Source organism: Hylobates moloch, unplaced genomic scaffold (assembly GCF_009828535.3).
Source record: "Hylobates moloch isolate HMO894 unplaced genomic scaffold, HMol_V3 SCAFFOLD_21, whole genome shotgun sequence".
In the NCBI taxonomy this organism is placed as follows: Eukaryota; Metazoa; Chordata; class Mammalia; order Primates; family Hylobatidae; genus Hylobates; species Hylobates moloch.
Window position 1 is genome coordinate 11,100,888 of NW_026652296.1, and position 72,089 is coordinate 11,172,976.

At 43.3% G+C, this 72,089-nt stretch overlaps 1 protein-coding gene across 1 annotated transcript; it reads left to right on the top strand.

The window, feature by feature from the left end:
- Window positions 1–20,891: 20,891 nt before the first annotated feature.
- On the top strand, window positions 20,892–60,070 carry B4GALT5 (beta-1,4-galactosyltransferase 5). Its single transcript, XM_032754006.2, has 9 exons — window positions 20,892–20,993; window positions 35,587–35,721; window positions 45,596–45,709; window positions 49,011–49,135; window positions 50,086–50,202; window positions 52,014–52,201; window positions 52,905–53,027; window positions 55,606–55,707; window positions 56,573–60,070. Coding segments are annotated over exons 1-9 (1,053 nt in total). The 5' UTR covers window positions 20,892–20,992; the 3' UTR covers window positions 56,721–60,070.
- The last annotated feature ends 12,019 nt before the right edge of the window (window positions 60,071–72,089 follow it).

Below are 72,089 nucleotides of genomic sequence, written 5' to 3' on the forward strand. Positions count from 1 at the left end.
GTGTGGCAATTGCGGCTCACTGCAGCCTTGACCTCCCAGGATCAAGCGATCCTCCCACCTTAACCTCCTGAGTAGCTGGGACTACAGTTATGTAATACCATCACGCCTGGCTAATTTAAAATTTTTTTTGTAGAGACAGGGCCTCACTATGTTGCCCAGGCTGGTCTCAAACTACTGGGCTCAAGCAGTCCTTCCACCTCTGCCTCCCAAAGTGTTGGGATTACAGGCGTGAGCCCCTGCTCCTGGCCTGGCATGTACTTGATATAGGAGCAGTGTCTAAAGCTGGCTGATTGCCCTGCACCGTCGTTTTAATCAGAATGACTCATTTTTCCCATCTATAGCTGGTCTCAAAAATTAATAATAAATTACTTAACCCTCCAGGAAGTTTCAGCAAACACCCGGTTGATCATTTACCACTCTTATCTGCTATCTCTTAAATAATATTCTAGGACCAGAGCACAGGCATAATCTGCTAATTCACCTTAAATTATCTGTCTACCAGTTAGAGCCAGGTAACTACAGTTCACAGTAGAGGCAGCAATCCATTCTTGCCAAGAAAGGATTCCATTTGGTTATATGCAGACGGGAAACCCAGGTATTCAAGGAATATAAGTTATAGATAAATTGCAATTTCAGGGTAAGGATTCTTCTCGAATATTTTATGTCTCTATGAATTCATAAAAATAGAATTTTAGGAAAAAAGAATACCTGTGTTGAACATATCAATCGGTGTGCCTTCTTTGGGACTAAATATTTCATTGAAAATTAGCTGTTAGGTTGATACCATTTAAATGGCTTATATGCATTTAAGGATGTAACAGATAGAACTTTTCTGCAACTTTCTATAAGTATTTAGCTTCAGGAATATGGTTTCATTTACTATTTTATAATTAAAATATAATTGTTCCCCCCACTTTTTTTTTTTTTTTGAGTTAGAGTTTCACTGTTGTTGCCCAGGCTGGGCAACCTCCGCCTCCCAGATTCAAGTGATTCTCCTGCCTCAGCCTCCCGAGTAGCTGGAATTACAAGCATGCACCACCATGCCTGGCTAATTTGTATTTATCCCTTTTAAACATTACTTTTCTAAGACTGTCTATTCACACCAGAGACTTGAAGATTGTTCAAAGTACCGTGGGTTAAAAATAACACTTGTGGCCAGGCATGATGGCTCATGCCTGTAATCCCTGCACTTTGGGAGGCGGAGGTAGGTGGATCACTTGAGGTCAGGAGTTCAAGACCAGCCTGACCAACATGGCGAAACCCTGTCTCTACTAAAAATACAAAAAAAAGTAGCCAGGTGTAGTGGTGTGTGCTTGTAATCCCAGCTACTTGGGAGATTGAGGCAGGAGAATTGCTTGAGGCCAGGAAGCAGAGGTTACAGAAAGCTGAGATCATGCCACTGCACTCCAGCCTGGGTGACAGAGCAAGACTCTGTCTCAAAAGCAAACAGACAAGTAACAACAAAAACACTTGTGCTATGTATGCCTAGAGACCTAGCTCCTTAGACCTGAGGCCAGGAGTTCCAGGACAGCCTGGGAAACATAGCGAGACCCCGTCTCTAAACAAAAAAAATTTATTCTGAGAGAGGGAAATAAGGGTAGGGATTGACTGCAAAGGGGCTTGGGAAACCTTTCAGGAGTGATTGTAATGTTTCATATCTTGATAGGGATTTAGATTACACAGGTATGTGCATTTGTCAAACTCCGCAAATGCACACCTATTCATTGCATGAACTTTTACACCAAGAAGGGGAAAAAACATCTAATTAATTAACATGCATGTTGAAGTGTTTAGCAGGAAGTATACTGATCTCCACAGTTTACTTGGAAATACATCACAAAGTAAGATGGATTAATGGATATATTTGTGATAAGCAAGTTAATAGTGGAATCAAGATGGTGAGTATATGGGAGTTCACTGTAAAGTCCTTTCAACTTTGCTGTACATTTGAAATTTTTCTTAATAAAGCAGTTTAAAAATGTTAAAAATTTTCACATTGGTGATTAGATATCAAAAAAGATGTTATAAATTTGTATCTGTGAAATTGTAGTTCCCACAGGGCAGAAATGGATCCATTGAATCAGACCACTCCCTTGATCATTTTAACTTTGAGATTGATAAGAGAGTGAGCTAAGAATTATCAGGTTCTTCATCCTTAGTGTGTTAAGGATCTCTCTTGTCATTCTCATTGAGTCTAAATATTTTTTTCTGATTATTTTGCTGTCTTTGTTACTTGGAAATCAAGTAACATAAATCCTGTATAATTGTCAAAGAGGTGTTTGACACCTCTTTGTGTTTTTTTCTGCATGTATCATCCAATGGATACCTAAACACTGTTTGCCGAGACATTTTCTCAGGCTAGCACTCGATACAAATCTGTATTTTTCTGTTCTCCTTCCTTCTCCTCCAGCCTTCAGTCTAGATGTTTTCTGATGGCATAGCTTTTAGATCAATCAATCATTCTTTTTTTTTGCTCTGTCTTACTCAGTATTAAAATACTACACCCTTTTTTTTTGAGATGGAGTTTCATTCTTGTTACCCAGGCTGAAGTGGAATGGCACAATCTCGGCTCACTGCCACCTCCGCCTCCCGGACTTAAGCAATTCTCCTGCCTCAGCCTCCTGAGTAGCTGGGATTACAGGCATGCGCCACCAAGCCCAGCGATTTTGTATTTTTAGTAGAGATGGGGTTTCTCCATGTTGGTCAGGCTGGTCTCGAACTCCTGACCTTAGGTGATCTGCCTGGCTTGGCCTCCCAAAGTGTTGGGATTACAGGCGTGAGCCACTGCACCCGGCCTTGACACTCATTTTGTCCTATCTTTTGGCATGCCTGTTAATTTTTATTGAAAAGTGGGCATTGTATATAAAAAAAATTGTAGCGACCCTAGATGATTTTATAATATCTAGACGGCTCACACCATTTGCTAGGCAGATAGAATGGGGGCTGATTCCATTTATCTTGTCTGAGCTGACCACAGCAAGGGCGTAGTTTTGGTCAGGCTCCATCTCTATTTGGTTTGCCTGTACTCTTTGGAAGTACCCTGCAGGAGTTCTGGCTAAGAACTGGGGTCCTTCCCCCATGGTGTGTCCTGAACTTTAATCTTTGTCCCCCACGGTGTGTCCTGAACTTTAATCTTTGTCTTCTTAGTACATGGGATTGGTGAAGAAACCTGCTGTGCTAGTCAGAGGCTTTCTGCGTGGTTTCAGCCTTCTGACTTGTGCATCTTTGGGATTTTGTAAAATGTCTTCAGGGGAAAACACTCAGTTCTTTTCACAGGAATCCTGGGCCCTTGTCTCTATTTTTCTTTCTTTAGGCCTGAGACATTACCATGAGCTCTGCTGGTTTCTCTCCCTGTGAATAGTGGCTCTGGTCATGTTCCCAGGCTGCTTTTCTGTTTCTTCAGCCTCCTTCCTGGCACCTAGCATTGGCAAATGCCTTGAGGGGCGAAGCAGTTGTGGTATATTGGCTTGCTCCTAGAGAGTTTACCCTTCCGGATTATGTCTCTTCAAGTCATAGTAGCTTCAGCAGCTCTCCAAAGTCTTCAGACTTGAAAAAAAATTATTATTTTTTTTTAATTTTTTCTGGCTGTTGGAGTTGTTTCTCTGAGGGATCTCTGGTCTGCCACAGGCTCTCAGTCATAGCCAGAAGCAGAGGCTATTTTATGCACATCTTTCACATGTGCATTGTTCCTTATGTTGCAGAAAAGGTGATGCTGGTCTGTGCTCCATTTACTAAGGAAGAAATATTCTGTTTATAGGGAATCGAAAATAAATGATCTGTTTATTTTATTTTATTTTTTATATTTTCCTGGGACAGAGACTTGCTCTGTTACCCAGGCTGGAGTGCGGTGGTGCGATCTTGGCTCACTGCAACCCCCACCTCCCGAGTTCAAGCAATTCTCCTGCCTTAGCCTCCCAAGTAGCTGGGATTACAGGCGCCTGCCACCACACCCGGCTAATTTTTGTATTTTTAGTAGAGACAGGGTTTCACCATGTTGGCCAGGCTGGTCTCGAACTACTGACCTTCTGATCCACCCGCCTCAGCCTCTCGAAGTGCTGGGATTACAGGCATGAGCCACCTCGCCCAGCATGATGTTTATTAATCCAATAAATGTGAACCAGCAAATATAAACTTAACGTTTATGCATTACTGCTGTACTTTCTAACAATGTCAATGGTTAATTTAAAAGTCAGTAGAAGTTAAGTGATTTGTCTAAGGCAGAGTTTCTCAACCTTGGTGCTGTTGACGCTACTTTGTTGTTGAGGCTGTCCTGTGCCTTGTAGGATGTTTTGCAGCCTCTCTGGCCTTTACCCAAGAGATGCCAGTAGCACCTTTCTCCCCCAGTGGTGACAACGAAAAATGCCCCCAGATACTGCCAGATGTCCCCTGGGAAGCAAAAGCACCCCTGATTGAGAACTACTGGCCTAAAGGAAGGGATTAGTTTTCCTAATTTGATATAATGCCAGAAAAGCAGAATTGGATTTTGAGTTACTCAAGTCATTGTCTCTGACCATTGGACTATATGCCAGCTTCATTCTTTTTTTTTTTTTTTTTTTTTTTTTTTGTAGAGACGGGGTCTTGCTGTGTCACCCAGGCTGGAGTATAGTGGCATAATTATAGCTCATTGCAGCCTCGAACTTCTGGGCTGAAGGGATCCTTCCACCTCAGCCTTGTGGGTCTCTGGGGCTACAGGCGTGCACCACCACACTTGGCTTTTTTTTGGGGGGGGGGGGAGGGCAGAGACAACATAGCAAGAACCCTTGGCCTCAAGAGGTCCTCTTGCCTCGGTCTCCCAAAGTTCTGGGGTTACAGGCATGAGCCACTTTACCTGGCCCAGCTTCATTCTTTACTGACAATTTGATGGTAAATTCTAGGGTCCTAAAATGGTTATAAGAGTAAATGTATTTTCTTTTTTAACCATTGGCTTGCCATCTGTGAATTGGGAACTTAGGTCACTTGGTTGCTTATTCTAGGATTGATGAGACAGACTCTTGATTTCTAGGCAGTAGTAAGTGTTAACATCCTGTATGTGGTATGTCTTGGGCTTCTGCAGAGCAGTTCTGTTGCAGTCTGTCTTAATTGGATCTAATGCGTGTACAGCAGTTCTTTAAAACTGACAGGAGCAAACCAACACAGAGAAATCCACTCAGAATGTAAGTCGTAACCATTTGGAATGTAAGGTAGGAAGGACATAAAGAGATCAGAATTAGAGCTAAAACTAAGGGAGAAAAAGACAGCTTAGAAGATTAGAGTAGACAATTTTGAATGGCATGACACTACCAAAAATAATTTAAGCCGTTAGCTCCCCTTTCTCTTATTCTGCAGACATTTTCCGGTTTTCCAAATCATTCTGCTTTGATGCCAAATGCCTTGTTAATAATGCATGGCTTTTTTATAGTACTCCCTTCCCATCATGCCTCTTAGGTGCTGAGTCAGAGGAGATGTTACAGCAGCAGCTCAGGAGAAAGGAGAAATCCCTCTGCAATGCTCAAATACTACTTTTTTTTTTCACATTTATTTCGTAGCAAGCTTTTCATTTTAAATACTCTAAAGCTTCAATTCAGAGGATGCATTTTTCTTACTGTTAAAGAACAAGACTTTTAGACCGGGCGCGGTGGCTCACGCTTGTAATCCCAGCACTTTGGGAGGCCGAGGCGGGCGGATCACGAGGTCAGGAGATCGAGACCACGGTGAAACCCCGTCTCTACTAAAAATACAAAAAATTAGCCGGGCTTGGTGGTGGGCACCTGTAGTCCCAGCTACTTGGAGAGGCTGAGGCAGGAGAATGGCGTGAACCCGGGAGGCGGAGCTTGCAGTGAGCCGAGATCGCGCCACTGCACTCCAGCCTGGGTGACAGAGCGAGACTCCATCTCAAAAAAAAAAAAAAAAAAAGAGCAAGACTTTTAAAACTATCCAAAAATGTCTAATAACGTGAGGTTTTTGAAAGCTCTTAAAAGCAGATCTAAATGTTAGTGTGAATTGTATTTGATTTCCAGGACAATAGCTGTTATTTTTCTACTTTTCTACCTATTGTCTGGATATGCCTCTTCTGAGTCCGTAATTTCTATTCTGTAAAATTTAAAATAATATTTTCACATTGCCTTTATGATAGACAGCTATAGGAGACAAACAGATAATTGAGGAAATGGGACAAATGATTGTCCGGTGAGCACTGGGATCCAGGCTTGGATCCAGCGTTTTTCTCCCCTACTGTTTGCCAGCCCATTGCATTCTGGGTGGCTACTCAGAGGCTGACCTTTGAGGCTCAGCAGTTGCTACCCCTGCTGCTTTCAAAGGCTGGGCTGTCTGGGTCACAGAGTTTTCCATTTTCTGTTGGTTAGGAAATACTGTGTTGTGAAGCCCCTGGGTTTGTGGTATGAGTTGAGAGGAGGCACCCACTGCACCTGCTGAAGTTCCTTTTAGAGACGGTAACATGGAGAAAGTGTTCCTAGGTCTGTGATACACATGTTAGCTTCTTAGTCATGTCTGCCTTTAAACTGTGTAACACATCTTAACAAGCTTGGGGAATCAGTTCACCTGATGCGGAGTGGTGTGTTTAAGTGCATAAATCAGGAGTTTCCTAGAGTGACAGTATTCTTTGTTGTCATGGATTTTTAAGGTGTAATTTAGAAATTGTTTACCTCTCTTCACAGTCAGAATAACAATATTGGTGAAAAAATAACAGCATGGAAACTCTGTACTATATTCACAACTTTTCTATAATTCTAAAATTACTCTAAACTGAAAGGCTTATACAAATAATAACTATGACTTCCTGAAGGCCTACTCTGTTTCAGTCACTCTGGAATCTATATTTATTATTTCTAACTCTCCTAAGACTGTAAGAAGTTTGATCACGAGCTCAAGATCACACAGCTAAGTCAAGCAGGGACTCAAACCTCTGTATTAGCTGAGTGAAACTCTAATCCTACCCCATGCCACCTCTGTTCCCTGGGGAATTGGAATGGAATTATTTGAACAAGGACGTGGCTCTTCAGTATGTCGTTTAAGTCTGCAGGTATGCCTTGATTTCTTTCTGTTGTAGATCGGTAGTACTGTATGGCACTTGCTGATTTTGCGTGCTTGTATCCTTGATATGTGGCCTCTTTCAGTTCAGGGACCAACTTTTTTTTTTTTTTTTTGAGAAGGAGTCTTGCTCTGTCGCCCAGGCTGGAGTACAGTGGCGTGATCTCGGCTCACTGCAAGCTCTGCCTCCCGGGTTCACACCATTCTGCTGTCTCAGCCTCCCCAACAGCTGGGACTATAGGCGCACGCCACCACGCCCGGCTAATTTTTTTGTGTCTTTAGTAGAGACCGGGTTTCACCGTGTTAGCCAGGATGGTCTTGATCTCCTGACCTCGTGATCCGCCCGCCTCGGCCTCCCAAAGTGCTGGGATTACAGGCGTGAGCCACCACGCCCAGTCAACTTTTTTTTAAAAATTAAAGTAAATTCTGAATGAACACATGAGTGCTCACCACATACAAGACTCTCTTAGAGCTCTGCATGTGTTGCTTCTCTTACTTTGCTCTTTTTTTTTTTTTTTTTGAGACGGAATCTTGCTCTGTTGCCCAGACCGGAAAGCAGTGGTGTGATCTCAGCTCACTGCAGCCTCCACCTCCTGGGTTCAAGCGATCCTCCCTCCTCAGCCTTCCAAGTAGCTGAGATTACAAGCATGTGCCACCACACCTGGCTAATTTTTGTATTTTTAGTAGAGACAGGGTTTTACTGTGTTGGCCAGGCTGGTCTCAAACTCCTGACCTCAAGTGATCCACCCACCTCGGCCTCCCAGAGTGCTGGGATTACAGGCGTGAGCCACCGTGCCTGGCTACCGTCTATTCTTAAATGTTTTACCAATATTAACCCATTCAATACAAATGAGATAGGGATATTATTATCCCCATTTTATGGATGAGGAAACAGAATGAATAATTTGCCAAAGGTCATTCAGCTGACTAGAATTTAAACCTGTCTACTCCGGGTGCAGTGGCTCATGCCTGTAATCCCAGCATTCGGGAGGCCGAGGTGGGCAAATCATCTGAGGTTGGCAGATCATCTGAGGTCAGGAGTTCAAGACCAGGCTGGCCAACATGGTGAAACCACATCTCTACAAAAATACAAAAATTAGCCGGGCATGATGGTGGGTGCCTGTAATCCCAGCTACTCAGGAGGCTGAGACATGAGAATCGCTTGAACCCGGGAGGTGGAGGTTGCAGTGAGCTGAGATTGCACCATTGCACTCCAGGCTGGGCAACAGAGTAAGACTCCATCTCCGAAAAAAAAAAAAAGAATTTAAACCTGCCTAGCCCTCCTCCAGAGTTAATACTTTCAACCATTAAACCATTTACCTGACAATTTATTCAGCTTAAAGATAAAAGGAAAACCAGAAAATACCTGTTAGACTAAACAAAACACATTTATGTGCAGATAGTTTGCAACTTCTAAGGAGAACATTATTTGTGAAATCAAAACAATTTATTTCTAGGATAACTTTTATTATTTAACTTTTAGTTAAGAATTTGTATTTGTTGTATATAAGCATATGTCGTCCTTCTATGTCACTTTTTTTTTTCCTCCCCAGAAACAGGGTCTCCCACTCTGTCAACCAGGCTGGAGTGCAGTGGTGCAATCACAGTTCACTGCAGCCTTGAACTCCTGGGCTCAAGCCGACTTCCCACCTCAGCCTCCCAGCTGGCTGGGACTACAGGTGCACACCACCATGCCTGGCTAATATTTTTTTAAGTCAGTAGAGAAGGGGCCTTCCTATGTTGCCCAGGCTGATCTTAAACTCCTGGGCTCAAGTGATCCTCCTGCCTTAACCTCCTGAAGTGTTAGGATTGCAGATGTGAGCCACTGCGCCTGGCCTAGAATTGGAATCTTGAATTTTTGCCTTAGGCTCACTGATAATACTCTTCCAACTATATTTAACAAATATTTATTGGGCTGCTGCTATATGGTAGGCACTGGTATACCTGAACAAAACAGATGAAAATCCTGCTGGCATGGAGCTTATATTCAACTTTTCAACTACATTTAACATATATTTATTGGGCTGCTACTAATATGCTAGGCACTAGAATACATGAACATGAACAAAACAGATAACAATTCGTGCTTGCATGGTGCTTATATTCTAGTGTGCAGGCATGGTCAAACTAAAAACAAACTTGTGTGTCCTTTTAGGTAATTAGTGCTTTGGAGAAGCAGAGAAAGGGGAAGGTGGATGCTTTGTGGGGAGTAGAGAGAGGAAATTTTGCAATTTTAAATATATTGTGATTAGGGAAGGTCTCACTGGAGTGAGGTATTCGGGAGGTGTGCGAGCAAGCCATGTGGTTGTCTGGGCAGCCCTGCCAAGAGAATGGCTGGGTCAGTGGCCTGTGGTGAGAGCTTGCATGGGTATCTTCAGAACAGGACAGCGAGAAGGCCCGTGTGGCTGGAACAGAGTGAGTGAGGTGCAGAACTAGAGAGGTGAGGTCAGAGGGATAAGGGAAATCATTTAAGAGCTGGTGTAGACAGACTTGCTCTGCGAAGGGCCAGATGTAGACGTTTTCGACTCTGCAGTCCATAGCAACAACTCAACTCTGCCTGCAGTGCCGAAGCAGTAGTAGGCAGTGCACAGAGGGGCACAGGGTGTCCAGCAGTGCTTTATTCACACTGGCAGGCACTGGGCAGGATTCACCCACCACAGCTTCTGACTGCTGGTTTAGAGCCTTGTAAGCCATTGTCCAGAGTTTGATGTGTACTCTCAATGAGATGAGAATTCATTGGAGGGTTTTTATTTATTTATTTATTTTTGAGACAGGGTCTGGTTCCTTTGTCCAGGCTGGAGTGCAGTGATGCAATCGAAGCTCACTACAACCTCAACCTCAAAGGCTCAAATGCTCCTCCCACTTTAGCCTCCCAAGGACCTGGGACTACAGGCGCAAGCCACTGTGCTGGACTAATTTTTGTATTTTTTGTAGAGACGGGGTCTTGCCAGGTTGCCCAAACTGGTCTTAAACTCTTGAGCTCGAGCCATCTGCCCACCTCAGCCTTCCAAAGTGCTGGGTTTACAGGCGTGAGCCACCGTGCCCAGCCTTTCTTGGAGGTTTTCAAATAGAGGAATTAGAAAATCTGACTGCTGTTGTAAGGAATGCCACTGGTTGCCTACTTGAGAATGAACTGACAAGGAATGAGGGTAAAAGGGTAGAGTTACCATTAACCAGGATGGGAAGACGCGGTAGAACAGGTTTGTGGGTGGGAAGGACAGTGATCTGGTTTTGGACAAATTTGAGGTAACTGTTAGGCTTCTGAGTGGAGATGGCAGGGAGGCTGTTGGTCTACAATCCTGGTTCTCAGTGCAGAAGTCAGGGCTCAATGTAAGAATTTGGGAGTGTCCAGCAAACAGGTAGTATTTGAAATCATGAGACTGGATGAGATCACCAAGGGATTGAGTGTAGATCGAGAAGCCCAGGATCTGAACCTTGGGGATCTGCAGCATTAAAATGAGAGAAACTAGTTTGGGGCTATTTTGTCACTTTGGGAGTGTGGATTCTTTGATTCTGATTGCGGATGCATGTAGCACTCTGACTCTTAACATGAATTTTAAATACAGAACCTCAGTGTCCTTCCGGCTGGGTTTATTATTTACCACCTATGTTCTTCTTACTATTTTTTTTTTTTTTTTTTTTTAGAGATGGGGTCTTGCTCTGTTGCCCAGGCTGGAGTCCAGTGGTGTGATCATAGCTCACTGTAACCTAAAACACATGGGCTCAAACAAACCTCCAGCCTCAGCCTCCTGAGTAGCTGGGACAACAGGTGCATGCCACCATGACTGGCTAATTGTTTTTGGTAGAAACAAGGTTTAACTCTGTTGCCCAGGCTGGTCTCAAACTCCTGGCCTCAGGCAATTCTCCCACGTCAGCCTCCCAAAGTGCTGGAACTTATTAAATTATAATTCTAGTTTTTACATACAGTTTTTTTTTTCTTTGAGACGGAGTCTCGCTCTGTCACCCAGGCTGGAGTGCAGTGGTGCGATCTCGGCTCACTGCAAGCTCCTCCTCCCGGGTTCACGCCATTCTCCAGCCTCTGCCTCCTGAGCTGGGACTACAGGCGCCCGCCACCACGCCTGGCAAATTTTTTTGTATTTTTAGTAGAGACAGGGTTTCACCGTGTTAGCCAGGATGGTCTCGATCTCCTGACCTCGCGATCTGCCCACCTCGGCCTCCCAAAGTGCTGGGATTACAGGCATGAGCCACTGCGCCCGGCCTACATACAGTTGTTTTTTTTTTTTTTTTTGAGACGGAGTCTCGCTCTGTCGCCCAGGCTGGAGTGCAGTGGCGCAGTCTCGGCTCACTGCAAGCTCCGCCTCCCGGGTTCAAGCAATTCTCCTGCCTCAGCCTCTCCGAGTAGCTGGGACTACAGGCGCCCGCCACCACGCCCGGCTAATTTTTTTGTATTTTTAGTAGAGACGGGGTTTCACCGTGGTCTCGATCTCCTGACCTCGTGATCTGCCCGCCTCGGCCTCCCAAAGTGCTGGGATTACAAGCGTGAGCCACCGCGCCCGGCCTATACAGTTTTTTTTAATTGTGGTAAAATATATGGTAAAATATACATAACATAAAATAGGCCATTTTAGGCTGTCCTGCCTATGGAGTAGCCATTCTTTTATTTCTTTACTTTCTTAATAAACTTGCTTTCACTTTACGGAAAAAAAAAAAGTACCATTTAAATCATTTGAAGTATGCAATTTAGTGGCATTAAGTACATCTCAATATTACGCAACCATTACCACTTCGTTTCCAGAACTTGGTTTCTTCATTCCAAACAGAAACTCTACACCTATTAAAAATTAGTCCCCTTCTCCTCAATCTCTATTATTAGTCCACCTATTATTAGTCCCCTTCTCCCCGATTTCTAATAATCACCGTTCTACTTTCCGTGTCTGTGAATTTACCTATTCTGGGTACCTCAGATAAATGGAATCATGTAATATTTGTACTTTTGTGTTCTGGCATATTTCACTTAGCATGTTTTCAAGGTTCATCTGTGTTACAGCATGTTTCAGTGCTTTTAAAATTTAAATTTTTTAAGTTTTAATTTTGCTAAACATCCTAGGATGCACATCAGTGCTTTTATTATTATTATTTTTTAAAACAACCTCTAATATCGAGTCTTATTTCTGACAAGAATTCTTTGCTGCAAAAAGGTCCCCATAGCTCAGCCTTATGTTCCAAAACACTCGTGGTCTCTGTGTCCAGAACACTCCAAGAGCTTGTTGAACTGGCTCTTCAGCCCATGCAGCACTCTTATTTGTGCTACTAGTAAAATAATGATAAAGCTGGATTGCTGACTCTCTGGCTAATATGATTTGATGGATTTTATTATATGGCATTTTAATCAAAGGATAAGCTTGTCTCATTTGAAATAGATAGAAAACCTGAAAAAGGGACAGCGGAAAGGTAGCAATCAAGTCAAATAGTTTTCTTCTTCTGGAAATGCGATAAATGTATTTAGTGAGAGGTATCTTGGAGAGAGTGCGATTTTACCGCTTGCTCATTCGACAAATTGCTGAGATTAGGGGCCAAGTCCTGTAATGTTTCCCTGTTGCTTCAGGGCAGGTATACTGAAAAAAAAAAATCAGTTATTAAATATTTGCCATATTTCCTAAATAACCTATTCATTCTTTGCCTGATAACAGCAGTTTTTATGGCAGCAATATGTGTTAAAGGAAAACCTGGCTCTCTTTTGGGGTTCAGGAGTCAGGTCCACTGAAAGTTCAACTGACATGTGAAACGAGGTTTTTTTTTTTTTTTTTTTTTTAATTGAAGATGTAGTCTCATTTTGTCGCCCAGGCTGGAGTGCAGTGGCAGGATCTCGGCTCACTGCAACCTCCGCCTCCCAGGTTCAAGCGATTCTTCTGCCTCAGCCTCCTGAGTAGCTGGGACTACAGGCGCGTGCCACCACGCCTGGCTAATTTTTTTATTTTTTTAGTCGAGACGGGGTTTCACCCTGTTAGCCAGGCTGGTCTCGAACTCCTGACCTCATGATCCACCTGTCTCGGCCTCCCAAAGTGCTGGGAAACAGGGTGTTTAACCAACTTTTGATATTGTAGGAAAGACTCATTAATGTTCTTGATTGTGGTGCTAGAGAATGACCAAGGATAAAATGAAAATAAATTTTTAGTTTCATTTTAGGACTGGTGATTGCAAAACAACAAAACAGCAAAAAACCCTTTTTAGTAAAAAAATTGGGGGAGAAGAAAATTAGAGGCGAGAGGTTATTTTTAAGATGCGGCCACAGTTCAGTCTGGTTTCCAGTAGACCTTTTAGGCCATTTCCCATAATCTATTGAGTCATCCCAGCAGTTCTGCAAACAGTCAGCTATAATGAAAGTTTAAAAGGAAGATCATAGTATCCATTCTTCTCTCCTTTTGTATTGTGGTTAACTTTGGATCTTGGCTTTATGTTACCCTCCCCACCCCCAGCCCCTTTTAATGTAATCATGTAGTGGGCAAGGGATTAAATTAATGTATTTAGGAGAATGGAGGAAACTTTGCTTTGTGCTCCAGGAACCCTGGGGATTCCCCCCAGCCCCCATTACCAGTAACAGCACTAACAGTGTTTAAATTGAAGTGGATATGGAAGCCAAGGATCTTCAAGGTCTTAGTAGCATGCCTAGTAGTGAGCTGTTAAGCCAGATGAAAGCAGAGATTGAGTCTCAGCTTGTTTTTCTATAAAATGAGAGTAATAATACCTACTTTACCAAAGTTAAATGAAACCTTTTAATATTGATTAAGGCTTGTGTTAGGAGGAAGTTTGAGAGAATGTGTCCTTGCTACATGTCTGTCCAACTCCCAAAGGCCCGAGAGTACCTGGATGGCTTCCAGGGATCAGTGATTATGTATTTTATGCATTAGTAGGCTTCTTTCAAGATATCTTGGCCAGATAATTATGAGGCTTGTCCTTCAGAGGCAGCACCCACACCACCACGTAGGGACTCAGGGCTGGTGCCTGTCTTGCAGCTACAATAGCAAGACATCTTCATTCTTGGAACAGTGAGAGTGAACTCAGAAAAGGGCCTGCATTCTTGTCCAGCCAAATTATTGTTCACCTGTCCTGGACTATAAATAATTCCGTGACATGTGTCCAGTCTTGTGTGAGTTCCAGGGTTGATTTTGCTTTTCTATTTTGATTGCCTTGGACTTTCTCTGCAAAATTAGTAACCAAGTTGACCTTCATCTTTTAGTTTAGCCCACGACTCTAGGCCCTGTGTGCTCACCATATCAGGAGGGGTGAGATCAAGGCCCCACTTCCAGTGTCATTTGATTCTCTACCCTGCCATTCTCTCTGTTCTGAAGAAATAAAGTTTGTTTGCTGTTTGTCCTAAGGTGGAACATGTCTTTTAGAGCACATGCTAACAAGATTTAAAAGATATTTCAGGCTGGGTGCAATGACTCACTCCTATAATTCCAGCACTTTGGGAGGCTGAGGCGGGCAGATCACCTGAGGTCAGGGGTTCAAGACCAGCCTGACCAACATGGTGAAACCCCTGTCTCTACTAAAAAATACAAAAATTAGCCGGGCATGGTGGCGCGCACCTGTAATCCCAGCTACTCAGGAGGCTGAGGCAGGAGAATCGCTTGAACTTGGGGGCGGAGATGGCAGTGAGCCGAGATTGCACCATTGTACTCCAGCCAGGGCGATAGAGTGAGACTCCATCCCAAAAATAAATAAATAAATAAAAGATATTTCGCCTCTCACAGCCAAATACAGATGTAATTTTGGGGAAGTACGATCCTTATTTTATATTGTGTTCTGATTGTATGTAATTTTCGTTTTATCCTTTCAGCTGCATAAGAAAAACTCAATTTCCACTCTTTATGCAGACAATTCTTCAAAAATAGATTGCAGACTTTTCATGTATTCATTTTATCACTTGTTCTTAAGAAGACTTACTTTAACATAATTACCAACAAATGTTTGCACCTAGCATTTCTGCTCAGAGAATGGTGTGAAAGGGGATAAACATAGTAAGCCTTAGCCAGTGCCAAAGTTGTCATTGAATTAAACAATAGTGCTATCATGGAAATGCCGCTTTAGGGGAGCTGGAGGCAGGGGTTCTTGCTGGGGGTGGTGTGCAGAGGGTGGTTGGTGCAGGTAGAAAGAGGTTCCAAGCACCTTGTTAGGCTTAGTTTCTGTGCTATTATCTTAGGGCTAGACTTTTGGGAGGGGTTGTACTTGTACTTCAGTTTGTATGTGGGTCATGTTTGCACCATAGAGGGTGTGGTTATTGACAACTATGGTTCCCTGTGGTTCCCTTTCCAGCCCATGCTCATGAGCTGCCATTAGCAAGTTGTACCTTCCCTAATACCCTGAGGTTTTTCTGAGAATGCTACAGAAATACCCCAGAGAACAAAGAAGTCAGCAAAAACAAAACAAAAAACACCATTTAAGGGTAAGCACACAAACACATACAAATATACATCATAGATATTGTAATGTCCAATCCCATAATTTTGGAATGATTACATAGGTGGAATACAGAAGTATCCCCGCTTTTCAGCATGACTGCCCTTCATGACTCACCAAAAAACAGCAATACTTGTCATCTTAGGCACAGACGATGCGTGCCATTTAGACTTGTTCCTTTAAATAGTGAAAATTATTGCTTTATGGTTTTATTCTGTGCCCCCGCCCTCATGCCACCATGGGCCAGAGAGGCAGTTCACCAACTTCTCTCCAGTTGTGCCTCCCCTTCCTTCCTGTGACTTTAGGGAGTTTGTACACATCTGCTCTAGTCCTAGAACCGTGGGGCCTTCATAGCCCCTGCGCAGTAGCCAAGAGCAATGGGCCTTCTTAAGGAAGGAAGAGCTCAGTTGGCAAGTATATCCTGAGCTGAGTTGTGAAGGCACACATTCATCCCTCTCTCTGTTTTTAATGGGGTTAGCACAGTCTTCAATCAATAGCTTAACTTCATCTCTGCTTTTATCACTGCTCCTAGCATAAATTATTTAGCACAAATGCAGACATAATCTCAGAAAATTACTTAGTATTAGTGTCCTGCTGTGAGCATCATTTTCTTGAGTGTGTTGCGTTCTAACCGCAAATTAGCAAAAGACCCTTCAAGTATTTCTGTGGATTCATTCAGGGGGAATTTGGAGGGTTGTAGTCAGTGCTACCTGATCACTTTTATTTTCAGTGAAATTTTCTTTTATTCATAGTATAGTTAATAGCTTTCCTATAACACGCTCTCTCTCTCTCTATATATATATAGGTATGTATGTACGTTTTTAAAAGTCACTTTTTACCTGATAATATCTTAATCCCTTAAGGATTTGTCAGTTGGCCCATCAGTTGACTGAGTCACTTTATGAGCAGGGATTCCAAAAATGCCAAGCTTTGTCGGCGGGGGTTGGGTTGGGGGAGGATGCAGTAATAAAAACTCGAACCTTGAAGATGCAGGGAGGGCCTACAGACATGTTGGAATTCAACAGTTAGGTATATTTTAGTGTAGCCTCATAGTGCAGCGACCCAGCTGTAAAGATGAAGTCACTCATTCCTGTAATGATTTGCTAGCTTGTTGAACTAGAGTTGAAAATTCTGCTCCTTCTGAACAGTGATCTAATTGTGAAACGGACAGTTGGCTACTGACAGTTTTCAAATATTAGCCAGTTGCTAATTTTAAAAATAACTGTGAGAAAGGAAGACCAAGGTGAGAAGAGACTAAAAATCAAACAGTCACATGAGGTTTTGGATCTTCAGACAGCCGAAGAAACCTGACAACCTACAAAGATACGATATTTGCTTGGGTAGTTGTGGTTCAGGTGTTTCCCTGTGCACCAAGCCCCTAGTGCATTGCTCATAATAGGTTCTGGGGCAGAGGTACCTGCTTATAGCTCCACAGGGTCATAAGCAACTTTGAACATCCCCAGGAGCCTTGTTGTTGGGCGTGGTGGGAAATGTTAATTGGCCTCTGAGTGAACTAGGAGGTACTGTTAGGATTCTTATCCCTTGATAAACTTACTCCCTCTGGCAGTCTTGTTAATATTTGAAAGTAAAGTGTAAATCTATTACAGGATACCATAATTTAATTTTTGTTGCATTTCTGAGCTATGTGGTTGCCAGCATAGGATCAGTATCCCAAGGCCTTTGAGTTTTCTGAGTTTTAACTCTCAGCTTGACTGTGGGGTGTGCGGGCTTGGGAATTGACTTTTGTTTGAGAGTAACAGCAATCTTAGGAATTAGTGATTTTTTTGGTCCCTACAAATGTTACTGAACACACAGAACAACCCAGCCACCAGGCTGCTCATGAAAGGGGAAGGGAGGCACAGCTGGGTTTGGTCCCCATCCCCTCCTCTTATCCCCTCCATCCCCTTTTCTTCCTGAGCTCATGCTTTTGTTGTGATAGGTTGTTTTTCCCGGGATTTTTTGATTTTGAAATCTTAGGTTTTGTGTCTTTGCACCTAGCCAGTAGGAGCAGCATTGTCTGAGATCTTAGCAGGTTCCAGAGAACTGTCCATTGTGGGTAGAGTTGGGAGTGGCAAGAACTGAAATTCCAGAGGCAGGAGCCAGGTTTTATGGACTTTTCTGAGTCATGCTAAGCATGAGGAATTTGGACCTTGAAAGTGGTGGAAAGCCATTGAGAGACAACAGGAGGATATATTTATCATTTCTTTTAGTTCACCTATGACGTTATAGGTAAAGACTAAATGCAATTCTTCTTCTTCTTCTTCTTTTTCTTTTCTTCTTTCTTCCTCCTCCTCCTCCTCCTCCTCCTCCTTCTCCTCCTCCTCCTCCTTCTCCTTCTCCTTCTCCTCCTTCTTCTCCTTCTTCTCCTTCTTCTCCTTCTTCTTTTTTTTTTTTTTAATAGGGATGGGGTCTCATAACTATGTTTCCCAGGCTGGTCTCTCTAACTACTGGGCTCAAGTGATCCTCCCACCTCGGTCTCCTGTGCCTCCCTTCCCCTTCCGTGAGCAGTCCTGCGGCTGGCTTATTCAGTAACATTTGCAGACTCACTAAAAAAAGTTACTAATTCCTGGGATTTTGTAATTCCAAAGTGTTGGGATTACAGGCATGAGCCACCACACCTGACCCTAAATGCAGTGCTTGATTCCAAAGACTAACTAAATGCAGTGCTTGATTCCAAAGACTAAAGAATACTTTACAGGCATAGAAAAACCCTGGAGTGCTTTAACTTCTTAGGTGAACATTGCTAGGGTCTTTATTCCCTCTGTAACAATTCCTGGCCCATTTACAGGATTTTTAATATTAGTATACTTTGATTTAGGTTTAGTTGGCAATCTAGATACATCCCAAACCAAACTTTTCTCACATCTTTTTTTTTTTTTTTTGAGATGGAGTCTTGCTCTGTCGCCCAGGCTGGAGTGCAGTGACACAATCTCGGCTCACTGCAAGCTCTGCCTCAGCCTCCCGAGTAGCTGGGACTACAGGCGCCTGCCACCACACCTGGCTAATTTTTGTTGTTGTTGTTGTTGTATTTTTAGTAGAGGCAGAGTTTCACTGTGTTAGCCAGGATGGTCTCAATCTCCTGACCTCGTGATCCGCCCACCTCGGCCTCCCAAAGTGGTGGGTTTACAGGCATGAGCCACCGTGCCTGGCCCCCACAACTTTTTTACTATGAAAAAATTCGAACTTACAGAAAAGTTGCAAGAATAACACAATAAAAGCATTATCTTCCATCTGGAGTCAACAGTTACCACTATTTTGCTTTTTTTGTTTGAACTGTGGCTCTGCTTTCTCCGCTGAGCCGTGTTAAATTGTTGATAATTATCCAGGCAGTTAACCTTTAAATACTTCAGCACACATCTCTTTAAAAAATGATATTCTCCTGTTTAATCAAAGTACTATTATTGCATCTAAGAAAATTCACAGTACTTTCATAATCTTTTCCATACTTGATCTTAGCCAAAAGGCCGAGAAGTGATCATAATACTTTCTAATATCCAGTCCTCATCCAGTGGTGCTCAGAATGTTATTTGTAGCTGCCCCCATCCCCAAAATAACGTATTACATTTGGTTATGTCTGTTAGTCTTTAGTAGCTTTCTCACCCCATCCACTGCTCATTGTAGTAACTCTTTGAGAAAGAGTTCAGGCCAGTTTTATTGCATGTTCTACATTCTGGCATTCTGGAATTGCCTAGTGTCACTTTGATGTGTTCCCTAGTTTTCTGGGGTTTTTTTTTTTTTTGAGTTGGAGTCTCACTCTGTCGCCCAGGCTGGAGTGCAGTGGCACGATCTCGGCTTGCTGCAATCTCTGCCTCCCGGGTTCAAGCGATTCTCCTGTCTCAGCCTCCTGAGTAGCTGGGATTACAAGCACCCACCACCATGCCCAGCTAATTTTTGTATTTTTAGTGGAGATGGAGTTTCACCATGTTGGCCAGGCTGATCTCGAACTCCTGACCTCGTGATCCGCCCGCCTCGGCTTCCCAAAGTGCTCGGATTACAGGTGTGAGCCACTGCGCCTGGCCAATCCGCTGTATTTTTGGAAACCAGAAGATAAGTCTAAGAGCTTGATTCGATTTAAATTAAAAGTTTTTGGCAATAATACTCAGAAGGTAATCTTAGTTTGTTCTAGTTGGTGATACCTAGTTTCACTTGGTTAAGTGGTACCTGTCTGATCTCTTCATTGTAAATGCACATTTCCCCCTTTGCAGTTATGCGATCTGTGGGAAAAATTTGTTTTTAATTTTCTTTCCAAAATGTAGCCTTACAAGATTTGTGTCTTGTTTGTTTTTTTCTGGTTTGTTTGTTTTCTTTATTAAATCCAAGCCTTTGGGGAGGTCGAGGCCAAGCCCCGCACCTTGGCTTCTCAAAGGGCTTGGATTATAGTTGTGAGCCACCTTGCCCGACTCCTTCCAAGTTTCCATCAATCATGCTCTTCCAACGTGCCTTTGTAGAGTGGGTTGGCCCTTCTGTTTCTGTGGACTTGGGTCTTGAATTGCTTTAAAATGTGAACATTACTTAGCTAAAGAAAGAAAAGTTTATGTCTGATCAAGTGACAGGGTCTGTCATAATAGATGACAGAAAAATAATCCAGCATTCTGCATGGCCCAGAGAACCCGTTTCTAGGACTACGAGTTGATATATGCAAAAGACAAGCCATCTGGAGGAGATGAAGGGTTTCATTATCCACAAGGTGTTAAGGAAAGACTTTGTTTTGCTAAGTGTGTGTGCCTTAGAGGCTAGAAATTTTCAAGTGCTTTCTCTGGCATCTTTTGCCTTTTTATGGAAAGCATGGCTCTGATTTCCTATGTTTGACAGTTTGGGTGTTAATATCAGTTGGAATGCTGCCTTCTTGGAAGCACTTAAATTCCCAACAAGTAGATAACCCCATTAGTCTGTTACAAACTTCCAGGCTAACAATAATGTGATTAAAATATATTATCCCCATAGGACATGAAGAATAATCTTTCCAAAAGAGAATCAGGAGGGAGACCAAAGAACAGTGTGTGGAAGAATATGTTTGGATGGTAGGCTAGATAGAGGAAACTTGCTTGATGAAGTTAAAGCTAGAAGCACCAAGAGCCTTAGGATCATTATGAATCACTTGGGGTAGGATAATTTGGGGGCAGAATAACAGTTTGAGATTAGGGGAATTATTAGGGTCTGGAGCAATGAAGAGGGGAGGAAACTCTTATTAAGGCAGAAGGTTGTGTTTTTGTGCTTCCCCCCATCCCATACAAAAATGTATTGATTATTGTTTCAAAAAAAAATGATAAGAAAAAGGCTCTGCCCAAAGGCAGCATTCCTAAAGTGTGCTCATAAAGTAGATGCTGTGTGAAAAGGGGTTCTCAGTAACTTTGGAAACTTTGAAATTTTGGGTCAGTTGATTTAAACAGATTTGGTTACTGCAGTTTTTCACTAGTGGAACAGAGAACCTCCTTGTCTTACAGGGTTCTGATGTTCATGGAAATGTTGCATTGTAACAAAGAAAAGACAACGCAGATGACCTGTAATTCTGCCACACAGAGATAAAACGCTGAACGTCTTGATAAGTAATTTCTAAAACTGTTCTAGGCTTATACTTTCCTTTGTATCTTTAACACAAATGTGATATATGTAGTATATATACAATGTATATACAGTCTTCAATCAATAGCTTTATCTCTGCTTTTATTACTGCTCCTAGCATAAATTATTTAGCACAAATGCAGACATAATCTCAGAAAATTATTATTTTTTGAGACAGAGTCTCACTCTGTCACCCAGGCTGGAGTGCAGTGGCATGATTTCAACTCACCACAACCTCCACTTCCCAAGTTCAAGTGATCCTCCCACCTCAGCCTCCTGAGTAGCTGGCGTTACAGGCATGCACTACCACACCTGGTTAATTTTTGTATTTTTTGTAGAGATGGGGTTTCGCCGTGTTGACGAGGCTGGTCTTGAACTCCTGACCTCAGGTGATCTAACCACCTTGGCCTCCCAAAGTGCTGAGATTATAGGCATGAGCCACCGTGCCTGGCCTGCACGGTATGATTTTTAAATAGTGAGTACTTCTAAAACAGTAATCATTATTTCAGTGATAGCTGAGTTTGTCATGGTCTGATTTTGCCGTAATTTTTTTTCTAGACCCTTTTGGTGCATCTATAGGTTGGAGTTTTGCTTTTATAAGTAGCACTGAGATAAACAGTATTGAACACATTTGTTATTTATCCAGTTATTTCTTTAGGATGAATACCTGAAAGTAGGAACTATTGGGTTAGAGTATGAACATTTCACTTTGATCTGTATTGCCAACCTCTCTAGAGGTTACATCAATTTGTTTCCATCAACAAGGTATGGGATACCTGTTCCACCAAAGCCTCTGAATGTTGGTGAGGCTTTGGTAGAACAGGTATCAGTCTTTTGACTCATTTAGACAAGCAGTTCGTGGTGTCAACTTAAAATTTTACGTTACATGTTTGCAAAGGGTTAGAAGAAACTTAGTTGTAGGCAGACAGCATTTCAGTGTTGAAGAAATTCAGCGTTTTGCTATAGAATTGCATTCTTTTAAACCCTCACTCAACCAGACACCATGATAACATGCCTGTAGTCCCAGCTGCTTGGGAGCTAAGGCATGAAGATCTCTTGAGCTCAGGAGTTCGAGACCAGCCTGGGCAACATAGTAAGACCCTGTCTCAAAAAAAGAAATCCTTACTATTGTAAAGAACATTGGTAAAACAGAAGGGAAAAAAGTCATCTCACATCACTCTTACTCCCTAACAGCAAAGCAGGTTGGTAAATTTGCCTCAAGTCTTTTTTAGCCTGATACATGTTCTTATTCCTTAGCAATACTTGTCATGATATAGCAGAACTTTTTTCATGTTGTTAAAAATGTGATAGTCTATGCTTAATATTATACATAAGGTGTATGGTGATAAGGTTGCATAGTTTTCACTTTTAAAGATGTGTAAGATTCCGTCAAGTTTTGTGTCACAGTTTATGTGCTGTTATTTTAGTAAGTGAAAGCAAGTTTATTAGAGAAGAAAAGAAACAGTGGCTACTCCATAGGCAGAGCAGCACTGAGGGCTGCTGGTTGGCTTTTATTGATTTTGAGTTGTTTCCCAAGATTTTGCTTTTAGAGATAATGTAATTAAAAACTTTGTGCATAGAATAGCCTCATATTTAGGATACTTTGCTAGCTCAGAAGGTATGAGCATTTTCATGGCTATTGTTGAATTTGCAAATAGTTTTCCCAAAGGGTTGTACCAGTCTGCACGAACACCAGCACAGTTGGTGAAGTATCAGTTTCACTGTGACCTTTTCTGGCTTATAGACTTTTTCTTTTGTGGTTGCAGAAAAACCAGTATACTTCTACCTTAAAAAAGCAAGGCAACTCCTCCGGCCATCACAGCATCTGTGTGCCAAGCTGTAATTCTTTTTTTTTTTTTTTTTGAGATGGAGTTTCGCTCTTGTTGCCCAGGCTGGAGTGCAATGGCGCAATCTCAGCTCACCGCAACATCTGCCTCCCGGGTTCAAGTGATTCTCCTGCCTCAGCCTCCCGAGTAACTGGGATTATAGGCATGCACCAGCATGCTTGGCTAATTTTGTATTTTTAGTAGAGACGGGGTTTCTCCATGTTGGTCAGGTTGGTTGCGAACTCCTGACCTCAGGTGATCCACCTGCCTCGGACTCCCAAAGTGCTGGGATTACAGGTGTGAGCAACCGCGCCTAGCCTATGTAATTCTTTGATAAATAGTTGAATGCCTACTATTCATCAGAAGTTGATGCAAAAAAGAAGAAGACTGTCTGTACTCTTAAGGAGCTTACAGCCTGTTGGAAGAGAGAGTCATGCTCAAATTTGTAGAGGTCATGGATAGAAGTTGGTGTATCAGTTGAGAAAGAGCCCAAAGATAGGTGTAGGCAGTTCTAATCTTGGGGGCAGGATGATACCAGGAAAAGCTAAAGCTAGGAAAGGGACATTAAAGCTTAGTATTGGCTGGGCGTGATGGCTCTCACATGTAGTCCCAGCAGTTTGGGAGGCTGAGGCAGGAGGATTGCTTGAGCCTAGGAGTTTGAGACCAGCCTGGGCAACAAAGTGAGATTCTGCCTCTACAAAAATAAAAAAATTCACCAGGTGTGGTGGTGTGCGTCTGTGGTCACAGCTACACAGGAGGCTGAGGCAGGAGGATTGCTTGAGCCAAGGAAGTTGAGGCTGCAGTGAGCCGTGTTTGTGCCACTGCAATCCAGCCTGGGTGACAGGACGAGATACTGTCTAAAAAAAAAAAAAGCTTAGTATGAACAGGTGTCACAAAAGCACGTTCATACAGAGGAGGTGTCAGTGGGGGCGGGAGGCTGGAACCACAAGGCAATTCAGGGACAGGGATTAGTCGGTGGAGGGGGGCAGTGACGGACAGAGATTAGGACGAGGGGGTGCGGAGGTGAGGGGAGCAGAGCCTTTGTTCTGGTTTCAGTTCCAGAGAGGAGTGTGGCAGTGCTGGTCTTGTGCCTCTAGCACATTCCCGTCAGCAACATCCTTCATACCCTGACGCAGCCCCCACTCTGCAGGGTTGTTTTGATAAATGTAGGTGTTCAGTGCCAATAGAACCAGCAAGGTAATTTATAGTTTTCTCCCACCCAAGCTTATACTGAGGTTATGTGGCTGTGCATGTGGATATTGGTACTTCTGAGGGTTGGTAACTGGTCATGCTATTAAGAATTTTGGGGGAAGCAAAGCTGAAGCTTAGATCAGTAAAGTACTTACCCATAGGCTACTCAGCCATCTAATATCTGTTTAGACAGCATTTTCATGTCTAATCTTATATACAGTTTAATAATTTAACAGATGGTAGACTAATAGGTCAGTGGAAATGTTTATAGGGTACTTCATAGCTGTTAATTTTTACCACTTGGATTTTTTTAATAGCTAGGAATAGTAATTATGGTGAAAAATGAAACCTATGAATGACTTCGTGATTTTTCCACCTCAAATGAGAAGGATTAGGAAAGCAAAAGATTCCTCAAATCAATTTTTTCCCCCAAAATATTTTTTTGGATTATTTACTTTGTTAATATGTGTATGTGTCCCCCCTCCTTCCAGTTTTCTTTAAACACTTTTTGTATGAAAATTGTCACACAGTTACTCCAAAATATTTAAATAGATAAGACAATGGGTATAAATTTTGCTGCCAAAAATTCCTTGTATCTTAAAAAAGCTGTATTTTCTCTCTTAAATGTATGTTAATGTCTTCCAATGCGTAGTATGAGTATCCAGCATTTTAAGCAGATTTAAAATGCAAAAATTCATGATTGACATTAGAGCTTCAAACTTATAAAATTTGGGGGATGCACTATAGTATGAGTATCGGCACCCACTCCTGAAGTGGAATATTGGAAGCCTGAAATATATGACATGTTGACAGTAAAGATCCAGGTAATATTGGCCATGCGGGGTGGCTCACGCCTATAGTCCCAGCACTTTGGGAGGCCAAAGTGTGAGGATTGCTTGAGCCAGGGAGGTTAAGGCTGCAGTGAGCCATGATCGTGCCACCACATTCCAGCCTGAGTGACAGAGTGCGGTGGAGCCTCCTGTTGTATTTATTCAAGACCCTGTCAAAAACAACAACAAAACAAGCCAAAAAAAAAAAAAAAAACACCTTCAAAAAGATCCAAGTAAAAGGAGTCAAACAAAGTGTGGGCAGCATAGCAGCTGTGGATTCAGGGGATTGAGCATCTGAGAGGCAATAGAGCACGTTTGTTAAAAATCTGGACTCTGGAGACAAAGCCTGCTGTGAAATCTTGGCTCCACATGGTCAGATTGAGTATTCAGACCTGAGTTTTTTCATCTCTAAATTGATGGCAACGACCTGCCTCTCAGTTATTGTGAGGATGAAATGAGATGAAACATAGGCATTTGGAAAGGTACTGGCACATAAGTACTCAATAAATGCATTATTATTTGTATAGGAATCCATCTCTTTATAAGCAGAATAAGCAGATTCTTTCTTTACCTGTTGTGCAGAGCAGTGAACACTGATCATCTGCTTGTTTGGGGGTAAGGTTCAATTATTTTTCAGGTTGTGCTTTTTCCACAAAATATTGGTCTAAAAAGATAATGCAGGTTTTGCAGACACTCTAGCATGTCAGAAATCAAACTTCAGCATTCCTTTGACACATTATGTTTTTCCTTAATTTTTATTGTGTCTTATCTGTATTTTGTATATGGGGGAAGGAGAGAGCACTAGCAAGCATGAGCGTGAGAGGGAGCCTCCTGTTCTATTTATTCATTTTCTGCTTCTCTTGTCTTTAGATTGATTCTCTTCCCTTTTCCCTGTTCTTTATGTCAAAAACATGGACATGTTAAAGAGGTAGAACCTCTGATCCATAGATTGGCTCCAGTGTTGTTCTGGAATTTATTTGACTCTGTTATAAATCCCACATTTTGTAGTGGGATGATGATGTGAGTAAATTCAGAGAAAGAAAACGCAGTCTAACAGACCCCCCTGAGCACCAAGCAGCACCTTTGCTGAGTGTCATTCTTTCTGGCTCTGGTCATTTGTCCCTGGCTTTATATCTTGACATTTTCCCTCCACTCTACATGCTATGGAAATGTGGTGTTCCTCTGCATTGCTCCATGTAGAAAGTACAGTCTTTGCCAAGATTCAGGCCCCCAACTTTTATTACCCACCTGGGGGATTCTACACACAGAATCTTATTTAGTTCATTTAAGAATTTAGATGCGGATACTAAAAAGTTCAGTCCTTAATCTGGAGCCAGGAATTTTGAGTAGGGTAGATTTACTTGTTCCGATTGATACCTACTCATTGGCCCACTGGAAATCCAATCCTGGACCATTTCTGCAATGTCATGGCTTTCAGAATCAAGTTCAGACCCCAAGTATAGTGCATGAAGCTCTTTCGCTCTTGCTCCCCCCATTTTTCTAGCCTCCTCTCTCATGTTCTTGCCATATGTAACCTTTGCTCCAGCCATACGAAACTTCTTTGACTCCTCAGATGTATTTCCCCCTGGATGGCTCTTTGTTTTCATTTATGCTGCTCCCTCTCCTGCTTCAGTGCTCTTCTTTCAGGACCATATTCTAGAATTACCTCTTCTGAGAGTATTTTCCTGGCCCCTGCTCCCAATATGATCTAGTAGCCACTCTCCTGTACCCCTGAATAAATGTGACTGTTCTTCCATTGCAAGGTGATGGCAGGGACTGTGTCTTATTTATATCACTTTATCTTTAGATTATAGGGCAGTCCTGGAACATCATATGTATATAATGAGTGTTGAATGAATGTATGTCTGAATTACAGTTTGTAACATTTATAAAAGAATTCTTCATCTCTTTGTGGCTGGTGTTTTATAGAAGTGTAAAAAGTCCTTAGGACTTGATGTTTCTTCATTATTATTATTACTACCCCCCCACACCCCCCTTTTTGAGAGACAGGGTCTTGCTTTGTTACCCAGGCTGGAGTGCAGTGGCATGATCATAACTCACTGCAGCTCAAACTCCTGAGCTCGAAGGATTCTTCTACCTTAGCCTCCCAAGTAGCTTGGGAGTATGCCATCATGCCCAGCTGATTTTTAAATTTTTTTGTAGAGACAGAGCCTCACTAGGAACAGCCTAGGCTGTTCTCAAACTCCTAGCCTCAAGTGATCCTCCTGCTTAGGCCTCCCAAACTGCTGGGATTACAGGCATGAGCCACTGTGCCTGGCCCTGTTTCTTCATTAAATAAGGTTGGGAACTTGGCCACTCCTGGAGAGTAAGTGGCCACTTTGCTTTTCCCCTTTTGGAGAAAGCTTGAAGTCCAGCAAAACAGTAACCCACTTAACCTGGCAGTTGCAACACATTAATTAACAACTTTTTATTTTTCTTTTGGAAAAAAATTGCAAATCTGTAGAGACATTGAGAAAATAGTACAATAAATATATGCTGTACACCTGAGTTCACCAGTTGGTAGCATTTTGTCACATTTGCTTTAACCTTTTGTATGCATACGTAAGCTCATACATGCATATGTGCATATGCACACATTTTTTTCAGAAACATTTGAAAGTCAAGTTGTAGACATCATGATGCTAAACCTCTAAATACTTCAATATACATCTCCTGAGAATAAGCGCATTCTGCATAATCACAGCACTATGATTACACTTAAGCTTAACATTTAGTAATATCTGATATACATTGCATGTTTAATTTTTCTCACTTGTCTCAAAAATATCTATTTTAGCACTCTGATTTTTCTATTCAGAATTTAGTCAAAGTTCATGTATTGCGTTTAGTTATGTCTCTAGAATAGCCCCTGCTTTTTTTTTGTTCCAGATCAGTTATTTTGTAGAATATCCTATGTTCTTTCAGCCTTAAGAATCTAAAGAGTGTGTGTGTGTGTATATTTGGAGACCTCATCTCTAAAAAAATATAAATGTTAGCTGTGTGCATGGGGGCATTCCACTGTGGTCCCAGCTCTTCCTGAGGCTGAGTTGGGAGGATCACTTGAGCCCAGGAGTTGGAGGCTTCATTGAGCTGTGATCATGCCACTGCCCTCCAACCTGGGTGACAGAGTGAGATCGCAACTCTTAAGAAAAGAGAAAAAAAAAAGAATATCCCATATTCTAGATTTATCTTCTTGTTTCCTCTTCAGTAGATTAGCAAGAATATTATATAGGAAGTAAATATCTTACATTGCATTAGGAGCCTGGAACTGTAGGTTGTTCTAACATTGGGGTTGCTGAGTTGAGACATTTGGTAAAGGGATGACCTGCTAGATCTTCCTCTTATGCAGCAAAATTACAAATGTCAGCTGTGATCAACATGTAATTTGTGGGGTAGTGCATTGAAGATGTGTTTTGACTATTTTCCCTCTTCAACAACCCTTTCACCTGAGAGTTTTAGCATCCGTTGATTTCCATGTCATGATTATGACCCAAATATGACTAATCAACAGACCTGCTAAACAGAGTTCCAGATTCTTTATGGTTCTTTTTGTCCTTACAGTATATCTCTCGAAGAATGTATTGGAGTACTTTTCTGTGGGTTGTGTTTTCACCCACAGATGTATGGTGTTATTTCAGTATGATGTATTATTAGAATTATTTGTTTGTGTTTGTATTTAGTTTTAGGGTTTGCCCATTTTTCATATATATATATATATATATATATTTTTTTTTTTTTTTTTTTTTCTTGAGATGAATTCTCACTATGTTGCTCTGGCTGGACTTAAACTCCTGGGCTCAAGCCAACCTCCTACCTCAGCCTCCCAAGTAGCTGGGACCATAGGTGTGCCACCATGCCCAGGTAGATAATTTTTTTAATATGTAAATGTCCAAAATATAAAAGGTGTACTCAGGCCTCAGTCCTACCCCTACATTTTTATTAGTTTCTGGTTTACTCTTCCTGTGTTTTTTTTGTAAAAATATGTGAGTGCATATCAATTCCCCTTTATTAAGTAGCATAATATGTCTTGGAAGTCAGTTCATGGGTTTTGCTCACCTTATTTTTGGGGGAGGTAAATTTTGTTGACATATAACATTAAAATGTGTACACGTAAGCAAAAAGCTTGGTGAATATTTAGAAAATGAATATATCTGAATAACCAGCATCCAGGTTAAGAAATAAGATGACCAGAAGCCACCTTCAACTCTCCTGCACCCCAGGGTAGCCATTCTCCTGACTTTTATGTTGTAGATTAGCTGTGCCTGTTTTTGTATTTTATCTACATGGAATCATACCACATGTGTTCTTTTGTGTCTGGCTTCTTTGTGTCACGTAGAGTGTAAGAGATTCATTCACATGGATGCATGCAGTTCTAGTTTATTTATTCCTGTTGCTGTGTAGTATTCCAAAATTGGAATAGGCTACAAATATTTAACCTCTTCTGAGTTCTTTCTAGTTTTGGACTATAACAAATGTTTTCTCATTCTTTTTTATGGTCTCATGGTACTCATCCATGCGAGTGAGTATAAAAATGTATTCAAACAGTCTCCTTTGGATGGTCATTTAGGCTTTTTTCCCCAGTGTTTTTCTACTACAAATATTATTGCACAAGATTTTGAATAAACTTGTGCATTATAGTATGGAACATGTTTTTAAAAGCTTTATGAGCAATGAGAGTAACAGAGAACATTTTGAGGGGAAAGCTAATCTTTTTGGCAGTGCTGCTCAATTGGTGGAAAGGAATTACTGAGCTTTTCTTAGGAACAGGTTAGTGCAGCGAAACTGGTTAACTTACAGTATTTTGGGTTCCTCTCAGAAAGGAGGAGGGGGCTAATGCAAAATAAAGAGAAGGGCTTGAAATCCATCTCCATGCCTCCTGGAGCACAGCCGAGTTCAGAAAACTCTATATTGTCTCAACTTACTATTTTTTAAATTCAGATATTTATTATGCATCCTCTGTGTTCCCGACACACCGTTCTAGCCACTGGGGGTACAGCATTAAAGGAAGTAGGCAACAGCCTTGCCCTAATGGAGCTCACATTCTCATGGAGGATAAGATAAATTTTAAAATATTTAGTACGTTAAGTAGAAAACCAAAGCAGAGGAGGGTGATTGGTGTTTGGGTGTGAGTATGTGTGTGTTGTATGTTTGCATATGTTGGGGGTGAGACACAGATTGTAAAAAGTGGTCAGGAAGGGAATGGTTTCTTTTCTGGTTCTGAACCCTCTTTTAGCTTACCAAGCCAACCACAGCAAACATTAAGGATACACATTAAGGATCAGTGAGAAAGGAGGAGCTTTTCATGTTAGAATCAGAAGGAGAGAGGAAGAAAGGCACCGTTGTGTGGCCAAGAGGTGGCTGAAGGGCAGGAAACCCAGTCCTTCGCCCCTGGAAACTGTCCAGTTAAGCCATGGCCCAAGGCTGCTAACACTGGCATCTGGATGGAAATTTCTAATTGTGTAGACCTGAATGGGGCTTATTTTTCTCAACTGAATTATGGTTATATATAAGAGATCCCCCCTCCTAGATACTGAGGCTGGATAATAATTACATTGTCTCATGAAAGTGTAAAACAAATTATTAGTAAGTGTGAATTTGTGTTAAATGTTGTCTTCGCATTTACCACATTGCATTGTAATTTGTTGAATTTTGTCTATACATTACTCATCTATTCAGCGTTGCCTTATGCATACTTGGCCTCCAGTGCCCTCGTACGGTGCCTAAAAAGCACACAGTAAAGGAGGTGCTCAGTAGAGACTCGTTGAAACTGGAGGATTTAACTACTGCACACCAACTTAAAATTGTTTTTTTAAACTGATTCAGCCACTGTTGCTCAGGACCATATTATTAGAAAGTACTGCTTTCAGAATTTTCAAAGTTAGCTGGGTGTGATGGCTCACGTCTATAATCCCAACACTTTGGGAGGCCAAGGCAGGCAGATGACCTGAGGTCAGGAGTTCAAGACCAGTCTGGCCAATGTGGTGAAACCCCATCTCTACCAAAATACAAAAAATTAGCTGGGCATGGTGGCGGGCGCCTGTAATCCTGGCTACTCAGGAGGCTGAGGCAGAAGAATCGCTTGAACCTCGGAAGTGGAGGTTGCAGTGAGCCGAGACACGCCACTGCACTCCAGCCTGGGCGACAGAAGGAGACTCCATCTCCAAAAAACAAAAAGAAAAAAACAAAGTAAAGCTCATCAAAATGTATGCAGCAACTCAGTTCACCTCTCCGGTTTTGATTTCACTAGCCATATGACCTTGGGCAAATTACCCCCTGGAGGACTTGACTTCCTAATTTAAAATAAACACTCAAGATGATATCTACTTCACAGAGATGTGAATTTTGAATGAGATAATTTAGATGGAAAGCAACATGTGTATGCATATGTACTTCCTAATTTAAGCCAGAGCCATGGCCTAAATTTATTAACAAGACTGCTTTTTTTGTTGTTGTTAACCAGTCAGCATCTCACTGTCGCCCAGGCTGGAGTGCAGTGGCACAATCATGGTTCACTGCAGCCTTGATCTCCTGAGTGAGTAGCTGGGACTACAGGTGCACACTACCACACTCGGCTAGTATTTTTAAAATCTATTTTTTGTAGAGACGGGATTTTGCTGTATTGCCCAGCTGGTCTTGAACTCCTGGCCTCAAGTGATCCTCTTGCCTCCGCCTCCCAAAGTGCTGGGATTACAGGTGTGAGCCACTGCGCCCCAGCCAGTAACAAGACTTTTAATAGAGACATCTGAAAGGTCCTACAGTTTGATTTGTATAACCAACTGCATGAGCATTGCACAGGAGAAGGGCAATTTAGCATCTCTAAAAAGATTAAGGGGATTTTGCCTCTAGCAAGCTTGATATGAGTTAGTAATAGGATGTGACTGCTGTTTACCAACAACATTCAGCAAAGATTGATTGATTGATTACCTAACCATGTAATGGACGTTTAAAAAGTCTATTCATAGAAATATCCAAAACTGAATTTCCCAAAGTAAGTTCTGCAGAGACTCACTTGATGTTCTGGTTTGGGAAATGGCAGGCTAGATAACTAAATGTCTCTCTTCTGGGAATTTCTGGGCCTTGAGTTATTGTGCATTGTGAATCTCCAAAAAGGGGCTTGCTTTTACAGATCTTTGGTAACAGATGGAACAGGGCTGCTGGTGGTTTGTGTGTTTCTAGGCTCATCCTTTTGCATCTGGACAACTCTGTTAGTGTGGTCACAACTCTTTTTCAAGTGTAGACAACTGGGCCAGTATGCAGAGAGCGCAGCCTGGATGGGGAGTGAGGTTGTGATGATGAAGTTGTGATGAGGAAGATGTGAAGTTGTGTGAAGTTGTGATATGGGAGGGGCACACATAGAAGGGGCCTGAGTGGGAGAGGGTGGCTGGGGAAGGTTGAGAGAGAACCAGTGGGCGAAAGTGACTGGGCCAGCCTGGCCAACATGCTGAAACCCCGTCTCTGTGAAAAATACAAAAATTAGCCGGGCATGGTGGCATGCACCTGTAGTAGTCCCAGCTACTTGGGAAGCTGAGGCATGAGAATCACTTGAACCCGGGAGGTGGAGGTGCAGTGAGCCAAGACTGCGCCGCTGCACTCCACCCTGGACAACAGGGTGAGACTGTCTCAAAAAAAGAAAAAACAAGTGACTGGGAAACATTTTGGACCCAATCAAAGTAGGTTTTCTTTGCTGATGGCTATATTTTCCCTGTTGACTCTGTGTTCTTGGAGGTCATATTTCCCCAGTAGTGGGAAGCATTAGATGATATTGGCGAGTGTTCCTTAAAATCCCATCCAATCCCAAGTTGTGGATTTGTGATTATTTCCCTTTGTTTGGCAATCTTTACTCCCTCAGTTTTTATTTTTTTAGCATTGTGCTAATTCCTTTTGATAATTAGAAAAAAAATACTGTGTGGTTTACGTTAATTTATTAGTTGAATGATGAGACTAACACGAGACAGTTGTTAGCGAACTAAGTCAACATGGAAACAAATCCAAGTTTTGATAGTCTGTAATAGACCATCACAGAAACTGGAGAAGGAGGGAGACTGACACAGTACTGAAAGCTTCCTCAAGAGGTCTATGAACTGGGTTTTGAAGGATTAATGGGATTTGCACGGCAGAAAGAATAGACACCCATTGCTGTAGCAGCAGCTCAGGGATAAAGGCAAGAGACGTAAAAGACTTTTGAGCAGGAACAGCGTGGATAAATCTGTAATTAAGAAAGGTCAAGAAAGATCCATCTGGCAGCTTTGTGCAGGAGATGAAGATGTGAGAGCTATCTCCTTAAGAGTAAGCATTTAAGCCATGTGGGTGCTTGAAATCTTTCAGAGAGAGGTTGTGGCTAGAACATGGATGAGCGAGGTATAAAGGTTAGTGGTTAAGAGCACAGACACACCTGGTTCAAATCCTAGTGCTCTCAGTTGACCTTTGTGAAGATACTTGGAGAAACCGAAGCCCAGAAGTTGTTTGTAAATTGGATAGTATTACTTGCCTCTTAGGATAATTATGAGGATTAAATGCAATAAGGAATTTTGTAATTAAGTGCTCAATAAATGTTGCTTACATTTATTATGTGGCCACAGTTCCCTAAAGCAGTGGTTATAGAAGTGTGATCCTTAGTCCAGCACCATTTGTCACCTGCGAGCTTGTTACAAGTGCACATTCGTGGGCCCCACTCAGACCAGCTGCATCAGTCCGGGTAGTGGGACCTAGGAAACAGGCTTCTTAAAAGCACTCTGGGGGATGGGTGGCAAACATTAGAGAATGACGGCCCTAGAGGAATCCTCCAGTTGGGATTCAAAGCTAAGAAAGAGAGAGTATTTAAAGGAGGGGCTAAGCAACTGTGTCCTTTGCAGTGCAGAGTAAAGGAGGTAGTGAATTCTTGGCGGCACCTAACTATAAACTTTACACAAGATTTTCAATAAATACAATAAAAGCTTTACACAAAATTTTCAATAAGACAATTGGTTTAGTAATATGTTGGGATGAAAGGAAGATTTCAGGGCAGTGGGAACATACTGTACAGCCCAAATGATTAAAAAACAACAACAACAACACAGGACTGAATTAGAAATGTGATATTAGATGAAGTTTAAGTCTTAGGTTTAACAAATATTTGTGGACTGCCCCCCTACTGCGCCAGGCAGTGTGCTATCTGCTGGAAATAGGGAATGAGGTGTTCCTCCTGCTTGCAGAGACTTCACACAGTTACACTTTTTTTAATAATTGGAAGCTGTCTTTTTTCCTTAAAATCTTTCCTAGCTACTAGAGAATAAACACAATATCTGATCTATTCTCCGATGGTGCCAGAAGTTAAGCATAGGGCTGTCTGCCAACCAATGCAAGGCCGCATTTGAAACTGCTACCTCATTTCGGAAAGCATTCTGAACACTGGTCCTTTTTGCTTATTATTTTATGACTTGGGATATACCTTAAGAGATGATTTGAAATCTTTGGAAAGATTTCAATGTCCCTATTTAATGTTGGCCACGTGGGGTTTTTGACATTATGCTAACCCACCCCACCTCTGTCATTCCCAGTATAAAGCACCAAAAGCACTAGCTTGAAATACAGTGACTTCTAAGCTTCGTCCATTATTCCATTCAGTCATTGTTTGCTGCGCATTATGTACAGGATACTGCTTTAATAGTGATGAAACATAATGTCAGCCAAGTGTCTTGTCAAAGAGCCAGAATCCACATCCCAAGGCCAGATGTATTGAGTGTGGAGGAGGCACTGGGGCCTGGTCCCGAGGTTAGCCAAGCGATTAGATGAATCCACCCCCAGACACCCACAGAGTTTAGATTTGTAAATGTTCCACCCCTGTAACACATCCCCCTTTCACAATGACAAAGGCAATTTGAGGGAATTAGAGTGACTGGTTAAGAAACTATGTTTTACAATCTCACTGTTTCTTGAAAATAGATGGCATAGCAGTGGAGTTTGCAAGTAGAATATAGGGATTACATTTTGATGTGTTTGTGAGCTTCTAGTTTTGTATCATAGAGAGATTTCAGGAAAATGCAAGTGGAGATCACTTTCCAAAGAAGACAAGATTGGCAGGTTAATCTGAACACTCATTTGTTAAGAGCATGTTTTAATTGACCTTGGACTATGCTCTTTCCCTATTGCTTTGGACTTTGGGGCTGGGATGGGTGGATAGTGAGGACTGCAAATAGTCTTTCGTTACTTCTTTTTCTTTCCAAATCCCCCAAGGGTAAGTGATTGGAGCCTCAGTCTACCCCTTTGAAAAGGTTGCCAAGACCAGACCGTGGCTTCAGACCGTGGCTTCAGTGCTTCTAGCAGGCAGAGAGTCAATGGTTTCTTTCTCTGTGAAGAACCATGAACTAATTCTGAGAAGGTGAACTTAAAGAGAGCAGAAACCTTTAAAAAAAAAAAAAAAAGTTTTAACTAATTCATAAAGATCTTTCTGATGATCAGAGTGCTAGAATACAGATTGGGTATTTGGAGAACAGATGGAATTTTTTTTTTTAAGTTGATGGTTTTTCTAGAACTGCTGGATATTGACAAATTCCTCTAAGCTCTACTAGCTACCCAAAGGATGTTGGTGTCCTGAAAGGTATGGAAAATAGAGTTATGGTCGTGTAGAGTTTTAAAAGAACTAAAAGAGGCTTTAAAAGTCCAAAAAGAAAAAAAAATCCATAGCTATGTGATTTTTTTTTTTAAATGATTGCTTCTGAATCCACCTCTTTTTCCCCTTTGGCTTTCTGCAGTGAACACCTACCTCTTCATGATGCAAGCTCAAGGCATTCTGATCCGGGACAACGTGAGAACAATCGGTGCTCAGGTTTATGAGCAGGTGCTTCGGAGTGCTTATGCCAAGAGGAACAGCAGTGCAAATGACTCAGGTATATTTTTAGTAAAGAGGTGGTCTGATTAGAATGTCTTCTCCCAAGAGAGGTAAATTCGGTTGCAATAATTATTTTCAATGGGAAAAGTGCATTGTAAAAGAGGGATTTGGCTGAGTTTTACTTTGCTGCTAAAAAAGTTCTTGCCAAATGAATCCTCGTTCATTTTTGTTAACAATATGACTCAGTCTGTTTGTCTTGCTATAAAAGAGTACTTGAGGTTGGATAATTTACAAAGAAAAAGGATTTATTTGGCTCATGGTTCTGCAGACTATTCAAGAAGTATGACGCCAGCATCTGCTTCTGGTGAGGGCCTCAAGCTGCTTCCACTCTTGGTGGAAGGGGAAGGGGAAGCCTGTGTGTATGGTGAGAGGAAGCAATGTGGCAGGTGAGAGGAGGGCAGGGCCAGGCTCTTCTTAACAACCGGCTCTTCTGGGAGCTAATAGAGGAGAACCTACCACAACAGCAGCAAGCCATTTATGAGGGATCTGCCCCTGTGACCCAAACACCTCCTGTAGGCCCCACCTCCATCATTGGGGATTACATTTCAGCATGAGGTTTGCAGGGGACAGACATTTAAACTATAGCATAATACATTAAGAGTGACTGGATGACTTCTTTTTTTTTTTTTTTTTTTTTTTTTTGAGACGGAGTTTTGCTCCTATCATCCAGGCTGGAATGCAACGGGTGATTTCGGCTCACTGCAACCTCCACTTCCCCAGTTCAAGCGATACTTGTGCCTCAGCCTCCTGAGTAGCCGGGATTCCAGGAGCACACCACCATGCCTGGCTCATTTTTGTATTTTTAGTAGAAATGGGGTTTCACCATGTTGGCCAGGTTGGTCTTGAACTCCTGACCTCAAGTGGTCTGCCTGCCTCGGCCTCCCAAAGTGCTGGGACTACAGTCATAAGCCACTGTGCCAGGGCTCTTTCTTTTTAACTCTTTCAAAAACTGAATACAGGAAGGAAGTAATACTTCCACATGTGATTAAATGGGACTCTCTTGAGGCCTCTCTAGTCCAGCCAGGGATTATTTTTATTTAAAAAATAGATTCTGAGATTTCATTTTACTAAGGATTCATGATTCACCTCTTATTTCTTTAACTGAGGGCTAATGTGCTTTCTGGGTTTGTTTGGGTTTTTTTGAGATGGGAGTTTTGCTCTTGTCACCCAGGCTGGAGTGCAGTGGTGTTATCTCGGCTCACTGTAACCTCCACCTCCCGGGTTCAACTGATTCTCCTGCCTCAGCCTCCCGGGTAGCTGGGGTTACAGGTGTGCGCCACCATACCTGGCTAACTTTTGTATTTTTAGTAGAGATGGGGTTTCGCCGTGTTGGCCAGGCTGGTCTCAAACTCCTGACCTCAGGTGATCCGCCTGCCCCGGCCTCCCAAAGTGTTGGGATTACAGACGTACCACTGTGCCCAAGGTTTTTTTTTTATTCTCTTGAGATGGCATCTTACTTTGTCTCCCAGGCTGGAGTGCAATGGCATGATATTGGCTCACTGCACCTTGACCTCCCAGGCTCAAGTGATTCTCCTGCCTCGTCCTCCCAAAGTGCTAGGATTAAAGGTGTGAGCCATCGTGGCTCATTTTTTGTATTGTTTGTAGACATGGCTAATTTTTGTATTTTTTGTAGACACAGCTTTCACTGTGTTGCCCAGGCTAGTCTTGTACTCCTGAGCTCAAGCGATCCACCTGCCTTGGCCTCCCAAAGTGCTATGATTATAGGCATGAGCCACCATACCCAGCCTCCTGTGGCTTCTTAATGATTTCGTCTAAGCCCAATATTTTAAAATATTTACATTTAAAAAAAAAATTCTCCCTCTAAATCAGTCCTCTCTTCTTCTGTAATAATTTACAAGATTTTTGGAAGTTCACTGTGGAATGTGAAATTGCTTTGCAAATGTTGCAAATGCGAATTATTCTGTGGTGCTTAGGAAATCAAGAGAAAGCATTGCCTCTCTTAAAAGAATTCCCTCTCCTTAAAAGAACTGACCACATCCTAATTTATCAGTTTCCTCTGCTCTCCACTTTAGCAACAGAGGACTGTAGTTAGCAAACTGATAAACTTTTGATACTTCCTTTCTTGTTTGCAAAGAACAAGTGAATGACATTTCAGAGCTTTTTAGACAAATTGTGGTCGCACTGGGTCAAGTTGCCTGAGCTCTGAACCATACCTGGGAGAGGAAACCCTGCAGTTTCCGTCTTGCATGTGGTGGTAGGTTTTGCACACAATCCGCACACACATTCTCACTCGACTCATGTGGCTCTGTCAGTTAAGGCAGAATTTTATGCTGTTTGCATTTTTCACACATAGTACATATAATCTTGGGGAAGATGGCACAGCTTGATCATGTAACTCTTTCCCTAAACCCTGCCAAAATCCTGCTTCTAGTTAGGTGAAGAAACGAGGCAGTACTGACTGCCCTTCCAGCGCGCTCTCCCCTGTATAGCACTGAGTAAGGGAACATTTGTGTCCTCATGACATTTATCCAGTCCAGATGTCATACTTCTGCAGTGTTAGATGAGGCTAGAATATCTGTCTCTCTGGGCATTTGGCAGTACTGGCAGTTCTCTCAGAAGTTAGAGGGGCATGCAGCAGGACCCCATTTCCACACCACTGCTGGTCTGGCAACACAGGATTGCGCTACTTCCTGAGTTGCTGTCTTTGAAAACTGAGTACAGAGGTGAGTTTCACCTTCGGAGGGTGTATCCAGTGACCTGTTATTATTGAACTTGGTGTGCTTTTATTCTCAAATTATCATACACCCAAATTCTTTTTCCTTGCACCTCTCTGGTTAGAACAATCTATTTTTTGTTAAACGTGTTTATGTCTCTAACAGATTGGAAGTCTGTGCCATCAGGGACTCTCTTACTGTTTATTAGATACTTGACTCACATGGTTTCATGTAGTCCCTCACAAGAACCCAGAAGGTAGCTACTATGTCCCCATTGTAGGGATAAAAGGAACAAGGCGCACATAGAAGTCATAGAACTTGATGCAGCAGCAGGGTTAGGGTTTGCTGATTCTCTGACTCCAGGGCCTGTGCCCTGAATCCCAGGAATGGCTTCATTCCTTTTGTCATCTTTGTATCCTTAGTACCTCATACACTGCCTCGCACATAGGAAGCACTTGCTAAATTATTTTTGTATGCATGAAGGAATGAATTTAACAAGAAAGCATGTTTTAAGTGTTGTAGCATGTTTCTAAGGAGGTCACCATCTTGATGAGCTGCTGTGTCACTGGCACATCTTTGGCGAGTAAGTACAGGTTGAGCATCCCCAATCAGAAAATACCAACTCCAGACTGCTCCAGAATCCACACATGATTAAACCTTGAGTGCCAACACGACACTTGAAGAAAATACTCAATGGAGCATTCTAGATTTTGGATTTTTAGATTGGGGTTGATCAACTGGTAAGTATAATGCAAATATTCCAAAATCCTAAAAAATCAGAAATCTGAAACACTTCTGGTCCTAAGCATTTCAGATAAGGGGATACTCAACCTGTACTGAAAAGAAAATAGCATTTCACTGAAAGTGTATTTAATGAAAACCCATCATTTTTCTTCATTTCAAAGCAATTGTCTACCTAGCACAGTCATAGAGGGTATTCTGGGCCCAGCACTGCTGAGACAGCCAAATGACTGACACCTCTGGCCCAACCACTTCTGCCTGGAGCACTGTTGGCTTAATGGTGGTAACCTGGACTATGCATCATTCTCTGCTGAAATAATGCTGAGGCACATACCCACATTCAGGCGTCTGCGTTAGGCCAAGCATAGCTCAAAAGCCCAGGGAGACATTTAAGTAATGCTGGTTTTCTTTAAGTTTAAAAGCAACATGGTGATTATTGAATGAAAACAGACTTTGGGGATGGGGTCTGTGAACCTGGAAATAAGCCTGAAGTAGTGACCAGGAGAAGCTTCCTGTTGTCACTGAAAGCCATTGGTTTATGAGATTGTGAATCTGCAGAGTGAGTAAAGTCATGCTGGTGTGCTTTGTAATCTATTAGTGGAGTGGGTCATCCTCACCTCTTTCTCGGTGGTTTTAGATGTCCAGTCTGTAGTCTTCGATGTGGCTACCCTCCCAGTAGGTAGTTATCCTTAAATGGACTAACTCTTGAAGAATGCTAATTCTTTATATTTCACAGATATTTGTCCCAATGGCATCTTTCTAGTATATGTAGATTTCCATATTTTTTTCAAGCAGAGAGGCAAGTGTTTGGTCTTTTCTCAAATGGGAGGGGAAAGTGGTGATTCTTGCTAGGTCCATTGGTCAGCACTTCCGATTCCTTCTCAACTGGATTTGGTAACACAGGGGAGAAGGCAGGTTTTTACCTCCTCCAGGTATTAGGGTAGCGATACCAACCTTAGCTATACATTGGAATTCCCAAGGAGCTTTTCAAAGTACTGATGTCTGTGCCTGACTGCTAGAGATTCTTATTTAATTGGCCTGAGGTATAGCCTGAATGTTAGTATTTTGTTTGTTTTGATTTTGAGACAGTCTTGCTCTGTCACCCAGGCTGGAGTGCAGTGGCACCATCTCAGCTCACTGCAACCTCCGCCTCCTAGATTCAAGTGATTCTCCTGCCTCAACCTCCTGAGTAGCTGGGACACCAGGCGGGTGCCACCATGCCCGGCTAATTTGTGTATTTTTAGTAGAGATGAGGTTTCACCATGTTGCCCAGGCTGGTTTCAAACTCCTGGCTTCAAGTGATCTCACCTTGGCCTCCCAAAATGCTGGGATTACAGGCATGAGCCACCACACCTGGCCTGGTGTTAGGATTTTTGAAAGCTTCTTAGATGATTCTAATGTGCATCCAAGGCTGCTGAACCACTGATGTGAAGCAACGCTGAATAAGCAGCTGCTGTCGGACAGAAATGGTGGTCTGCAAGCCCATGATATCAGCAGCCATTTGAACCTGTAGGTAGGAGTCTGTTGTTTTCCCATTTTCTATCTATCTGTCTTTTTTTTTTTTTTTTTTTTTTTTGAGACAGAGTCTCGCTCTATTGCCCAGGCTGGAGTGCAGTGGCACGATCTTGGCTTGCTGCAACCTCTGCCTCCCAGGTTCAAGCGATTCTCCTACCTCAGCCTCCTGAGTAGCTGGGATTACAGGCACCCACCACCATGCCCGGCTAATTTTTGTATTTTTAGTAGAGATAGGGATTCACTATGTTGGCCAGGCTGGTCTCAAACTCCTGACCTCAGGTGATCCACCTGCCTTGGCCTCTCAAAGTGCTGGGATTACAGGTGTGAGCCACTGTGCCTGGCCTGTTTTCTCATTTTCTTTTTTGAGACAAAGTCTTGCTCTGTTGCCCGGGCTGGAGTGCAGTGGCGGGATCTCGGCTCACTGCAACCTCCACCTTTTGGGTTCAAGCAATTCTCCTGCCTCCACCTCCTGAGTAGCCGGAACTACAGGCGCGTGCCGCCATGCCTGGCTAATTTTTTGTATTTTTAGTAAGAGACAGGGTTTCACCATGTTGGTCAGGCTGGTCTTGAACTCCTGACCTCAGGTGATCCATCCGCCTTGGCCTCCCAAAATGCAGAGATCACCGCGCCCGGCTTGTTTTCCCATTTTCTAAATGTAAAAGCAGCTGCCTTCTTTGCCCTTCAAGAACATGTCCGGGTTTGAAATAGATTAGATTTAAATTAAAAAGTAAAACCGTGGCTGTAGAAATTTAACAGGCTTGTTTTTCTCTCAGCATTTTCCTCATTCAGTAGGTACATGCTTTAGAAGAGTAAGAAGTTATATTTGGAACTCCAAGGGGATAAGGTATAACCCCACCCGTTGCTGGACAGCTAGCAGGGGAGAAAAACAAGGGCTCCTCACGATAACTGCACATAGTTTTACCAGGTCGTGAGCAATTAATTTCCTCTGTCTCTTTCATTTTAAAAGGCCTCTATTGCTACTGAAAAGCAGACTTTGTTTGTTTGTTTGTTTATGATGGAGTTTTGCTCTTGTCGCCCAGGCTGGAGTGCAACCGTGTGATCTCAGCTCACTGTAACCTCTGCCTCCTGGGTTCAAGCGATTCTCCTTCCTCAGCCTCCTGAGTAGCTGGGATTACAAGCACTTGCCACCATGCCCGGCTAATTTGTGTGTGTGGTTTTTTTTTGTTTTTTGTTTTGTTTGTTTTTGTTTTTTTAGCAGAGATGGGGTTTCACCATATTGGCCAGGCTGATCTCGAACTCCTGACCTCAAGTGATCACCCCACCTTGGCCTTCCAGGTAGACTTTATTTTAATTAAAGTTTTATTTAAAAATGTTTAAACAAGAAATCAGGAAATTAAGCCACCCCTCCCAAGATGTAGAGTAAGGTTCTGGAAGATTTTTACAATAAAGTTGTGTATTTTGAGGATTCTTAAAACAGTGACATATTATTAATTTAGTAATCAGAAGAAAAATAAATGCTTTTTTTTGTTTGTTTCATGCTAGTTGCTACCAGGCTTATTGTATCATTGTTTGAAGGAAGTAGAAAGGAATTTACCTGTCTTCAAAGAAACTCAAAATAGTAGAATCATTAGAGTTAGAGATATCTTGTCTCTTGCCTCATGTTTTTTAAATTCTAGTTTCCTGATTAGGTTCTAGCCCTAGGGCTTGGGTCAGTCATTGACCAGAATGATTATTATCTTCGTTTTTGTTGATGTGTTTATGAAAATATACTTAGTGTAATACTTTTGGGAATTTCATTGCCTTCTAGTGAATGTATTGACTGTGCCAATATATGTTTCCAGCCAGCGTCTCTTGCCACACATGGGCGTATCACAAACACAGGCACATTTTCTAGTACTTGTGAAGTCTTTTAATTTTTTTCTAAAGGAGAATAATTTCATCTATTAGATTCATCCAGAGTAGTAATTAGGATGAGGAATTCTTCACATAGATTTTTTTTTTTTTTTTTTTTTTTTGAGACGGAGTCTTTCTCTGTCCCCCAGGCTGGAGTGCAGTGGCGCGATCTCGGCTCACTGCAAGCTCCGCCTCCCGGGTTCACGCCATTCTCCTGCCTCAGCCTCCCGAGTAGCTGGGACTACAGGCGCCCGCCAACACGCCCGGCTAATTTTTTTGTATTTTTAGTAGAGACGGGGTTTCACCGTGTTAGCCAGGATGGTCTCGATCTCCTGACCTCGTGATCCGCCCGCCTCGGCCTCCCAAAGTGCTGGGATTACAGGCTTGAGCCACCGCGCCCGGCTTCACATAGATTTTTGAAGTAGTTACTACCTTCAGAAGAAGATTCAACCCAGGCCAGGTTTGCATGTATGAGCTGAGCTCAGAGAATTTCTCTGTAAATATTATCTTTAAGGTTCTGTCCTGGTTCATGTTTTGTTTGTTTGTTTGTTTGTTTGTTTTAAAGATAGGATCTTGCTCTGTCACCCAGGCTGGAATACAGTGGTGTGATCATTGCCCACCGGAACCTCGACCTCCCAGGCTCAGGTGATCCTCCCACCTCAGCCTCCCGAGTAGCTGGGACCACAGGCGCACACCACCAGGCCTGGCTAATTTTTAAAATTATTTGTAGAGACAGGTTCTCAGCATGTTTCCCGGGCTGGTCTTGGCCTCCTGGGCTCAGGCAATCCTCTTGCCTCAGTCTCCCAAAGTGCTGGGATTATAGGCATGAGCCACCACACCCAGCCTGGTTTATGTCTTTATATAAATTAGTCTCTACTATTCTCTTAAATGCAGGCTTAGTGTTTTTCAGGAAAGCTACTACTAAAAAGGACAGAAAGCATTCTGTTCCTTCCCTTGTTAAGACACTGTTAAAATTTTCAAGTTGCCTCTCGTTGAATTTTGTCCCCAGAGTACTTGCAGAGTAGGCAGCACAGAGTAGGCAGCCATGTGCATATATAAAAGGATTCAATGTGTTAGCCATTTGATTCTTGGAAACCTGCTCATAGTGCTTTTTCAAAAATATCTTAGTTGAAGATTCTAGAATTCTAGGGTACAAAGTGAATTTGAACAGGATGTTTTAATTTGCATAGAATCAGCATGGATCCAAAAGGATTTAATATTCTGTGAAAAAAATAAAAACAATACAATATACTGGAAAGATCTCTCATTCAGAGTTTAGTTGGAGCTCTGCCATGCATTAGCCAGGGCTCCTGGTCTGAGTTCTGTGTATGTTGTTCCAGTTATTCATCTGTAGAAAATGAGGTTGGAGGACCCTCCTCCTACTCTACAACTACATCCCCTAGGAAAAAGACATCTGCCTTCACACTCTTCATATCCACTAACATGACTCTAAAGGGGCATACATATGTGAGGGTTTTTAAATTATAAACCCTTGAGAATGAGAACAGGAAAGGAGACCACAGCAAAAAATCTTGGTAGGTAGAAAGCAGAAGAACCACTGATAAAAGACTTAACAAACCCAAGAAAACTGACTGCTCAAAGCAGCAACAGGAAAACCAGCAACCACCCCAGGATCCCCCAGAAGCTCAGGAACTAGCAATATGGGAAGTAGGAGCAAAGGTGGCAACTAAAAAAAAAGGGAGATTGAAAGCTGTTAAAAAGCAGTCAGATACCCAGACCCATTTCCCCATCCTGGCAGGAGCCAGAGACTTAATAACCCCAGAGATGGCAAAACAGAGGCTCCTCAACCTGGGGATACCTGGCATGACCACAGTATTTGAAAAGATGGGGATTACGTATGCCCCGGCCTCTTTCTCTTCTTTCTTAGTTTCAGGATGTTTATAGTCAGGACTCTACCATTCTAGCAGGAGATTCGAATGGATTTCTCTGGAGAATCTGGTCAGACCAGGAGAAAAGACCCAAAGATATTGACACCGGAGATATCAATAAGAGAAGAATGACTGCAAACATGAAACAAGAATATAGTAAGAAATGAACATTCAGGAAACAAGAGCTCTTCAAAGTTAAAAATATGATAGCAGAGATGATGATTAAAGGAAGGTTGAGTAAAGTTGAGGAAATCTCTTGGAAAGCAGGGCAGATAAATGGCAAGATGGAAAACTGGATAGAAAAGATGAGACAGTTAGAGGACCAGGAGGTCCCACATCCAACTCCTGTTCTGTATTCTCCAGGAAGGCAGCACAGAGTACAGAAGGGAGGAATCATCACCGAGAGAATAACTCCCCCCAAGCACATTTGGCATGGAAGAAAGCCAGAAGCTGCCACACCTCCTCTGGGAGGATGCAGTTGAGAGAATACCTAATGCGTGTCTTAGGAGGAAATGTCTTGGTGAAAGGTGTGGTGTTGAATTAGAATCACTGCATATAAAACTGAGCAAACAGAAAAACAAGATGCATAACTTCCCACATTTCTCAGCGATGACTAGTACTTAACAGCAGCATCATAATACAAAGACTGAAGATTGTCCTAACCACAGCTACGATATGTGACCGATGGGAGACTGGGGAATGGAAGGGGATCGTGTGGCAGGGGTGGCAGAAAGAAGGGGATAATGTCTTCACTCACCTCCCATAGTGGGAGGTCAGTAGGTAAGACTGAAAACAGAAACATCACGACCAGCCGTACAGGCTGACAGAGGTGAATACTGAATATAAATGCTGAAATACTTGGCCAAAAGAAGGGCAAGTGGTTCCTTTAGAAAATAGAAATGAGAGGAGGGCGACTGCTATTTTTAAAATTACATTTAATTACAGTTGACTGTAAACTGAGTGCTGCATATAAACCTATAAAATCAATAGGAATAGGAACACTGGTTAAAATATGTCATTTGGGTAACATTTTTATTGATGGGTTCACATTTTTAGCTGCATCAAAGTGATAGTCCAGAGTCCTGTCTCCTTCTACCAAGATGATAGCTAAGAAAAAGACTTACTTGGTAGGCATCTAATAATTGCACAGTTGATTACACATACCAGTCTGATCGGCTTTTTTCCTTTACCTCCCTAGATTATCCTCTTGACTTAAACCACAGTGAAACCTTCCTGCAAACTACAACATTTCTTCCTGAAGACTTCACCTACTTTGCAAACCACACCTGCCCTGAAAGGCTCCCTTCCATGAGTGAGTACAGCTCTGGCCTATCTTCCTCTGCTTTTAAAATGGATAAAGGGGAGGGCACTCTTGATCTCTCTGTCTGCCTACAGAGAGAATATAAATACCTCCCTTCCATTGGAAACAGGGTTTGTGAAAGTTGTGCTCCTGGCTCCTCTTCAAAGCCTGCTGCAAGGTTGCCTGTGTTCTTGGGTGCCATTTTCTACCTTTCCTACTTTTTCACTCTTTCCTTTGCACTTGCCTGTCCTTTGTAACTTGGGTTCTGTTTGAACTTCCTAGAGGAAGTATGAATACAGTCATTCATAGCTTAACAACGAGGGTACTTTCTGAGAAGTACATCATTAGGTGATTTTATTGTTGGGGGAACCTCCTAGAGTTAAATTCCACAAATCTAGATGGTGTAGCCTGCTACACCCCTAGGCTGTATGGTATGGCCTATTGCTCCTGGGCTGCAAACCTGTGCAGCATGGTACTATACAGTAATTGTAACTCAATGGTAAGTATTTGTGTATCTAAACATAGAAAAGGTACAGTAAAAAATGAGATATAAAAGATAAAAAATGGTACAGCTGTGTAGGGCACTTACCATGAATGGAGCCTGCAGGAATGGAAGTTGCTCTGGTGAGTCAGTGAGTGAGTGAACGTGGAGTGAATGTGAATGTGAAGGCCTGGGACATGACTCTGCACTACTGTAGACTTCATGAACACTGAACACTTAGGCTGCACCAAATTTATTCAGAAAATATTTTTCTTTCTTTAATGGTAGATGAACCTTACTATTATACCTTTTTACTTTCTAAACTTGTGAACTTTTAAAAAGTTTATAAAAAGTTTAAAAAAAAACTGCAGCCTTGAACTCCTGGGCTCAAGCAACCCTCCTGCCTCAGCCTCCTGAGGAGCTAGGACTGCAAATGCCTGTTGTCAATGCCTGGCTAATTTTAAAATTATTGTTATTTTTTTTAAGAGACGGGGTGTTACTATGTTGCCCAGGCTGGTCTTGAACTCCTGGCCTGAAACAACCCTCCCACCTAGGCCTGGGCAACAGGCTGCAGTGTGCCATGATCGCGCCACTACACTCCAGCCTGGGCAACAAAGCAAGACCCTGTCTCAAAAGGGTAAAGCAACGATTTAAAAATATAGTATAATAAATATATAAACCAGTAACATAGTTTATTATCATTATCTAGTATAATGTACTCAACATAATTGTATGTGCTATACTTTTTTTTTTTTTTGAGGTGGAGTTTCGCTCTTGTTGCCCAGGCTGGAGTGCAGTGGTGTGGTCTCCACTCACTGCAACCTCTGCCTCCCAGGTTCAAGTGATTCTCCTGCCTCAGCCTCCCGAGTAGCTGGGATTATAGGCACCTGCCACCACGCCTGGCTAATTTTTGTTTTTTTAGTAGAGATGGGGTTTCATCATGTTGGCCAGGCTGGTCTCGAACTCCTGACCTCAGGTTATCCGCCCACCTCAGCCTCTCAAAGTGCTGGGATTACAGGTGTGAGCCACTGCTCCCAGCCTTGTGATATACTTTTATAGGACTGGCAGTGCAGTAGATTTGTTTATAGCAGCATCACCAGAAACACTTGAGTAACACAACAATGCTATGGCAGCTGTGTCATCACTAGGCAGTAGGAATTTTTCAACTCCATTGTGATCTTATGCAACCACCATATATGCCATCTGTCACTGGTGAAAATGTCAAAGCACATCACTGTATAGGCAGGCAGCTTTGTCTTTTTAGTATAAATCTCCCACTGATTGTAGTGCTTGATCTTAGAGGTGGGGGTCTCAATATGTTGCCCAGGCTGGTCTCCAACTTCAGGGCTCAAGCAGTCCTCCTGCCTCAGCCTCCTGAGTAGCTGGGACTACAGGCATGAGCCACCATGCCTTGCTTGGAAGTTATTTGCTTAACGAAGTGCTAGTTAAAACAATTCTTAGATCTTTTTGTTCTTTTTTTTGGATCTCATGTAAGCTAAAACAAGGACAGTAAACTTTTATACCTTTCCTATACTTTTAGGCTTCTTATATAGCTCCCCACTTCTTTTTTTAAAATTGTTTCTTTTTTAAGAAGTGAGATCAAGAGAAAGAAAATCTTACATTTGCAAAGTTGACTTTTATGCACAAACATAGTGAAAATAGGGAAAATGTTAGAAATAGTCATGCATGGTATTTGAACATATTCTCATCCATATATGAATAATTAATTATAAGTATGTAAGTTGTGTTGGAAGCCTTACTGTTTCATTTGCGTGTCTCACCACACATATATAGGTTTTCCCTTTAAAACCTGCGTTTGTCTGCATCTAGATGTAAGCTTAGTTTGGGAAGGCTGAGATTTGTGTTTCAGAAATAGGCGTTGACAGGCCTAAAACTAATGTTATCAGTTCATTGTTTCAGTAGCATTTATTAATTGTTACTGTACCACTTCCTGACTTAACTCAGAGATGACCAGCATTCTGAGTTAGGACATAATCACTCAGGGTCCTGACCCACTGGTGAATGGATTGAGAGAGGTAGTGTGTCTGCACTTGCATCAGGAGCAAACCTGACATGACTCGAAGCTTAGCTGCTTTTCTCCTTCTCAGAAAAGCTCAGCTGCAGCCAGGTGCAGGAGCTCATAGCCATAATCCTAGCACTTTGGGAGGCCGAGGTAGGAGAATCACTGGAGCTCAGGAGTTTAAGACCAACCTGGGCAACGTGTCTCTATTAAAACATATTAATAAACAAAACCGAAAAAAGAAGGCTGGGTGCAGTGGCCCACGACTGTAATCCTAACATTTTGGGTGGCCCAGGTGGGTGGATCCCTTGAGGTCAGGAGTTTGAGACCAGCCTGGCCAACAAGGTGAAACCCCCGTCTCTACTAAAAATACAAAATTAGCTGGGTGTGGTGGCATATGCCTGTAACCCCAGCTACTCGGGAGGCTGAGGCAGGAGAATTGCTTGAACCCAGAGGCAGAGGTTGCAGTGAGCTGAGATCACACCACTGCACTCCAGCCTGGGCGACAGAGCGAGACTGTCTCAAAAAAAAAAAAGAAAAGCTCAGCTGCGGTTTTACTTAAAGTCTTCATTTCTTCCTGGCCCCTGACAGAAGCAGAACTCTAAAGTCTTAATTCCTTGATTTGCCTCTTCACCTTGATAATAGTGAGGAACTGAAATGCAGTGAGATGGAGAGCAGAGGAAGGGACTTCCATCCTTGCTAAAAACAAATTCAGCTGAAAAAGCATTGCACTCTCCAGAGACTAAAACCCCGGGCATAGGGAAACCTATCATTTTCTGACCTCTTAATCTTTTTTCCCCCTCTCTGTTCAGAGGGCCCAATAGACATAAACATGAGTGAAATTGGAATGGATTACATTCATGAACTCTTCTCCAAAGACCCAACCATCAAGCTCGGAGGTCACTGGAAGCCTTCTGATTGCATGCCTCGGTGGAAGGTAGGGTGTAAAGTCACAGCCAAAATGCTGAGAAGCCCACCTGGGGTTTGCCTTAGGTCCGAATCACCATGGGATTAGCTAACCATGACATTTTGTCATTTTCATCCTACCACCCCATGCAAATGTAGAAACATTTTAGAGGAATGGGTTTCCACACGGACTCTTGTAGATACAGAAATTTGCATTATTCTGATGACCGAGCAAGACCCTTTGGTCTTCCCACTAGGAATATTAACAAAGCAAGGGGATGAGGGCGTTGGTGGTCTCTACTGACCCATTTGCAGAAGTCATCTGCAGAGTCAGTGCTTCATGCCTGTTCTCCATTGGTTACTAAAAGATTAGTGGATTAAAAAGCAAAGTTACCTGGCTTGACACTGAGATTTAGTTTTTTTCTGCTTGACCATAGTCAGAAGACATCAGTAGTTTTTGTTAAGCTGTGATCCCAGTTTAAGTCCATTCTTTCAACAAGTATCTATTAAAATGCGTATTCTGTGCCAGCCTTGTTAAGTGTTGGTGATGCAGCAGTGATCAGGGCAGATCTGGAACAGATCAGTATCCAACCCATCGCTGGGAAATAAAAACAGTTGAATAACCAGCATTTGTACATTGCACATTGTAAGGGGAAGTACTGTCTTGTGAAGCTTGTTTTAATTGTAAGTTTATAGATGTATTTTTGTCACAGTGTAGAATGTGTGTTTTCCTATGAGTTGTGGCCTAGAATAAATTGTAGGCCTACTGTGTACTATAAGATATGGTATATGTAAGAATAACATTCATCTAGGTCCAAGGGCCAACTTGCCAACATAGATCTTTGTTTAGAGAAAGCTGAGGACAAGATAGCCAGCCTCCCAGAACTCCCATGGGTTGGTCAGCAATTCAGCAGGGGTGTCCTGCTAAGGAGTGAAAGCTGAGAGTCCTAACTGTGCTTCTTTTGCTGTAATCCACTCCAGGTGGCGATCCTTATCCCCTTCCGGAACCGCCACGAGCACCTCCCCGTCCTGTTCAGACACCTGATTCCCATGCTCCAGCGCCAGCGCCTGCAGTTTGCATTTTATGTGGTTGAACAAGTGAGTAGTCCTTTCTTTTCTTTTCTTCTTTCTCTTCTGAGACAGCAGTTGAGGATGCTGCAAGCTAATCCACTGTTGGTCTGAAGAGCCAATAAAACTGGAATCCTAGGATTGAGTTGCCTGAGGTTTGAAGGGGGAGCAGAGAGCAATTCTCTGCCCCTGGTTTGAGGTTTGTTGCCCAGTACTGGGCACACTTGAATGCAGGAGAGAGCTTTGTTTGCTCATGAACAAAGGCCTCTTGTATGGTGGTTTTGTTGGTGCCTGCAGGCTCCAGACCCGGGAAGTTCCCCTTAAGATAAAGAGCTGCAGCAAGGTACAGCACAGAGGATGTGGCCTTGGAGTCAAGAGACCTCAGTGCTTGTCATGTCTGCTGTTAATCAACCAAGTGGCCTGGGACATTTGCAGACTTCTCTAAGCCTGAGGGTTTGGTTTTGTTTTAATCTTAAAAATATTGGTAGTGAACCAGATATAGAAGTCACAAACTGAAGAAGACCACATGGCAAATTAAGTCTGTAAATCTTTTTTTTTTTGGTCCTGCATATTTTTTATTTGCCTTTAGATGGAACATGACTGTCCTACTGTGGTTCTCTCTTGCCTGGCCTACTTTATATGTTTACCTTACTGACTTGGCTTCTCTAGGCATTTTGAAGTTTGTGATCCTTGAACTAGAGGCGCTATATGCATAGATAAACAAAAGGTTGACAGATTTCCCTGAATACACTGATCGTCAGCCTGAGGGTCTGTTGCATGCTCACCTCTCCCTGTGGGCACACTTTTGAGTCTCATAGTCTGAGTTGCTGTTAAGTGGTCACCCTGGAGCTTGCCTTATACTGGAGTGAGAAAAATGCTGAGCACCACTGTTCAGCAAGGCCGGGCATCTGGGAAATGCTAACGGTCTATCTGCCGGTCCTAAGTTGGGTATTTTGATAGTGGCAAGGGGGAGTCAATGTAGCTGTAACACTAATTAGGCTGTTAACTGATTTGAGCTGGTTTCTTCATGAGCCACTGAATTCTTTGTCCATAGGCTTGAGTCCCTGGCATGCTCAGTGACTGTTGTTGTCTTAGTTAGATCTTAAAAATAAAAGAAGACAAAACCAAAAACCACTCTTTGTACTAGATTTGGTTTGTGAACAGTTAGAGATTGGTTGATATGCTGAAGAGCAAGTGGTAAAGAGTAGAAATGGTAGTGTTGTCTCTTACCTTTGTGGAGCAGGGTACTCTTCTAAATGCTGTTGTATGGTTGAATTTCTGCCTTCAGTAGCCTTGGGAAAGAGAAGCTTGGGTTTGCTACCACTTACATTTTTAAAGAAATTGGGGCCAGAGGTCCAGTGACTTTTTCTTTTTTTCTTTTTCTTTTTTTTGGAGATGGAGTCTTGCTTTGTCGCCCAGACTGGAGTACAATGGTGCGATCTTGGCTCGCTGCAGCCTCCGCTTCCCGGGTTCAAGCGATTCTCCTGCCTCAGCCTCCCAAGAAGCTGGGATTACAGGCATGCGCCACTACGCCTAGCTAATGTTTTTGTATTTTCAGTAGAGATGGGGTTTCCCCATGTTGGCCAGGCTGGTCTCGAACTCCTGATCTGCCCACCTTGGCCTCCCAAAGTGCTGGGATTACAGGCGTGAGCCACTGTGCCCATGACAGAGGTCCAGTGACTTCTGGGCCACACTGTGAGTGGATTTGTGGTGCTGGACCTGGTTACACTAGCCCAGTGATCTTTTCCAGTTGGTTCTAATAAACTCTTCTTTAGGCACAGGAAAGACAGCAAAGATTTTGCTTCAAGATTCTTTTAAAAATAAAGTTCTGTTTCTTTTAGGTTGGTACCCAACCCTTTAATCGAGCCATGCTTTTCAACGTTGGCTTTCAAGAAGCAATGAAGGACTTGGATTGGGACTGTTTGATTTTTCATGATGTAGATCACATACCAGAAAGTGATCGCAACTATTATGGATGTGGACAGATGCCGAGGCATTTTGCAACCAAATTGGATAAGTATATGTATCTGTGAGTATCATTTCCTCTTAATTAAAGAGGTTAAATCTGAAAGGATGGTGAGCGATGTGAAGAGGAAATCTAATTAGCTGCAACCTAGATGCCCATCAACTGATGGATGGATAAACAAAATGTGTGTTTCCATACAATTGGGGCACTGTTTGGCAGGAGAAAGGAATGAAGTACTGATACGTGCCAAAACACGGATGAACTTCGAAAACATTACGTTAAAGAAGCCAGACACAAAGGTCGTGTATCATATGATTCCAGGTGTCTGAAATGTCCAGAATAAGCAAATCTATAGCGACAGAAAGTAGATAAATGGTTATAAGGGGCTAAGGAGGACAGGAGGAGTACGGGGTGATTGCTAATGGGTACAAGGCTTTGCCGGGGACAGTGATGAAACGTTAATATAGATTGTGGTCATGGTTGCACAATTCAGTGAATAAACTAAAACCATTGAATGATATACTCTAAATGGGCGAATTGTGTATGGATGGGTATGTCGATTATATCTCACTAAAGCTATTAAAAATCAGTTTGCAAAAATTAATTTTGCTAATTTGATTCATACATGTCAGCATGAGGAAGCAAGTTCATATGGTTCAGGTCAGGAGCACAGAGAGCACTGTTTTTAGTCCTCAAATGAGAACCTTCTAGGGAAAACAATTACCCTGTAACACGCAGATGACTGATGTCCCACATCTCCTCCTAGGCTTCCTTATACCGAGTTCTTTGGAGGAGTGAGTGGCTTAACAGTGGAACAATTTCGGAAAATCAATGGCTTTCCTAATGCTTTCTGGGGTTGGGGTGGAGAAGATGACGACCTCTGGAACAGGTACCTCTGCTGTTCTTTCGGTGTCTTCTAGAAATGCTACCTTAGACTGCAGACCAATACTATCCAATAGGAATATAATGTAAGCCCTGTGTGTAATTTAACATGTTCTAGTAGCTACAGTTTAAAAGGTTAAGAAAAATGAAATTGACCAGCTGTGATTGCTCACACCTGTAATCCCAGCACTTTGGGAGGCCGAGGTGGGAGGATCACTTGAGCCTGGGAGTTTGAGGCCACAGAGAGCTGTGCCACTGCACTCTAGCTTGGATGACAAAGAGACCTGTCTTAAAACACACACACACACACACACACACACACACACACACACACACACACAACACACACACACACACACACACACACACACACACACACACACACACAAAGTTTTTAGAAAATATCTTAAATCTTAATTTAAAAATATCTTAATATCTTAAAAAACAAACTGTATATCCCAACAAAGCAGGTATTTTCATTTTTCTCCTTTGACATGCAAAAATCAACAAATTATAATTTAGCAATTTTTTTCTTCTAATAATATGTTCATTATAAAATACAAATGAGTATAAAAATAAATTACCCACAACAATAAGTAACATGTTACCATTTCATTGAGTTTATTTTGTGTTTAAAAAGTGGCAAGTGAACAGTAATTTAAAATCTCTGTGTATCAGTTTTTAAAATCACAAATCTCAGGATTGTGAGGATTAAATGATGTAATGTGTATGGAGCTCTGGCATATCTGATATGTGATAAGCTCTCAATAGGTGTTACTGTTTTTATTATATCAACATTAAATACTCTGTAAACAGGATCTTAAGTGGCTCCATTTAATTCGGTTATATAGATGTACTGTAATTTATGTAACTATTTCCTGTTGTATATTTAGAATCTTTTCCATTTTCCACTATAATTTAGAGTGTGATATAGTAGATAATTCTTTTGCCTATTATTCCTATTTAGGAAAAATTCCTTTAGGCGAATGTAGTCATTTTAAGGCTCTTTTTTAAAGCACTGCCCTTTAATGGATGCAAATAGGGTTTTTAAGGCATATTATAACTAAGTACCCCTCCTGCTAAAGGTTCTAACAAAACTTTTCACTTCACCAGCGTTCTGTGTACTAAATGCCCATTTCATTGGAACCACTCCAAACTGAAGGGTGTAATATTAGTGATATGTCTACATAGATTTAGCTGCACCATCACATGAGGCTTGTACTGTACAAACTTGGGTGAACAATCCGGTGTGTGAGTGGAATAAAATAATATTTTTATGGAGTAAGTAAATAGTAACCTCGTAAAGAACAAATGCAATCTGTTTACTTTGTAGCTTGGCTTTTGAAAAGTATGTGTTTTTTGTTAATTATAAGTACTATTTTGCTGATAAAAATTCAAATGATAGGCTGAGCACCGTGGCTCACACCTGTAATCCCAGCTCTTTGCAAGGCCTAGGCTTGAGGATCACTTGAGCCCAGGAGTTCAACACCAGCCTGGGCACAGTGAGACCTTGTCTCTACAAAAAATAAAAAAAATTAGCTGGTTGTGGTGGCACACGCCTGTAGTCCCAGCTACTCAGGAGGCTGAGATGAGAGGACTACTTGAGCCTGGGAGGTTGAGGCTGCACTGAACCATGATCACCTCACTGGACTCCAGCCTGGGCAACACAATAGACCCTGTCTCTTTAAAAAAAAAAAAAAAAAAAAAAATTAGATGATATAAGTGTCTAAGTGTTAATCCCCATTTTGATTCTATTTCATTCCCTGGAAGTAGCCATTTCTTTCTTTTTTTTTTTTTTTTTTTTTGAGATGGAGTCTCGCTCTGTCGCCCAGGCTGGAGTGCAGTGGCGCAATCTCGGCTCACTGCAAGCTCCGCCTCCCGGGTTCAAGCCATTCTCCTGCCTCAGCTTCCCGAGTACCTGGGACTACAGGCGCCCACCACAACGCCCGGCTAATTTTTTGTATTTTTAGTAGAGACGGGGTTTCACTGTGTTGGCCAGGATGGTCTCGATCTCCTGACCTCATGATCCGCCCGCCTCGGCCTCCCAAAGTGCTGGGATTACAGGCGTGAGCCACCGCGCCCGGCGTAGCCATTTCTTTCTGTACTTTTCTTTTCTTTTTTGAGACGGATTTTCTTTTTGTCACCCAGCCTGGTGCGATCTCGGCTCACTGCAGCCTTTGCCTCCTGGGTTCAAGTGATTCTCCTGTCTCAGCCTCCTGAGTAGCTGGGATTACAGACCTGCGCCACCACGCCTGGCTAATTTTTTTTTTTTAAGTAGAGATGGGGTTTCACCATGTTGGCCAGGCTGGTCTCAAACTCCTGACCTCAAATGATCTGCCCACCTTGGCCTCCCAAAGTGCTGGGATTACAGGCGCGAGCCACTGAGCCCAGCCTGTTTTTTCCATTCACATAAAAACTTTAATTCAGTTAAAATTGAGTTTTAACTCAGTTTTTAAGAAATGACACAGTGAGTCAGTTGAGCAGGTGAGAGCTTTTGCTGTGTGTGATTTCCAGGGTAAGCTTGTAACATGTCTTGCAGACTATTACCGTTGTATCTAAAAGCCCGTTCTCTTGGTCTTGGACAGAGTACAGAATGCAGGCTATTCTGTGAGCCGGCCAGAGGGTGACACAGGAAAGTACAAGTCCATTCCTCATCACCATCGAGGAGAAGTCCAGTTTCTTGGAAGGTTGGTGCAATTTATCTCTGTCTCTTAGAAGTATCCCCTATACTTTCATGTCCGGATGTCTTAGAGTATATTACAACCCCTTCTCCTACTCTCCACCCCGAGGCCCTGTTCTGACAGTTGTTTGACAGCTGTTGCGTGTATTCTAACTCTGAGGCAGACCAGTGTGGGGATCAGACCGTTGGTGAACATTTCAATAGTAAGATTCTTCTAAGGAAACCACTTGTCCTATGTCTTCAGCATTGTGGTCTCCCCAGTAGCCTTTGGGGAATTTGGGAAGAAACGGCTTAGATGAAGGTCCCTGAGGTGACAGAGCAGTGGCGCCCTTTCCGCAGGCTCCCGTTCCGAATGGTGTCCTGAGCTTCTGTCTGGGTGGCTGCAGTTGCTGTGTTACCTTTTCTTTCTTTGCGTGTGTGTGTGTCTTTTCTAAATTGTGGGGAAGACTGTGCTCTAGACAACCAATTCTAATTGCTGAAATTCTGTTTTCATGGGAGTAAAATGGCACTGAATACAGAGTATGAACTTTCTCATCTGTTGTATTTTTAATACTTTACCTCCCACTTCCCCACTTTCTGACCTTGGGCAAGTTACCTCACATTACTAAGCCTTGGTTTCCTCATTTGCTAGCAGGGGCTAGGGTGAGCATTAAATGAAATAATTAAGTGAAGCACCTGGCATGAAACACAGGAGGTGTTTCTGACCGCAGCACTCAGCCTGGCATAGCAGAATGGCCGTGCGCCCGCCTTGTGCTGCAGAAGTGCTGCCGTGGGTTGCGTCCTCTGCTGTGGGACGCCCTGCTCCATCCTCTGACTGCAGAGGCGTGGATCCTCACTCAGAGCCACCTCTTCTCTGTTCCCTCCCTAAACAGGTATGCTCTGCTGAGGAAGTCAAAAGAACGGCAAGGGCTGGATGGCCTCAACAACCTGAACTACTTTGCAAACATCACATACGACGCCTTGTATAAAAACATAACTGTCAACCTGACACCCGAGCTGGCTCAGGTGAATGAGTACTGAGAGGAGAGAATGTACCTTTGCTTTACCCACCGCCACCAAGAAAGCAGTCCGATGAGAATTTTTTTGGAGGGGGGAGGGTCTACACAGCAAGAGAACAGAAATACCGTGTCTCATGAAGGATCACAGGGTTCAGGGGGAAAATGTGACAGCACACGCACAAACGCCTTCACTGGATCAGCCGCTGGGACTGAGGGAGTGAGCTTGGGGACTTCCTTCGTCAGCACTGGCTTTCTGTTTTCACAAGACAGACGTCTGTCCCGCTGCTCTCTCCCTGTATCCTACCCCACATCCTGTCTTAGCCACAGTCTCCAGAACCCATGATGAACTGTGATCTGCCGTGGTCCTGTCGTGGAGCCTGTCCCTACACATGACCTTGGATCCTCTTGGCCTTCAGAGCAGAGGCAAACCCACCACAGGGCAGCTGCGTTTTAGGAAGAGCAAATGAAACTCCACACCATTCTTCTATATCTCTGGTGTTCTCTTTGGTTTCATTTTTTAAAAAAATTACCTTCTTTGGGTGGGGATTGAGGGTGGAGGGGAGGGTGTTTGGGAAAGATAAATAGACAAATATATAACAATCACTTCTTGAAGAAGTATAATTGTAAATAAGCCATGTAAAATGCCTTTTTAAAATTTAATTTTCTAGCTGGCTCCAATTCAAATCGAGGATTTATATATTAGGCCACTTACTTGGTTGGCAAGTACAGGAACTCAGTTAAAATGCAGTTGAAGAATGTCATCTCCCGAATTGCTGTCACTTTGGGAAGGGAGTGGATATAGGGCATGTCACAAAAGAACAAAATAACCCGACCTTTATTGCCGGGAGCTGGCATCTGCCCCTTTCTTCCTCCCCTGTGAGTCTTGCCCTTGACTTCTGCTCTGGATTCACTCTTCCCTGTCGGCCGCGCACGTGCTCATCCCACTCTCCGCTAAGCGAGAGGCTGCTGTTAGAGCAGGCTGCTTCCTTTCCAAAGCAGGCCCTCCGGGGCTCGCTGCACACACATCTCTGGCTCTCCAGGCTTCGTATTCTGTCTTTTCATCAGCATGGTGGGGCGGGGGGCGGGGGGCGGGGGTGTGTATGGGAATCCCTCCCCCACCTATTTTTTCTCTTGTGGAACTTGGCCACAGTTTCTGAACAATGTGCCTGCATTACCACCTGGCTTCAGTGATTCCTCTGTGTCCCTTTTTGGTTTCTGGAAAGATTCTTTGTCAACATTAGTAACTGATACATAGAACCAAGGAGCACTCGAATAGGGAGCCAGGAGCCAGGGAGCTGGTGACACTTGTATGCTGTGGGATCCAGGTAAGACCGGATTGAAGCTTTGAAATTAGACTAACAAAGCTCCAGACAGCAAGAGCCCAGGTGCACTGCTTACACCCCCACCTGCATTTCGAAGTCATATTCTTTTTTGTTTTGTTTTTTTAAGACAGGATCTGGCTCTTGTCGCCTAAGCTGGAGTGCAGTGGCACGATCACAGCTCACTGCAGCCTCCATCTCCCAGGCTCAAGCCATTTTCCCACCTCAGCCTCCCGAGTAGCTGGGACTACAGGTGCACACCACCACACCTGGCTAATTTTTTGTATTTTTAGTAGAGACAGGGTTTTTCCCATGTTGCCCAGGCTGGTCTCAAACTCCTGGACTCAAGCAATCTGCCCACCTTGACTTCCCAAAGTGCTGGGATTATGGGCGGGTGTGAGCCATTGTGCCCAGCCTTGAAGTCATATTCTAAATTGTATTTGAATTTGTGCCTCTTTGTTTTTCCCCAAACCAAAGCCCTCAAATTGTAGTCTCTGTCGACTTCTGCAGAATTCTGGAAAATGCCAGTTTTCCTCCCCCGCCCTTGTTTTCCATAAAACATATTTATATATTGTGATGAGGAGTACTTTCTGAAGAGTACTTCGTATTTTTTTTTAATTGCCTTGTTTGCCTTCAACTTTCTTGATTTTTATGGTTTACATGGGTGTGTGTAGGGGTGTGTGTGTGTGTGTGTGTGTGTGTGTATGTGTGTGGGTTAGGGCTTTTTTCGTTGCATGTGATGGTTCTGTGGACATATGATCCCCACAAACTGTGGGAGTGATTGGCCAGGCCTTGGTTTTTTTTTTGTTTGTGTTTTTGTTCTTTTGAAGAATAGAGTGGTATTTAGAAAATAAATTGCATTGCAAAGCTCTTATCGGCTCATATGAGAGAGCAGGCTCCTGCCCTTGAAAATGCTGGTAAGCTATAGCGTATGTTTTTTAAGACTCAAGCATTTCATGCTTTAAAATACCTTCACAAGGGAACATTACACACAGAAGTTCATTTGGTTTTCCTTTGTTTTATGGTGCATATAGCAATAAAGACCCCCCTCCACCCTGCAACCCCCACCCCCCACCGGGCCTTTGTCCCTGCCTTGCCTTTTCTCCCCTTCTCAGTCTCCTCTCCCCTTTCCTCACTGAAGGCTGTGAGTTGCTTTCAATGTGACAACACTATGATGTCATTTGGAAGGATTTGCCAGGACAGACTGATTCTGAGTCATGGGTGCCGTGTGTGTATGCAGCAGTGTTGTAAGGCGATCTTGTTTGAAGCTCTACGTTACCATAATTACTATCAAGTACACACTGTTGGCAAAAGGCTAACACCTGACTTAAGAAAATGCTGATTTGAGAACAAAAGGTCTCTTTTCACTGCTTAAAGTGGGGTCACTTTGATACCCTTGCAGTCATGTTTGTGTCTGATGAGTGTAGAATCTCTGGATGTGCACTGTCAGTCATGCGTCCACCAGGCCTCGAATATCATATGGGAAATGTCATAGTTAAAAACATACAGCCAGGCCTGTGTGCTGTTAATAGCGTGAAATTGTCATGTTAAAAAAAAAAAAAAACAGGAACCAAATGTGACCTTGTGCATATATTGGTAGCTGAAAATCTTCAAGGCTACTGATGGGTGGCCCCTTAATCTTGTCTTTGATTGCTGTGTGCAGGGAAAGGTGTCCCCGCTCGTTCATGCTGTTTTGGGGGGTGGGGGGATATTTGCAAGAATACTCATTTTGACATAATAGGTCCTCTTGTCAGAGATGCTCTACCACAGACATTAATAGCTGAGCAGGAGCCACATGGATTGATTGTATCCACTCACCATTGACGATGGCATTGAGCGTAGCTAGCTTATTTCCATCACTACGTGTTTTTGAGCTTGCTCTTACGTTTTAAGAGGTGCCAGGGGTACATTTTTGCACTGAAATCTAAAGATGTTTTAAAAAACACTTTTCACAGAAATAGTCCTTTGTCATTACATTATTTACTCATGTGTTTGTACATTTTTGTATGTTAATTTATGAATGATTTTTTCAGTAAAAAATACATATTCAAGAACCAAACCTTGGTGGTCGTTTGTCTTGGACAGTTTGGGTCCTTGGGGTTCTTTGCTTTTTCCTTTCCTTTCCTACAGGGGTTCAACTTCAGGCAGCTCAGCTGAGCTCTGGGTCTTGCTGGGGTAAATACTGCCTGACCCGTGCTGCAAGTGAACGGGCTGAGTAAAAAGCTACACAGTGTAACAGAAGCAGTCCCCCACTGTGCTGCCCAGGCACGCCCACACTTGGGTTTTCTTTCAAGAATCACCCAGGTGGTACTAAGAAAGTTGCATAAGACACTTGGGTGAGGGGACTTGGGGGTGAAGGGGGTGGTGAGGGTTGATGGAGTTTGATTCCAGAAGGTTCTCTAGGATCAGTGTAGGGTGTATATGCCAGATTCTGCTCAGAGGTTGTCATCATGGCTTCTATGTGTTGAATGTTTGCCACTCACAGTATTAATAGTGTCAGATGCTGGGGACATAATAATAGAGAAAATAAGACAGGATCAGTGGCCTCATTAAGCTTACGATCCATTGGGGGGTAGGATTAAAGTTGTATCCTCAATACCTGGTCCAAAAGGGGAAGCTGCAGGTGATGAGTGCATGCTAGGGTGGGCATCCCAGGTGGGAATGTAGGAAGCAAGTGAGCTAGGGGGAGACAAGGAGTGTGGGGCACACAGCTGCAGGGCAGGGAGGAAGCCAGTGTGGCTGGAGTAGAGGGCGGGGGGATGCACAGCGGGAGGAGTTTGCATTTCATCCTTAGAGCAATGGATTCAAGAGTTTTCAGCAGGCAGGGCTGTGTGATGCGATTCGGATTCCATAGCAACTTTGAGAGATGGCTCTGGCTGCAGGGAGAATGGGTGATGGTACGGAAGCAGAAGAGAAGCAGGGGCGAGTGAGATGGGTGCAGGGACGATGGAAGAGGGGAGACTGGGAGATGCTGAGGTCGTGCTCCCAGGACCTGCCAGGGGTGATTGGGATGGAGGACTCCACCTAAGCTGCTGGCTTCCCACTTGCACAGGTGACAGGGCCATTCCCTGAGATGGGAGCACTAGAATCAGACCAGATTGGCGGGATAGATACGAGATCAGTTGTGACTGCTGAGTTCAGGGAGTTTTGAGACAACCTGGCAGAGACAGCAGGGTGGGGGCTACAGGTGGACTGAGGAGTCTTTGGGTGGAGGAGGTTAGTAAGGACCCAGCAGTGGGTGAGATTGCTGGGGGATTGAGAACAGGAAGCATAGAGTGAGAGAAGGCAGCAGCCTTGGCCCAGCCTCTGAGAACCTGGTTGAGAAAAGGAGGATGAGTGAGTGGGAGGAGAGGTGGGAGAACGAGCAGGCCAAGAGGGAGAGTGGTCAGCAGTGCGAAGGCAGCAGAGAAGCGATACAAGAGGAAGAGGGAGAAGCAGTGACTTGGCAGTGGCCAGGTGTTGGAAATGTGGCAGGAGTCGTTTTGCTGACCTGATGGGGTGGAGGGATGAGATAGCAGTAGAGTGGGCGTCTCTTGGATTTCCTGGGAAGGGGTGGAAAGAGGAGGTCAGGGCCACAGGAAGCATGGGAAGCTGGGGGTGCGGGGTGAGGTGGGCTTGGGTTTTGGTTTTCCTACAAGAGAAGCTTGAGTGTGTTTCTTCTGAACCACAGGGAATGTCTGAGAGAGGACAGCTGAATATGTACAAGAGACCAGGTGATCTGGTGGGAATGTCCCTGAACTACTGGCGGGAGATGAGATTCAAACCAGAAAAACCAAACAGGAGGAATGAGGAGCTCTTTATAGGCCATCCCATTGGCAGACACACACACCGTGAAGACCGTTGTTGCTGTGGAGGTCAGAGATCCCTTCCAGCCAGCTGCTGGAATTGGGATTCAGCAGAACTGATTCCTGGCACTACCACGTCCTCCACACTCTCAACATTTTTTTTTTTTTTTAGTTTTTGGGGAAGTCCAGTAGTAAAAATAGTCCTATTTATTAAGTACTTGCTATGTGCCAGGGCCCATGCTAAGTGCATTGCACACCATGAATCCTCAACTCTTGAGAGCCGGACACTGCCCCTTGTTCTAGAGCAGGGCTTCTCCACATTGCTCTTGACAAATGGGGGAGCTGTCCTGCTCATTGTCGGGTGTTCAGTAGCACCCCTGGCCTCCTCCCTCTAGGTACAAACGCAAATGGAACAGCTACTCTAGATAAACTGAAGCCACAGCTTGCCTGAGGTCACAAAGCTAGCAGCTGAGCCGGTTGGGGACATTTTTGCCCCAGGGAAGATGCTCTTAACCCCTAAGCTGCTTCTGCTGACCCAACTCTTTTGCATATGTGCTCCAAATAGTTTTTGTTCACAAACAGAGTTGAAAAGTCTATTCTAAAAGTAACGTGAATATGTGCTTACTGGAAAAAAGGTGTTAAACCTCTCCTTTAATGTTAGCAGTTTGACTGATGTCTACATTTTTTAGTTTTTTGAGACGGAGTCTCTGTTGCCCAGGCTGGAGTACAGTGGCACGATTGTAGCTCACCACAGCCTCAACCTCCTGGGCTCAAGTGATCCTCCTGCCTCAGCCTCCTAAGTAGCTGGGACTACAAGCCCACACCATCATGCTCAGCTAATTTTTATAATTTTTGTAATTCTTGTAGAGATGGGGTTTCACCATGTTGCCCAGATTGGTCTCGAACTCCTAGGCTCCAGCTGTCCTTTTGCCTTGGCCTCCCAAAGTGCTGGGATTCTAGGTGTGAGCCACCATGTCCAGCCATTGGCCGATGTCCAGATCTATACCTGTATACCTATATGCATGCTTAGGAAAACAAAGGCATAGTTTAAAAACCATAGTTAAAAACCAAGTTGTCCTATAATTACTTTTTTTTTTTTCTTAATGTTTCTGGAGACCTCTTTTCCGTGGATGAAGAGCTCCCTCAAAAAAAGCCCAGATGTTACCTCCTTGGAAAAGATTTGATGAGCACCCAGTCTGAAATGCCACCTCCCTATCCCTGTCCCCCCTTACCCTGTTTTATGATTCACAATATTCTCACTCTGAATTGTACTATATTTTTATTGTTCTTTGTTCATTGGCTGTCAACTCCACTAAAATATAATCCCCATGAAGGCAGAGACTGTTTTGTTTTCTGCTCTATCCCCAGTGCTAAGAACTGGTCTTAGCACATAGTAGTTGCTCAATAAATATTTGTTGCATGAATGACTGAACCTATCTTATTATTTGAATTGTGGCACATGGTAATCTCTTGTGTGGATGTATGTAATTTAGCCATTCCCCTCCTAATGGACGTGGAGGTAGTTCCCAGTTTTCCACTATCACGTTATATGCACCACAGTGAACACAGATGCACATCAATCCATGTGCACATATATGTGTAGGCTAACTTGAGAGAGTCCAAGAAATGAAATTGTTGGAGCAAAGGATCCACACACACACACAGACACACACACACACATATATATATATATGCACACATGCACACACAAATACATACATATATTTATTTGTTTATGATATAAGGTCTCACTCTGTCACTCCAGGCTGGAGTGCAGTGGTGTGATCATGGGTCACTGCAGGCTCGACCTCCCAGGCTCAAGCTATCTTCCCACCTCAGCTTCCTGAGTAGCTGAGACCACAGGCACACACACCACACCTGGCTAGTTAGTGTATTTTTTGTAGAGACAGGGTCTTACTATGTTACCCAGGCTGGTCTCAAATTCCTGGGATCGAACCACCCGCCTCATCCTCCCAAACTGTTGGGATTACAGGCGTCAGCCATCACACCCCACCTGCACATTTTAAATGTTGAAGGAGCCTACCAAATTGTCCTACGAAAAGGCAGTATGAATTAATCCTTCTACCATCAATGAATGATCATGCTATTTATATCTTTAATCCCCTGGAATTAAAGGGGATTTTGTGTATGATATGGTCAGGAGGGGAGGTCTATAATTTATTTTTTCCAAATGGATTGCTAATTGTCTCAACAGTATTTATTGAACAATCAATAATTTCCCCATGTCTTACACATTAAATTCTGTAGCAAGATTCTTCCATTTCACTGAGTTATTTGTCTATTATGCCTTACAGTTTTAATTATGATAGCCCTGTAGTATGTTTTTATAAGACAAGTTTATCTCTACTTTCTATATCCTCCCCCAAATTTTGTAAACTTTTATAGAAGTGTAATGTACATACAGAAAAGTCCATAAATCCGAAGCAAACAGCTCTTTTGTCAGGGTGAACATACTCGCACAACCCCATTCTCATCAAAATTTTCAGCCAGGCATCGTGGCTCATGGCTGTAATCCCAGCACTTTTGGAGGCTGAGGCAGGAGGGTCACTTGAGGCCAGGAGTTCAAGACCAGCCTGGGCGACATAGTGAAACCCTGTCTCTACAAAAATTTAAGAAAAAATTAGCCAGGTGCAGTGGTGTGTGCCTGTATTCCCAGCTACTGGGGAGGCTGAGGCTGGAAGATCACTTGAGCCCAGGAGAGTGAGGCTACAGTGAGCCATGATCGCACCATTGCACTCCAGCCTATGTGACACAGAATGAGACTCTGACTCAAAAAAATTGTTTTTCTTGGCTATGTTTATGTATTTTCTCAATCCAGTGAGATTTATTTTGTCAAGTTATATTTAAAAATCTATTTAAGGGCCAGGCACGGTGGCTCATGCCTCTAATCCCAGTACTTTGGAGGCCAAGGCAGGAAGATCACTTGAAGCTAGGAGTTTGAAACCAGCCTGGGCAACAAAGAGACCCTGTCTCTGTATTTTAAAAAATTGCTTTTTAAAATCTATTTAGGATCATGACTGACATTGCACTAAATTAATGATCTGGGAAGACAGCATCTTTAGCATCTTTACAGTATTAAGCTTTACCTCTAGACTTACCAAATTATTTTGCTGAGGTCAGGCGCTGTGTCTCACCACCGTAATCCCAGCACTTTGGGCAGATCACCTGAGATCAGGAGTTCGAGACCAGCCTGGCCAACATGGAGAAACCCCGTCTCTACTAAAAATACACACACAAAAAATAGCCAGGCATGGTGGCAGGCGCCTGCAATCCCATCTACTTGGGAGGCTGAGGCAGGAGAATCACTTGAACCTGGGAGGTGGAGGTTGCAGTGAGCTGAGATAGCGCCATTGCACTCCAGCCTGGGCAACAAGAGCGAGACTCTGTATAAAAAAAAAAAAATGCTAGTTTCCTCCTAACCTGGTACGCTCGATGCCACAGTACCTTGCAGGTGGGCTGTTCTTAAAAAACACAGTCACTGAGTAACAATTCAGATTCACCATCACACGCAACCTGGCTGCAAGGACAAACGGTTAAGGAAGATTTATGCCGCTTGTGAAATGCATCCTGCTAGATGCTGGCAGAAAACTTTCCAGGCAGGCTACAAGCCATGAGACTCCTTGAGGAAGCACAGCTCTGAGTCCTTTTCTCACTGCTCCAAGACACACTTTTTCTCTGCCACCATGCCCACCCCACTCAGCACCCGGCTACGACTAGATGTGGGACTGACAGATGCCACTGTTCGACTTATTTCTAGGACAATGGTGGGTGGCAGTCATGTAGACACAGGTCTCTGCTGTGTAGGGAGGCTCAGAGGTAAGGAATAGGTGAGAGTAGGGTATACATCTTCCACTGTGAATTCTAGGAAGAGCAGGGCCTAGGAGAGATGTTCTGCTGGTTGCACTTCTACAGCCAACAACTCCATGGCCTGGGGAAGTCACTTCACTTCCCTGCAACTTCATTTCCTTGCAGTCAGATGGAGAGACAGCACATTGGGAGGCTGAAGCAGGTGGATCATTTGAGGTCAGGAGTTCGAGACCAGCCTGACCAACATGGGGAAACCCCTTCTCTACTAAAAATACCAACATTAGCTGTACGTGGTGGCACACGCCTGTAATCTCAGCTCACTCAGGAGGCTGAGGCAGGAGAATCGCTTGAACCCTTGAGGCAGAGGTTGCAGTGAGCCAAGATTGCACCACTGCACTCCAGCCTGGGTGACAGGGCAAGACCCTGTCTCAAAAAAAATAAAAAATAAAAAAGGCCAAGAGGACAGGGCTCAGAGAGCTTCCAGATAGCTGAACACACGGAGGTTTATAAGAAGGTGAACAAGAACTCAACCACGTGCTGGGAGGGTGGCATGCCCCAACCCTATGGGGACAGGCTCAGGACCCTTCCAGACCTCACTGTGTATGTCTCATCTGGCTGTTTATCTGCATCCTTTAAAAGAAACTTTGTCATAAACTGGTAGACCTAAAAGTAAGTTTGCCTGAGTTCTGTGAGCTACTTTAGCAAATAAATTAAACCCAAAGAGCGGGTTTGGAGCTGATCGGTCAGAAGTTCTGGAAGCCTGGACTTGTGACTGGTGGGAAGGAGGGGACAGTCTTGGGGACTGAGCCCTCAACCTGTGTGACCTGAGGCTATCTTCAGGTAGGCAGCATCGGAGTGGAATTGGGGGATGCCCCGCTGGTGTCCACTGCTTGGTGCTTGGGGAAAAACAGACACACATTTGGTCATGGAGATGTTCTGTGGCCAGGTGCATTGGCTCACACCTATAATCCCAGCACTTTGGGAGGCTGAGGTGGGCAGATCACCTGAGATCAGGAGTTCCAGACCAACCTGGCCAACATGGTGAAAACCTATATTGACTGAAAATACAAAAATTAGCCGGGCGTGGTGGTGGGTGCCTGTAATCCCAGCTACTCTGGCGGCTTAGGTGAGAGAATCACTTGAACCCGGAAGGCGGAGGTTGCAGTGAGCTGAGATTGTGCCACTGCACTTCAGCCTGGGTGACAGAGTGAGACTCTGTCTCAAAAAAAAAAAAAAAAAAAGTCTTTAGTGTTGATTGCTGTAGTGTGAGAGCAGAGGAAAAACAGTTGTTTTTTCCACCCTCACAGGGGCTGTATGCAGTCTCTGTCACTCAACTATTCAACTTCTCAATTCTGCTCTCATAGCTCAAGCGGCCCCAGACAATATATAAACAAACAGGCTTGGCTGCGTTCCAATAAAACTTTATTTACAAAAACAGGCGGGTGGCCGTAATTTGCCAACCCCCGAGTTTGGCTAAAAATCAATAGAAACGTGAACGGTGTTGGAGGATTACCAACAGGGAGGCAAACCCGAGGAAAAATAACAATGTGTCCTGGCCAGTTCATCGCTATGTAACACATAATAGCAATAACATGGAAGGAAATCAAACCCCCTGAGGACACAAGAGTGGCTAAACAAGCCAGGCTGTGTCAACACAGAGGAAAAGGAAGTGCCACAAAGTGACAGATTACACAGGAACAAGAAATGGCAGGGCTGTGAGTGAAGACTGAAGTGAAGAAAGGACACACTACAAGAAGGATGTGCTCATTACAACAGAACCCTGGGCTGGGTGGCGCAGTGGCTCACACCTGTAATTCCAGCACTTTGAGAGTCCGAGGTGGGAGGCTTGCTTGAAGCCAGGAGTTCAAGACCAACCTGGGCAACATGGCAAGGCCCTGTCTCTACAATATATATATATATATATATAATTAGCTGGGCATGATGGTGTTACGTTTGTACTTCCAACTATTTGGGAGGCTGAGGTGGGAGGATCCCTTGAGCCTGGGAGGTTGAGGTTGCCGTGAGCTATGATTGTACCACTGCACTCTAGCCTAGGCAGCAGAGCGAGACCCTGTCTCAAAAACAAACGAACAAACAAACAAATAAATTTTACATTCCTTGGTCCTGGGACATGGTTAAAGAGATCTAGGGCAATAGAGACACTACATTTTTGTGTCTGCCAATCCACCTGATGACAGAAATGGAATAGAGTCTGGGTGCAAAGGGTCATGCACGTAATCCCAGCACTTTGGGAGACTGAGGCAGGAGGATCACCTGAGGTTGGGAGTTCGAGACCAGCCTGGCCAACATGGTGAAATCCCGTCTTTACTAAAAATACAAAAATTAGCCGGGTGTGGCGGCAGGCACCTCTAACCCCAGCCACTCAGGAGGCTGAGGCAGGAGAATCGCTTGAACCCAGGAGATGGAGGTTGCAGTGAGCCAAGATCGCGACACTGCACTCCAGCCTGAGCAACAGAGCGAGGCTCCATCTCAAAAAAAAAGAAAAAAGAAAAAAAGAAAAAAGAAAAGAAACATAATAGAAGTAAAACAGTTTAGTACTGAATTGAACTGTTGAGAATCTTAGCTGCCCCGTCCCTCTCTAACATCATATATACTGTGAAGTGTTGTTTTCGTCTTGTTTTGTTTTGTTTGTCTTTTCTTTGGTCTTTCTTCCCAACTGGGACAGGGAACGGAGGACGCTGTTTTGCTCCCTGTTCCGTCTCCAGCACCTAGTCCAGAATTCGGCATACTGCAGGACAGAAGGCAAGGGGCAGGTGCTCAAATACTTGCTGAGTAAATGACAATGAACCTTCTCAATCTGAAGATTCCAGATGTAGGAAGAGCCAGACACCCCCAGGCTGAACCCAGTCAGGAGCTGGTGCTCTTGGTAAAGTCACATTTCTCTGATACTGTTTTCTCATTTGGAGAAGGGAGGTGGTAAGACTTTCCGCATGAGGTTAATGTGAAGAGGAAATGCTGCAACATATGTGAGTTACCAAGCACAATGCTTTACACACTATAGGTGGTCTGTCAATGGAAGCTTTCATCATGGCAGCTTCACTGCAAAGCACCATCTATAAATCTAAAGTACTCTTGCTATTAAAGCCTTGTTGTCTGTTTTTTTGTTTGTTTGTTTTGTTTTGTTTTGTTTTTAATGAGACAAAGTCTTGCTCTGTTGCCCAGGCTGGAGTACAGTGTCGCGATCTCGGCTCAGTGCAGGCTCAACTTCCTGGTCTCAAGTGATCTTCCTACTTCAGCCTCCCGAGTAGCTGGGACTACAGGCATGCACCATCACACCTGGCTAATTTTTACGTTATTTGTAGAGAAGAGGTCTCCCTATGCTGCCCAGGCTGGTCTTGAACTCCTGGCCTCAAGTGAGCCCCTTACCTCAGTCTCCCAAAGTGCTGAGATTACATGCATGAGCCACCACATCCAATCCTAAAACCTTAAAGCCTTTTTCTTTTTTTCTTTTCTTTCCTTTTTTTTTTTTTTTTTGAGACAGAGTCTCGCTCTGTCACCCGGACTGGAGTGCAATGGCGTGATCTCGGCTCACTGCGACCTCCGCCTTCCAAGTTCAAGCGATTCTCCTGCCTCAGCCTCCTGAGTAGCTGGGATTACAAGCATGCACCACCATGCCTGGCTAATTTTTGTATTTTTTTTTTTTAGTAGAGACAGGGTTTCACCATGTTGGCCAGGCTGGTTTCGAGCTTATGACCTCATGATTCACCCACCTTGACCTCTCAAAGTTCTGTGAATAGAGGCGTGAGCCACTGCACCCGGCCAAAGGCTTGTTCTTAAGGCCTACCTACAAGAGAAGTAACTGGGAGCCAAGATTGCTAACCTTGCTGGTGGCAAGGCCACTAACATTCCTGTTGAAAGAATAATCAGTGGAACCAAATACAAAGGAATACCACCAAATATTAAGATTTGTTTGCCTATCATTGAGAAATTTTTCTTTTTTCACACTTTTTGGTTTCAGATCCACTGACTAATAAAAATGTAGCTGCAGTGTCATAAGTTGGTCACAGCTGGAATGTATGGTCCAGATTTCTCTCAGCAAAATAATTTTTTTTTTTTTTTTTTTAGATGAAGTCTTGCTCTGTCACCCAAGCTGGAGTGCAGTGGTGCGATCTTGGCTCACTGCAACCTCTGCCTCCCAGATTCAAGTGATTCTCCTGCCTCAGCCTCCCAAATAGCTGAGATTAAATCAGCTGAGCTGATTTTTGTACTTTTAGTAGAGATGGGGTTTTGTGGTCTTGAACTCCTGACCGCAGGTGATCTGCCTGCCTCGGCCTCCCAAAGTGCTGGGATTACAGGCATGAGCCACTGCACCCAGCGGAACTAGCATTTGAGTTGGTGTCAGGAGCTGCCTGTCAGGCCTGGGGTGTCCCAGTGGTCAGTGACAGCATCAAGGCCACTACAGATATAAATACAACGTAAGTAAAGACAATAGGTTTATTAGGGTAAGGTGGCTTCAAGACAAGCCTCTTAGCCCAGGTGGCCATAGAAACTCTTTTTCTATTTTTTTCCTTTTTGAGGTAGAGTCTGGCTCTGTTGCTCAGGATGGAGTACAATGGTGCTATCTCGCCTCACTGCAACCTCTGCCTCCCAGGTTCAAGCGATTCTCCTGCTTCAGCCTCCTGAATAGCTGGGATTACAGGTGTGCACCACCATGCCTGGCTAATTTTTGTATTTTTAGTAGAGATGGGGTTTCACCATGTTGGCCAAGCTGGTCTCGAAATCCTGATCTCAAGTGATCCACCTGCCTTGGCCTCCCAAAGTGCTGGGATTACAGGCATGAGCCACCATGCCTGGCATAAATACTTAGCCACTATTTATTGTGTTCTCTTTACAGATGAGGAAACATGCTCAGCAAGGAAACTCTGGTCTAGTGAGAGTTTGTAAATGGCAAAGTGAAGTTTCAAGGTAGAGATGTTTCCAAGCCACATTCTCATTTCATAATCCAATAAAATTCAGAATAAATTATCAAAAGCAACCTCAAAATTTTAACTTCTTGAAAAATAGCTATTATTTCTAAATGGCCCCTGAATCAGAGGAAAATCAGAACCAACATGGAAACTTATCTAGAGTCTTAAAAAGCAGACACTGTTCATACCAAAGTGTGTGAGACATAGCTAATGCTGCCCACAGAGGAAAATGTATAGCCTTAAAGATATTTATTATTTTTAAAAATTGAAAACAAAATGGATTAAGTATTTAACTTAAGAAAATAGAAAATATAAGAAGCCAAAAGGGTAGGAATAAGAAAGTAAAGGTAAACTATGCAATTAATGAAATAGAAAAAACAAAATAGAAGTGATAAAATGAAAAAGGTGTTCTTTAAACGCAAACAGTAAAAAGAGCAAGATTAGCAATAAGTAAGGAGATAGAACCATGAAATCATTATTAAGCCATTCAACAAATAGATAACACCTACAATGCATTGGTTTCTGGTTTAGATGCTGCATGTAACAGAGGTGAACAGGCAGATGTGATTCCTACCCCCATGGAGTTTATTCTGATGGAAGGAGACAGGAAGTCAACCAGTAAAGTCATAAGATAGTTTCAGACAGAGAGAAGTGGTTTAAAAGGAAGGTAACGTGCGAGGAATGTGGAACCACTTTAGATCGGACAACCAGGGAATATGCCTCTGAGGAGGTTACGTGTCAGATGAGACTTGAAGGACGTAGAGTCAGCCATGGGAAGATCTGAGGGAAGAAAACGTCAGGCAGCGGGAACAACAAGAGCAAAGGCCCTGCGGTGGAACACAGCTGCTGTCTCAAGAAACAGAGAACATTGAACGTCATGATGGATTGTTATAAAAGAGAGAGGCTGGGTGCAGTGGCTCACGCCTGTAATCCCAGCACTTTGGGAGGCCGAGGCGGGCAGATCACAAGGTCAGGAGATTGAGACCATCATGGCTAACACAGTGAAACCCTGTCTCTACTAAAAATACAAAAAATTAGCCGGGTGTGGTGGCAGGTGCCTGTAGTCCCAGCTACTTGGGAGGCTGAGGCAGGAGAATGGTGTGAACCCGGGAGGCGGAGCTTGCAGTGACCCGAGATTGCGCCACTGCACTCTAGCCTGGGTGACAGAGCAAGACTCCATCTAAAAAAAAAAAAAAAAAGGGAGAGAGAGAGAGAGAGGGCTGAAGCACCATGAAGGGAGAGGTCATAGACGGAAGCAGGGATCACTCAGGATTTTATTCTGAGCGTGTTTTGTTCTGGGAGGCCATTTGAGGGTTTCAAGCAATGAAGTGAAGTGATCTGATTTCTGTGCTGGGAGTCCCCCTGTAGTTTTGGGTTCCTGGTGCAGATTGGACTCTGTGTTGGTGAAGGGCCAAGCATGAATGCTGAGCTCCGGGGAGGAGCTTAAGGCTGCATCCAGATGAGAGGTGATGGGTTGGCTCCAGGCGGTGGAAGTGAAGAAGAGTGGACCTCAGTGGAAACTGTAGTCCGC

Coding starts and splice junctions, on each gene's coding strand:
- B4GALT5 (XM_032754006.2), top strand. Junction 45,710..49,010: donor TGAAAGGCTCCCTTCCATGA/GTGAGTACAGCT, acceptor CTCTCTGTTCAG/AGGGCCCAATAGACATAAAC. Junction 52,202..52,904: donor TTGGATAAGTATATGTATCT/GTGAGTATCATT, acceptor ATCTCCTCCTAG/GCTTCCTTATACCGAGTTCT.